A 60948-nucleotide genomic window follows, 5' to 3' on the forward strand; every position below is an offset into this window, starting at 1 on the left:
TGTAATAAATTCTATAAATTCTACATTCATACATTTCAGAAGGATTACACAATAGATTGAGCACACGTGATATAGTCCACGAAGAACATATTTTGGTACATGATAGATCGAATTCATTAATTTTTAATTCAAATTTTTGAGATATTATAATTGACAATTATTTAATATTCAAGCATATTTGAATGCATACATAAATCATGTGTTTCTTCATTGATATTTACGAAGACCATTTTTAAGTTCCTCAAGAATTAAGTTTAACATTAAAGCATTTTCTAATGATTGCTCAAAGAATATGATTATTCTTGATCATTGTTTATATAAATCATATGTATAGTTTTCGAAGAATTAGTAATTTAATATCAAGAATCCTTGTAAGATTACATAAGATGAAATTTTTTTTGGTTGTCATTTATGAAAAGTTGTGATCGAGTTCTTGAGGAACTACACATTTATACCATGGTTGAAATTTATAAGAATTTTTTTTTTTATCTTGGTATAATTTACAGGAAAGAAATTTTAGTGAAAATATTTATATTTCTTTACCAGACGAATGTGTTCTTGAAGCAGCAAAATTATGAATATACTTTCAAGAATAATTTGAAAGATTAGTTTTTTCTTATAGAATTTGAAAGATGAGTTACAATTATATTATGATTAAATAAAAGATCATTGTTGATTAAAACTATGATGTGTTACATGTGATAATATCTCTATATTAAGAGACATACTTTGAATAAAATATGTATAGTGGAAAATTTGCACAGCTTTTCCGCTGATTTAAATTGCACTTATATTAGTACAATTAAATCACCTATTGTCTTTAACGAGAATTTTACAATAAATAATAAAATTGTAGTTTTTTTTAGGGAAAATAATAAAATTGTAGTTGGCGAGATCGGTTGCGTCATATTGGATCTATCATTATGTGTAAAATAGTTAAAAATTTATGTCAAAGCATGTTGAAGAGCCAACGATTCTTCAATGTAATATTTTTTGTGTATTACTAGTTTCAAAGGAAGTTTACAATTGTAGGGAATCAGTCGCTCACATTGCTAAAACATATAATGTGGTATTTGTGAACCATAACTTCTAAAGTTATTACATGACTAATTCTTATGAAATCATAACTTCTAAATTATTCTTTGGGAACACACAATCATGAATGTTGAGATATTTTCGCATCAAACGAACGAGTCAAGATCCTCCATTTTGTGAACATGTTATTGTATTTAGGTTCTTCCCTTTATTTATAATAACATAATACTCTCTATCTAAGTGAATTTTTGGATTATGTGCACATTTTAATTACTTCTCAAGTTAACGCACCGAGATGAATTATGAAAAAAATACTAGAAAAATATATTTAATATGAATCTTCATCTAATATAAAAACTTGTGGTGAATGGACAAGATTGATTTTAAAGGAGTATTAGTATGTAATGTAACAACTAGTGACCCCGAAGTAAATGATGAGTGAGCTAGTGAGAATGAGCAAACTTTCGGAAATGAAGGAATTGGGCAGAAGAATCCCAGCATCAAACTAGCAGAATGAATGGTAGTGAGTGAACATAGATCTAGAGGTAGAGTTCGTCGAAAGGGATATGAAGTAGTTTTGATGATATCTCTCTCTCTCTCTCAACTTCTTCTGTATAGCTACTCCTCAATTTCACTCTAATTTTATAAGTTAAGTTTTTCCTAGTTCAATCAAATTGTACTACTCTATAATAAGAATAGCGTAAGATGAGTAACTATATCTTTTTAGGAACATAAAATTAATCACGTGTCTTTCGGATATACAACAAAGGATATATTTCTGTTTGTGATACCTTAAACAACAAATGGAACTTGTAAGGATACTGGTTGGTAGTTGGTTCAAGTACAATTGATGATAGAATACACATTAGGTAATGGTTGTTGCCTTATAAATGATAAAATCATATTTTTATGTTCTACCATGGTAGTTAGAAGGCTAGAACAAAGTCATGGTCATGAACAATTTTCCAGCCACGCCTAATCATAGGGATAATTGCTCTTTATGAACAATTTTTGGAGGGACAAGTAAAAGAATGTCAAAAAGTAGGCAAATTTTATATCTTAGCAATGAAATAAAATTGTTTAACTGATTATACTTTCATAAGAAATTTTCGTCGCGACAACAAACATTCAATACCAAAGTTTTCTATGCTATAATATTATTATATACAAGAACACTCATGGTGATTGAGAATATACATGTCACTATCACTACATTGAGATCATTTGTTGAATTTGCTGCTGCTGATTTTGAATATTGCAGTTGAAGCGCGAGCATGACCAAATTGTACTGTTCTCTGATAAAGGTACAATTGGAATATTGTCACAATTGCAGATTTCAATCATGGTGCCATCTGGATCATGGAAGAACAACTGATCAACGTAGATTCCATTTTCCTCTACTAAGTTCTTCACATACTCTATCTTCATTTGCTGCAGTTTATTCTCCACTGCTGCCATACTTTCACACTAGCAACAATGCACATTCACATAATAAGTATATAGGCACATATGCTTTTAAAGTTGAAATAATTTACACAAATAGAGGGCGAGAGAGATGTACTTGGAATGAAATATGGTTGTCCTTTGGATTAATGTGCACATTCTTGGTCATACTTTCTGGATCATCTGATTGGAGAAGGTGTATACCAATGCCATAATTAAACAACCTAATCAAACCCAAAATGCAATTAGTGTCAAAATTCAATGAAAAGGGTATATAATTCATCAAAAGTGTATCATAAAATGATTAAATATACGTACCATGCACCATTGAAGGCTAAGGAGGTAGGCCTCTTAATAGGAAAGAAGCCAAGAACATTGACGTAAAAATCAACTGACTTGTCTAATGATCTACACACCAATGAGATGTGATTCAATGATTTGAGTTGCAGGGGATTGCCCATTCCTTCTTGATTTTCTTTTACCTTATGTCACAAATAATTGAATGAAATACTTTTTTTTGAAGATATGAAATACTATAATGTCGGTTCTAGGTTCTAGGAGTTTAGGCGTATTGATAGAATATGATAGAGAAATGAATGTATTTATAGGGAGTTATTTGGTAAGAAGAGTTTGATACTTTCTTTGGTACGTTTTGGAAGTTTCATGTTTATAGTTTGGATTTGGATGGGGACTACACATAGATGTCGTATTTGTGAAACAGGATTCGACAAACAATTCTTATCTGGCTTCATGACACGTAAGACCGTGTTTGTCTTGGTCTATTTTTACAAGTTTTGTTTAGCAACTGAGAAAATCAAAATGCATGTGTCACTGCCCAGGGATCAAAAACAATAAGATAAGCATTAATCCTCCATGGAGGAAACTTGCAATTAGGTGGAAAAACTACCAGCTAGGAATTTTCTATGAACTACTAATCCTCATCCAGTGTGAAGTTTATAAAAAATAAATAAAAACAAGTGGATATATTTTTAGACATTGATATTATTAAAAATAAAGGTAAGAGGTTAAGATAATTATTGACAATTGAAGAATCTCAATGATAATCATACGTTCGACTTTTTTTTCTTTTTGACTAAACCTTATGTTCAACTTGTGCGTTCAAAGATTGGTAGAATGTGTCTTCTAAAAAAAAATGATAGAATGTGTAAGATGTGGGAGTACGGTCAAAGGAAAAAAAAATTAAGTTTTTCTTTTTAAAACTAATTTTTTTTTTTGACAGAAAATTTAATTTTGAGTTAAATTTTGATACTTTAATCAGTTGGTTTGAAGTAAAAGATTGTGTAGGGTAACATATTATTTATAAGATCATTTAATATCGACAATATAAAATTTTGTTATACATCTAATTAAATCACGTCATGTAGATATTTTATGTACTAACTTATAAAAATTGTACTATAATATGATATGATTGGATGCATGTATAAAAAAAATTACACCATCAACATATATAAATTAATCTCATATTTAAAACATTTTTTGAATTCTAAATGTTTTTATTGATCGTGATAATTTGAAATTTTTAGTAAATTTTCTGTTTTACAATTAATATCACTTCAAAAATAACATTTCAAAATGAATATCATTTTTCAATGTACATGATTGGTTACCGGTAGGAAAGGGGAAACACGTATGTCTCCCTCAAAAGCGATTTCACGTTGTTTGGCTCTCCTTCACCCTTCCGTCGTCACCGCACGTTTGCACAAGCAGAATTGATTTTCAACGAAGCTACAATTCCTAGCTTCTAAAAATCAATTTTCACTACCATAGGTTTGTTTCCCCGAATTTCTCTTTATTACCCTTGATTCTCAACTACCTTACATCATAACTCATGTTTATCTGAATCCTAATCTCCTGTCAAATATTGAAGACAAAGTTGTTTTGTTCACCCATATCATAAATTCATTAAACTCCAATCGGTTCACCCACCTCAAAACTTATTTATATATGTTGCCTCATTTGTCACCCTTTTCATTCTCTCAAGCACGCAATAAAAGGAAATTAAGCAAAGTTCCAAATAGCAGTTGTGATGGATAGCTCAAGGTAAGCTCAAATTCTTCTCTTTATCTATTAATTCAGTTATCATAACAATGCATTTGATGTGTTTGATAAAATGAATGAATGAAGAAATATTGTTTAGTTTTTGGTAAATTTTTCCTTAAATGATGTTTGTGTTGATAAAAGTAACAAGCACTTCCAATCCAAAGGTAATAAACTACACATATATACAACAGTGATAAGAGCGTATGTACAAGAAGCAAAATATTTCGCTGCACATATATTTTAAAGTGTTGACACCATTGTTGAAGTCTCAAATGATCTTTATATGCATGCTCAGTGATAGATTTTTGGCAAGTGTACCAAAAGTATCGAAGTAGTAAAAATATCGTTCCCACAAGGACTGATTTTAATCTCAATAATTCAATTACGTTGTAAATTAGGATGTATAAATGTTCTTTTAGTTTGCCACTAGGCAGTTGATTGGGTTGTTTGCATAAGTAATAACAGAAAATAAAGATTGGTTTTAAGAATAAAAGAGAGATGAGATTAGGTCTTTTGAATCATCGATGTTCCCCTAATTGGTATACTGCACCTATTTGTATTAATGATTCTCTAATTCAACGATAGTTAACAAAATAGCTCTAATCAATCCCTTGAGTTAGGACCCTCTTCTCAAACTACAGCCCCTAATTCCTTAGGTGGACTAATAATCTTTGAATGTTTTAAAAACGTTAACCTAATATCACTAACAAACGATTATCCATTCCTAGATTAACCATGTTTATTAGAACAATTCAATTAGGTCTAAATCGAAAGTTATGGTCAGTAGTCATTCGTTCTCACTAAATCATGTTTATATTTGATCATAATATAAAAAGCATTAAGAACAATTAAATTGAATAAAAACTAGATTGTCATTAATAATAAATAGAGTTTCACAGCAACATGGATCAATTAGGGTTACAAGGATTCATCTCAGACCTAATCTTTAAGAGATTTAGCTACTCATAATTGAGTTTACAAATAGCATAATCAATGGAAGAATTAAAACATACATAAACTGGATTAGAGATGATGAAATCGCCCCTTATGCAGTCTTCTGGGTGTTAAAATCGTACTTTAGCTCTCCAAAATCGTCACCCTTATGTTTGGAACTGACTTCAGCTTAAATAGGCAAATCTGGATGCGCGCAAAATCGCGTTACGGTTGGCAAAATCGCACCACGATTTCTTCAAAACCCTAAATTCCTTCCAGATCCTTCCTTAAAATCGTAGCGCGCTGCTCAAAATCGTACCACGATTTCAGCAGTTCGAAAACATGCCTCTCTGGTCAAAAATCGCATCACGGTAGTGAAAATCGTGACACGATTTGTTGCTTTCAGTTCTTCTAAAATCTTTGCTTTTAACACCCTTGAATACTCCATATTGCACAGAACTCTAACAAAATTGTCAAAATAAATCCTAAAAATTACGTAATGACAGCATGTCATCACTCAGTGTTGTCAATTGATGATGTTTAAGCCTGCAAGGGAGATTTTTATTTCCCTACGAGGTTCAGAGGAGAAAAGGTTGAATTGACTTAAGCATGCAGTTGATAACCCATTGCCATTCATGAATATGTAACTTGGAACCTGTGTGACTAGGAAGTAAGCTAGAAAGTACTATGAATTAAGAAGTAATCTAGGAAGTACTAGTAACTATGAAGCACTGTTATATTATTTAGTCTTTAATGTTGTAATGTTCCATTATCTTTAAATTAAGAAGTAATCTAGGAAGTACTAGTAACTATCAAGTACTGTTATGTTTTGCCTTTTAATTAGGAAGTAATCTAAGAAGTGCTAGTAACTATGAAGTACTATTATGAAGTACTAGTAACTTATGTAATGTTTCTATACCTTAATGAAGGCTTATGTTGTGTGATAATTATGCTTGTATTTTTTGTTCACTTATGTTGTTCACCCATCCTCCATAAGCTCTATTTCAGTTTTAACTGGTTATGTATAAGCTCTATTTTTTGGTTCAATTTTAACTGGTATTTTGGCTCTGATTTGCTGGTTTTCTTGTTCAGTTCTTACCACCCTTTTGGTTCAGTTTTACTGGTTTTTTCAAAGCAGTTTTTACCACCTCTTACTTAGGACTCATTGAATGCATTAGACTGAGTGTTTATGTTTCAAAGCATGTTTCTTATGACTGTAGATTGTGTGACATTCAAAGCATGTTTCTTGTGACAGTAGATTGTGTGACATTATGATTTCTTATTGTTCTAACATGTGGGTTGCACTTATTTACATTGCAAAGGGACCGCATGCATACCCCAAAAAAATATCACAACCACCCAAAGCAAACAAGCAAGCACCCAGGCTGAAAGCTGATGCATCAGCGCCCCAAACAGAAACAGAACCATAGCAAAAAATTATGCTGTCATCCCTCTGATACAACACCAAAAGCGCAGTTGCTACAGCAGCTCCAAACCCAGAAATCAAGGACACAATCACGACCGGATAGGTGGCCTACTAAGACACTCATTGTGTTTCTACACTTAAAAACAATATCTATTGAGATGCAATTCCATGATTTCTGATTGTCATACACAACTTTATTAGAAGGAATGCTGATATGGATGTTGATTTCAATCGATATGAGGATGAAGACATAACCCTTGATCACGATGATTATCGTAGATCAGTTAATTTGGATTTATCTCAAAATTTAAATATAGCTTCTTCATCTGAGATGAATCATGTTCGAGATCAAATTATAGAGTTCAGGAAAAATAATTAGTATTGTATTAATGTTTCAAACTTGTACCACACTTTATATTATATTTTCTATTTGTAATTTTAATTGAGTACTTCATGTTTAACGTATATTCCCTGCATGTATTTTTATTTGGATACTGTCTGATTAACAAGTTATGTTAATCTTTCCCTAAAAAAATAAATTTATGTTAAGCTTATAATTTTATTGTCAATTTAATAAAAAAAAAAATAGATGAAAAAACTAAACAAATGTCAAATTTTATAACTATATACACAGACACATGTTAAAGCCCATTTTGATCTTTTACACATCTAAAAGCAATTCTGACACAAAACATCCAAACAACATTTTTCATACAAAGCACTTCTGTTTTGAAGGTAACCAAACATAAATTACTTTACGTTCAACTCACTTTTAACCAAAATCAATTCTATCAAAATCAATTTTTTCCACCGCACAACCAAACACACGCTGAATGGAGTACGATCAAAGGGAAGAAAAAAATAATTTAATTTTACGCTACAATTCAAAAAAATTAATATTATGGTTTTTCTTAATATTATGGTTGTAGGATCCACTATCAACCTTTTGTGTGCATCTCTCTCCATTTGTTAAAATAAATGGAGAAGATCCTTCTCCCATTTGGCGAGCATTGTGGCATGAAATTGAGATAATTTGGGGTGATAGAGTCATAAACCTTGTGGTGTAGAGGGACTTTAAAGTTATAATTGACATAATTATACATTAGATTACGGATGATCACAAAGTCATAATTAATTGAATTACACATGAGATTACTATTACACATGAGATTACTGACGATCACACATTGCCAACCTTAGTCTTCGAGTGTTAGTGAAAATGGATTGACACGTCAAATTCAACCATATTTGCAAGAGAAAGTATTATGTACATCGTCGACCTGCAAACTTTGATCTCAATTTAAAGAATACTCCCTCCGTCCCATAATAACTAAGCCATTTGCATAAAAATATTGCCCCAAAAAAAATTGACCCATTTCACTTTTCGGTACAACAATAATTACTTTTTTCCAATTATAATTCAAATTAATACTACTTTAATCACTCTCAATTCAATATATTCTACTTTGCGTTTATGATAAGAAGGAATGCACCGATACTTAACAAGACACTCAAAACTATTTCTCTATCTTTCACTTATACACTTTTTCTTAATATGTGTGAAATGAACAAAATACTCAGTTAAAAGGGGACGGAGAGAGTATGAATTTACTCATCTTGAGATGAGTTGAAGTCTTGAAGATCTTCTTAGTTGGTGATACATTTTTACTAGGATTAACCATTAGGGCATCTTTGGCCTTCTTTTATATCAAAAAAATAAAATAAGGGTTAAATATGTTTTTTCAACTATAAATATATCAAATTTTCTTTTTGGCTCCTCTAAAAAATTTCTTCAACTTTTAGTACACCAAAAGTTTTTCATCACTAGTTCACCACTTTTAATCTCTCTTTTTAAGTTAACTCATATGTAGACTTCATATTTTTAATGAAATTTTACGTTACTGAAGTATAATATTATAATAATCTCTCCAAACTAAATAGATTTTTAATAAAACATGAATGAAATATAAATTTTAATATTTTGAACACTTAAAAATTCATATTTAATTAATATTTTATTAAAAAATTCTAATTTTTTTGAGGTGATTGTTATTATAATATTATAGTAGACATTTTTGCATAATTTCATTCAAAAATATAAAAACTACATATTAGTTGATTTAAAAGTATGGATCAAAACAAGTGATGAAAAATTTTCAAGGTGCTAAAAGTGAAAGGGAATTTTTAAATAAATTAAAACGAAAAACTAATATATTGATAGTTGAAAAAAAAAGAAACATATTTTACCTAAAAAAATAATAATTTGTCGTCTAAATTCTCAAGTTCTGGGTTTCTTCTTTCTTCCCTCGTTGCAATAGCGAAGACCCTGAAATTGAAAAGCAGCGGGTTTCAGTGACATGTTTGATTTCAATTATCTCGTTGCATACTAAACAATTACACTAAATCCTTAACTTCCATTGTTACGAAACGCACACATCTCGTCTCACTCACAGCTCTCCAAGGTATGTGTGCCTTTCTCTCTGCTTCGATTTCTTCTATGATTCCCACAGTTGATTCGTTTTCTTGTTCACCATTATGTGTGTTTTATTGGTTTTTGTTTTCTGGGTTTCTAGTTTGTTACCACAAATTCTTATCATTGCTCATCAATTCAAGTACTTTTATTCTTTATTTGTTTGCCCACCAAATGTTTGACACAAATACTCACACAACCTATAGTCTTCTGAAGTGCTTGAATTATCAGTTTGTGTTCATGATTCCATCACATTGCATCTAATTTATTCAACTAGAGTTATAATCTATGTTTACATGGCAAGATGATGGGCATTTATTGGATGACGGTGTAAACTATTTTACACAGTTGATGCACTTCCATTAAACTTGTCATTTTTTGCCCTTCTTGTTTGTTCTAATTTTTCACAAATTGACTTATTTGGGGGAGCCAAATCTGCTTTTATATTGCGGCGGGACATTTTGCAGTATTTTGCGGCACAGTCCATCGTTGTAACTTTGCGGTGGTTAAGTAAAACAGTCGTGTTAACCGCTGCAAACAATAAGCAGCGGCAGTTGTGCAAGAACCGCTGCAATCCTTTTGTTGTAATCAAACGATTTTATTATAGTAGTGTCAGTAAGCAACTGTGGAAAAACTACAATTTTAAAAGGGGGGGTAAAAGAAAAAATAGAACGTATTAGAACAAACAAATAATAAACCATCAATTTTGTCCCTGAACTATCACCTTATCTTCAAAGAGACACTACCCTCCACCCCTGTTTGGGGTAGGGATCGAAGTCTCGACCTCCTTTTCATTCCACTCCTTAACATACACACCCCTACCACCAAGTCAACCTTATAAACCCAACTTAATGATTCTTCACTGCTTAATTCCCCCACCTCAACCACCAAACCAACTTTATATCTTCCAATTTCACTCCTTTGTGATATTTTCCATTTGTATAAACTGCTTGAAATATGTGAATACTTATCTTATTCTAATTTTAGGAGTACCTGCTGTTTTGGTTACTCCTTAAGTATTTGACAAAAGTGCTGAATTTCATTTTGAATTGCTTAACCATTTTATTTGCACCCGAGGCTAATTTTTGTTAATGCTTGGTATGGAGACTGATCTATGTTTTGGAAATTTATAAATACTTTGATGTCAGTGGTACTTGGTGCTTGGTGTGGCAATCCTTTGTGGATGGTTGGACTGGTGTGTTTACTCTGATTCCAGTTTTCTGTGATGTGAAAATGCTGTTTGCGGAAACCATTGTCTTTCTTTGGATTTTATTTTAATCAATTGCTAGCGTTGTTCTCTTCTTGCATGACTGGTCGCCATTGTCAAGTGTTAATAGGCATTAAAAATTGATTCACTGGATTTAAACTTGTACGTGCATTTGCATGCTGATTGATTATAACATATTCACTGGTTAATTGCTAACAGGTTGTCAAATATTTTATTACCTGTAAGAAAATATTCAAATTATATATTCAACGGATAATTTGGTGGCTAATTTACCCTAAATTTTTATTTTATTTTAAATGCTTGTAAGTGTAATTATCTATTGATTGCATAAACATGTTAAAAAGTAAATAAAATTCTTGTTTTCAAACTCTGTAAAGATTTACTTTTCTAATTATTTCTATTGTTTGATTATAAGTTTTTGAACTATTTTATTATTCACTTAGGCTTGGACTTAAAGCTACTGTCTGGTCTCACCCACATTTTCTTGCGGGCACGGAAGGTTTTGTGGAATTTTTTCGGGCAAACAAACTTTTCCAAAAGATGGAAGAGGGCATGGAGTTGCAACTATCCCTTGACAAGCTGCCGATCAAGCGCTTGGATTCCATTGAAGAAAATGGAAATGAACGATTCCCTTTGTAAGCTTCTTCCTCTCCTCCTTTTTATTTCTCAACTAGTATTGAGAACCTGTGCAACGCTCGGGGAAAAATCCTAGAGTTATGCTATCTCTCATAAGAATGTTGAACCCTAATTTCTATTTGTGCTTGGCTTTTTGTAACTCCCTCCGTATTGTTGCAGAGATGTGGATTACGATGAAAAGCGAGTTTCTCTAATCAGGAGAATTGACTTCGCTTGGGCCATTGAGAAGGACGAGGAAAAGAAGAAGCAGAAGAAGAGCTCAAAGGAGACAACACCATGGCAATGGCAGGGCATGGTGGAGAATTTGCAGTTGGCTCATCAGGAGCTCTCTGTTATCATAGATTTCATCAACACTGTGAGTCGCACATGTTTCTTTCTACAATGAATCACCGCTTTTTATGATTTCATCTACATTCAGAAATCTTCATGTCAAGTTCAAATTTCTCTCTGCATATCTGTTTGCAACAATGAAGATAATTGCTTGAAGTTATTTGGTTTCTGAAAAAGGTCTGTAAAAAAGCTCCATTTTTATTTTATCTTTTATAAAAGCTCCATTTGGAACTTGCTCTAAAAGAAAAGAAACAGTGTGTGGCTTAAGAAAATTATGTTTGTGTCATTCATCCAGGGATGAAATTAAGTGTTGAGAAAATGTCTATGAATGTCAACTTACAATGCTTTGAGAAGTAGCAGTTCCGGGTTCATCAAGAAATGTATCACTTCATATAGTCTTGATGAATCTATTTGCAAATGACCAAGTTTTTGGCATTATGAGTAGAAACCATGCTTTAGATATTTTTCAAGATTTTTTTTCCTATGGCCCAGTTCATTATATTGCATGATATGTGCAGACCGACAATAAAGGTATGTTGTTTTGTTGAAATTATTCTGCTTAGGTGGAAACCAACGATGCAGTAACTGTGGCTAGCATGACAAGGCCAAAATCATTACCAAATGAAGCTTTGTCCGACCTTGCTGTATCTGCAGCCACCAAGCTTCAATGCTACCGTGTAAGTACTCTTCTATCTTCTTTTGTAGTTAATTTTTTTAAAAAAAATTACTGTAGTTTGTTTCCAGTTTATTTATGTCCGTAACATTAAGTAAGTTCCCTTTTCGCTGAATTTATAGCTTGTTTGCTCAAACTAAAAAAATAAAACTGAAAACATGGAGCATATTGAGTCTCTAATAACTTGTCCTTGAGTGACAAGCACAATTTGTATGACTTTTATGGGGGACCTGTAATATGCAATAACGTTTTTGTACAAACATTCTTCTGTGCAGCAAGTTGGGAAATATTTCAAGCAATCTGCCAAGGCTTTTGAACAGCAGGTTGCTCGGGAAGCTAGGTTTTATGGTGCCCTTATCAGGTGATTTTCCATTCTTGTCTTTGAACTTTTATATACCTTTTGGGCTAATGCTACTGGCAAGAAATTTGAAAACATGGTTAGATCTTACATAACTATATTTCATTGTCCTGTCAAAAAAATAAAAAACTACATTGCATTGCATTTGGCTATGAAATAATTTAGCACATGCCTCTAATTGTTTCATAACCAGCTTACTTTTGGAGAATGTCTTGTTTCTACCTTACACAACAACTTATCACATTTCCTGATAAGGGCAGGTTGCAGCAAAACTGGAAAGTAAAACGGCAACGGCAGACATCTTTAGTTCCAGGGAATGAAGGCTTCACTTTTGATCTCTTTGATAACTCATATGACCAAGGGGCTATTGTTCGGTCTTCGTCTATGTCCACTGTTCGTGTCAATCACGATGCAGCTGGGATGCTGGCAATAAATGTGTCTCCTGAGTTATGTCATTCTCTCCAATTTGGTTTTGTCAGTGCACAGCCAGATGATATGCAGAAGAAATCAAATGAAAACCAATCCCACTTACTTGGTGAAGATTGCTTGGGAGAAACTGGCATAGAATCTTCCAGTGATGAGGAGTGTGTGAAGAAAACACATTCTCTCCTTCGTGATGTACATCAAGCAATTTTCAATGAGCAGGTAGATTGCTGTGTCTAGTTTGTCCAGTTTTCATGCATAGTGCACAGGGGCGAAGGGTTTCATGAAAATGGGGTCCCAAGAGGAAAAAAATCTTGAATAACCAGCTTAGTTTTTATATGCAGCTATCCCATTAATATATATTTGGCTACTCCAAACAATTTTATTGGTTCAAAGAGATATAGGGTCATGTTAACTTGTGGCCTTAAGGCACAAGTTAAGGATCTAAAAAAAGAATTAAAACATAAGTTTTGTATTGAAAAAATAACTTTTTAAACTTTCAAGACATTGAATGCACGATTTCCAAAATTAAGTTTCTACATTTGGTTTCTAAACTTGTGCCTTAAGGGCACAAGTTAACATTTCCCAGAGATATAATATTAAAAAAAATATTGATAATTTATTTAGTAGAGTCAATTATGGATAAATTTGACTTCTTAAAACTCCATCGAGCTCAACTTTTATAAAAAATTATTTTTTGTTTTTATTTGTTGTCATTTCATTTTATATAAGTAAAAAATACTGCGAATTTATTTTGCTTATTGATTATGTTTAATACAATAGTTTTAAAATTTATTTTATTTTTTCTTAATATTTAGCCCCCTCGTAAAAAAATTGCTAGCTTTGCTACTGATAGTGCATCTCCCTGTTTTAATATTGCTGCTTTTACTTGTTCTTCCAGGTGTTTGATCTGGTGAATCGCGAAGCATTTAACACATCTACCGGTTTCACTCTGACAGGAATAAGGGAAAATTATTTACAATTAAGTTTAGGTCAAGGAACCTCTGTGTACTTATCACTAGTGTCCACTGGTCAAGATAATCCTACAGTTGAAGGTGAACTTACCAATAATGCAGATGATAATGCATTTTCACCTTTGGAATCATCTGACGTATTGATGCATGATGCCCAACAGAACACCCTTAAGAAGAAAGGGCGGCATTCTAATTCTACCTGTTATGAGATATATATTCAACAGATTTATCACGAGCATATATTTGGACGAGGCAGCGAAAAACCAATTTCCTCTGGTAATCGTTTATCTGGTGCACAGGCAAAAGATGGATCATATCTTCTTAGTCATTTTTTTATGTCTTTGGCTCATAGGATCTTTTCGACTAAAATTCTCGCAGAGCTGGAAAATGTGGTATTGCTCTTTTGAATTAGACTACAGCTGCTTGTAAAGTAGACATTTTGTTTAATATATTTGACATCTGCAGGTCTTCAAGGTCCCATATCTCCAACTGATTTCCAATCCCACATGGCATTCTCGGGGGTCATCATGGACCCTATTCATGGAGGTTCCTCCCTCTATTCTTCGCGGTTGCCAAGTCAAAACATCAGATTTTGAAAATAATGCTATCAAGCGTCAGTTTTGGACTAAGGTCGTGGTAATCGATGATTGCATCAGTGTTAAAGCAGAAGGTTCTCCTAATGTGTCTGGTCTGTTCAAGGGAAAGTCTGAGGATACCCACTCAATAAACAAATATGATTGCAACTTAGCTGATCTTCCTGTAATTATTTTGCAGCAGGTAAGAGTGATCTTAAGAGAAGGATTGCATTAACGTTGCTGATTTACATAAACTTGCAAATCTTACACGTATTCATGCATGCTTACTACCTTAATTGAAATCTTACAGGTGGCTAGCCAAATTATTAATTGGCTATATCATGAAGCTCTTATGGTTGGGATAAAGGCAAACCGGGACTTTTTATGCTTGTCATTTGAGCTGGAGCAGGGTGAAACACTGGGCCTGGTTGCAAATGTGGACCCAAAAGATAGTGATGGTTGTATATCTTGGTCGTTGGTCATGGAGGATAGTTTTGCGGAGGTGCAAAAGCTTCATACCAACCTCACCGATGGTGCATCTGAATATAGGAAATTCCTAGGTCCCTTGTCTCTTGAGCTGTTATATGCTACCCTAATAGACTTGATTGCCTTTGTTAGCGGCGGTGGCGGTGGCCAATGAAGTTGTATATACTCTCTTCGGCCTCAAATACATAGACTTTTTTGCCTATACATTTGAGTTGGAGGCTGTATGAATGTATGTATGTTTTTTCTTGCGTTGTCAAGTTAAAGATCTTCGAGGTCTTTGGGCAACAATCAAACATAACCATATATTTACTTTTTTATTTATTAAAATTTCTCATTCTTCGCATCAACTATACTATTCATCGTAACATATTAATCTGTTGGAAATTTTATAAGTTGATAGAACTATGTTATTCACAAAGATGGGGGAGTAGAGAGCCTTTGATCTCACATCAAAAGAAAAAAAGAACCTTTGATCTCAGCTAAAACATAAAGGTCCACGTGTACTTGTGCAAAGATTTTTTTATCCAAAAACTGAACACTACCTAAACAGTTTTAACTTTTAAGTGATGCTATCAAAAAGTTCTGTCCTCGATATTTATATAAGTTGAGACAATTTATTCCTTTAAATTTAAGAAATAAAAGCTATTCTCTTAAATTAAAGAATATATATCACTAAATTCAGTAATTTCTAAAATTTCCTATCATAATTTTAAATTTTAAAGGTTATATTTTGTAATTATGCAGTATGAATTTATTCAAGAAAAAATTGTCTCTTATTGATGGTTGGTATTTTTAGTTTTTATTTTTTTATTTTTATGAATTATCTTATTGATGTCCTTTAATTTAAATTATTAAAATTTCGAATTTTTTTTTAAACAAAACCATATGAACTCTACAATTTCAAGTAGGTTATTTTTCTTGTTAATCAAAAAGTAACTATCTTCATATAAAATAAAGAATTAATTTGAGCACGAAGTTGCTCATAGAAAATCAAATCCGGATCATGATCACATCAAGAATTAGCAAAATGCTTATTACTTATTTTTTTTGTTGGATGAAGTAAAATGCTTATGACTTGTTTGGGATACAAAATCAAGTATTTCAAAGGAAGCAAAATCATAATAATCTTGTCAAAAAAGTCACAAAATCAAAATAATTATTTCAGACAAAAACAAAAAATAACTACACAAAGATTCGAATGCTACCTAAATAGGAAAAGAATCTTCGTTGCATCAAATATTAATTTTATTTTTCATTGTAATACTAATAAAATGGAACCTTAGAAAAGTAGTAGCGTAACGTAACTTAACAACTCTCTCTGATATACCTTGGAAGTGATTGTCCTCTTAGTTTGGTACTCTTTCTGAACAAAAACACAACGCTTACGCATGTCACATGCGTAACCCTCTTCTCTGTTTTTTCCTTTCTTTCAATCAAATTCAAATCGAAGGTTCACTCTTTCAACAAAATCATTTCAAGATTCACCATCCTTTGCCCCCTTCCTCCAACTGGGTTCCCTCCAATTTCGAGTAATGCTTCCTCAGTTTCGCTAGATTCTTATTCAAATCCCAATTCGTATTCTTTTTTTTTTTTTTGAATTTTTTTTTAATTATTATCTGAAAAGTTTTGTAGGTTATGATGATTCCTAGGTTGAGTTTTTAATGTTTAGCGATGATTTCTATGCCTTAGATTGAAATTTATCCATGAAGTATTAGCTGGATTCTGGATAATTGGGAAGTTTTATACTATAGATCACTTTATAATTCTTTGAGAGATTCAATTTTTTTTTTCTGGGTTTTGGAGATCAAAGATTTTTATTTGTTAATTTGCAGAAAAATGATTGCTTTTGTCACATAATTGTTTGGTTAGTTTTCGGGGTTTCGGGTTTGAGTGATTTTTGTTGTTGGAACTTGGTGGGTTGTTTGTGTAATAATCAGTTGCATTGCAATGTCTGGGGGAACACCTGTTGGGGCAGGTGGTTTAATGAGGCAGAGACATAGCCAGGGTTATGCTAGTAGTGGTGATGACTTGGAAGACGATGCATGTTCGAGGCAGCGTGCTTTTCTGCCTCCGAGTCCTCCTAAAAAGACATGGATTGAGCTGCTCGAAAATTTTCTTTGGCTTGCTTCAGCTGCTTTTATTCTATACTTTGGTGATCAGCATTCCAATTTCATATATCTCCTGTGCCATGACGATCGTATTAGAAGGTAACAATATTCCAAGTTCACTTTAATGTGTAACGGTTTTTTTAGTTGTATTTATAAACGGCTGCTGCTAGTTAATTTGTCTCGATGTTCATTTATTTATGGCTTTTCTTTATTGTACCAAAGATAGTAGCAGGAATTTGTTTGTTTAGGTGTTTAGGAACATGTTGAATATTTTAGTTATATAGAGCTGCTTAACTGTTATAGTCTTGCGTTACTTATAAGTTGAATGTCTTACCAACTGTGAAGCTCCCAGCATTGCGAGCTATCAACGTTGGCGGATGTGTAAGAATAATTGTCGACATTCATTTATAACACGACAAAAAAAATTAAAGGGAAACCAAAACATTATACTATGTATAGATTAAGATAAACAGTATCCGACGGATGATATGAGTTATCAGCTTGACATAATGTTTACCATGTATACATTAAGATAAACAGTATCCGACGGATGTTTTGAAGTGAATCGGTGGATATATGTACCTTCCCTCTTTCCTATTATATAAGTACCCGGTTTGGTGAAGTATAAGATGAGTGTTTCCGTACCTGTTTGACGATATCAAAATTTGAAATAATGAAGGAATCTTCTAATTTATTGTTGTCGTGATGCTTAGAGATCTAATGCTTGACTTTATATCAATATCGGAGTTTTCATAATCTTCTCCTTAGTTCTATTGCAGACTGCCTCTATATCTTGGGATGATCGGTATTGGGTTGAACACATTGATTTTCGTTTATACAACTATCTTGGCTTGGAGCGTTCGAAGGTTTGATGAAAAATGGGGATTAATGAAATGGGAAATAACAAGTATCACAGTGTTGCCATTCGCCACTGGATTTGGAATCACCTCTTTTTGCTTGTAAGAAACAAACTCTCATCTATTTTTATTTCAATTGCATTTAACATATAAGCATGTCCCTGTTTTGCTTACTCCCTATCTTTGGCATCTCTAGGTTCACCTTTGCTTTGTGGCCAATTTGGAGTTTCTTGACGATTCCTCTTCTGGTATGTATCAACAATAATTTTTTTCCACTTGCTATGTTTTATTACTTGTTTTGTTTACCACCAAAAGTTGAAATTGTGATAATAATGTTATCCTCTTATGTTGTGCAGTTTACACTATTCATGGCATGCATGGTAGTAATCCCTTATCTCATTTTTGGGATTCTTGGCCGGCCTCAGAATGATGAATTCCGTACAGATTAAGCTTTTTCACAGTTTGGTTGAGGAATAGTACTGACTTAGATAAAGAGTTTCTAACATACACCAATGGTTGATTGGTAGCTTTGTTATGTGGTTTGAAGTTTTGTCTCAAATTAGCATGACCTAAACTGGTACTAACAGTAAGAACTAAAATTCTTTTTATCCTTACAATTACATCTGTGTTGAGTGATGGTAACGCGGCTGGTCTTAGTTGCTACAGGTAGAGAGATATAGGACTTGTTTGTTGGTAGATAAAAGTGTTTAGCTTTATCAATTGGATGCCTTCAGTTTGATGATATCATAACACAATTTCACATTTTCTTGTTATGCATGTTTATTTATCGCCGCCTCCAACCTTTTTTATTTAATGTCTGTTTGATTCATCTCAAAGCATAACTGTTTCAAACGAAATGATAGAGAAATTATTGTGTTCTAATTCATGGACCAAAGTTCGCCATACTTGTCTGATACCTCAGTCAATTCTTTTACTTGTGAGGAACTTAAACAACAGAACGTGAATTGTAAAGTTTTAGCTACCCTTAGTGCAGAATGGCTCTTGTTTTAAATCTTGAAGAGGCAATTATTTAGCCAGTTTTTAAGACTCGGATTAGCTTGATATCAATAAGCACTTATGAAAAAAATACATTAAAAGAATGTTTAATGACAGCTTTTTAAAGCAAGTTTTTCTATGGTTTACACCTTTCTGGATTTGGCATGGCACTAAATTAGTCTCTTTAGTGGCATTTTTTAGGATGCTTGAAAGTTGTATGTTGATGAATGAACCATTTTTTTTTTGCTACTAGTTGATGAATGCACCGACATGATTCGAACCAAACTAATAGTAAATAATAAGTGTATGTTTGATTACATCTGAAGTAACGCTTGTTAGAAACCTGTCAATGAATCAATTGTTACAGACCAATTCTCTTTTGTTTTCCGAGAGGAAGTAACTTGGTTGTTTGGATCAAATTATTATAGAGAAATATTATTTTTTGGAGTGAGTAGAATTGACTTTTAAGTGAAGTGAAAATCGATACCGGTAGTTTTTATATAATGAGGTATGTAGTTCACAAAGGACTAATGCGTTATGATTAAATAAGATAAAGAATTCCTGGTGATTGTTTGTATGGTACTAAATACACATTAATTCTTTTGTTCAAATTTTATTAAAATAAAATTATTTTCAAAATCAATTCTATCAAACAAAAACAAAATGGATTATCTCAACCCACTTTAGGGCAGAGCCTAAATAGAGAATATACCAACCAGTTGAATTTGTATTTTTGCGACATTTCATGTTACCTTGAAATGATGGGGGAGTTGCAAAAGGGGAATGAAATATTGAATGGTGAAGCCTGAGCCACAAATAAGTTACCATTGATAGTACACAACCATCTCTTGTCCCCAGCCAGAGGGATATGAGAATGACATATTTCCACTTCAATACATCAATATCAACTTCAATAAAAGGGAAAGTAGTTTGCTTGATTGATCCTTCTCATCTTTAGTGCTCACCAAATTTGTGCATACCATTATTAGTATACATTGAATTTTTTTAAATGGATATTGCTTTGGTGAAATGGATAGCTAAATATGATTGTGACTAATTAAGTTCATCTACGTAGTCTCCACCCTACTTCATTTATTGACAAACCTCTAGTTTTTTTTTTTTTTTTTTTTTAAGGGTGGGTGTGACATAGACAGATATTAACCATAAGTTGAATAATGCATGTTTTTGAAGAGTGCAGTGCACATGCCTTACGTTTGATGTGTTTTTATAGTATATGTCTAACTCCACTAATAAGTTCAAATGAAACATACAATATGGTATGTTATGGTTATACATGAAATATTCATTGAAGTTTCTTGATTTGACCCACCATTGCTAAATGCTAGAATTTCAACTATCTAACTAATAATCTAAGCAAAACTATATATTTTTCTTTCTTTCATTAAGTTATATCAGGTAGAGATAAATTGTAATTACTAATTACTCTACTGTATTAACTTACTTATGTGTCAAAGAAAGTCATTCATGATGAACAAAATGTTACTGAAAAGTGGGGTTTAATCAATATCATATTCTAGTTGCCGATTTGTCTCAAACTTTATATGAGTTTCTGTAGGTCCATTTTAATTACGTCATGTAACTGGAATTATTGCTTCAAATGAGAATATAAAAAAGAGATTGTCTGCTTAATGGCCATGGAGTTTGAAAGATTAGATTACACTTTGCTTATAAAGTCTTAAAGAGCTATAACATATGACAAGGAGTATCCAGCTGGAAAGGTAGTATTTCATGTCAAGCATACATGAGGAATGAAATGAAATCCCATTGATGTGGAAAAGTATGGCACACTCTATAGATACGTATCTTTTAAAATAAGATATTTTGATGCATCCATATGTCATTAGTTATTAGTAGTTGAGATTTAGGTCACTATTGGATTGGAGTAGTTGCAGATTTTGGAAAAATTAGCAAGCTAAATACTTCAGCTTCCAAGTGCAAATAGGATTATAAAGTGCCCCTTTTCGCTAAATATTTAATAGGATTAATATCAAGTGTTAAACTCAATTGATTAATTAGTTTGAATTAAAGATGGATCGTTTGAAGAACTCGAGTTTAATTTCATTTTGAACATTATGTATCTCTATCTCTCATTTACCTTTTAATCTTTATGATTAATATGCATTTCAAAATCAAATGACACCTTATTTAACATCAAAATTTTGATGTCAAACTACCATTTCTCTAAAAGAACAAAAAAGTAACGTGACTTCCCATCGTTGTACCCCAATGGTAGGACCTCTAGCAAATTTGCAATGAGAGCAAACACACTTTGTGCATGATCATTCATAGGAGACCACGCCCATGAAATTCTTAAATTCCATTCACAAGCATCAGTTAAAATCTCCTAGTCTCAGATTCTAATATTCATGATGAAAAGATAAAAAACAGTTTAACACTATGTGCTTAGTTAAACCCTATGAAGCACAAACATTATTCTTTGATGTCTGATACCAAAACGATACGACACCTATGATAACAGTAAAATATGTCATTATCTCAAATTATTATCCGTGTCGGAGTATCAGTATCCGTGTCATGTCCGATTGTGTTTGGGTCCATGCTTCATAGGTTAAACCTTCATTTCTCTTAATTGAGGTATCCAGTTCTACTTGCAACATTACTTTATAATTTTGAAGCTAATGTGATTAAGCTCACTTATCAACTTGCTACTATAATGTTATTTATACCGATACTGATGTTGGTTCTCGTCAATTAAAAAGGGTAAAGTTGGGATTAAATACTATATTGTCGAGAAATAATGGAATGCAATCTTATTATTAAAAGAGATTCACTTATTCAGTAATTTTATTACAACAATATGTTAATATTTTTTAATTAATTGACAATAAGCTTGATGCTTTTCATAGTGATAATTCATAAATGACTTAAACAAAAAAGGCATTGCAATTGAAACTAAAATACGCAACAAATGGACCCCTCTCCCCCCACCCCCCCCTCCCCACCAAATTCTAAGCAAATTATTCATTTAGAAAAGGAAATCAAATGGCAAAATCATATATGTATGAATGAGTATGTAGTATATTAATGTTGATATCCCAGTTATGAATAAATGATAGTCCAATCAGAAAAAGAATAATTATGAGTACAGCAGGGAGGAAAGGAAAGGAAAGGCAAGCAAGTATATGTTCTTAGTAACTTAGCAGTAAATTGTAAACCCTTCAACATGGACCATTTCTAATCATATATATATATGCATAGAATGATAGGACACCAACCAAAGCACCACCAGCACGGCTAATCCATCAGAACTACCCAAGTTGCCCTTTTGGGTCAAGCAAAAATACCTGCAAAATCTTGTATTCTATTGATTTATTTATAAAAATATGTCAACAACTTTCCATATCCAACATTTTTGTGTTAACCCTCGGATTTTCAAAAGAAAGGGTCATGATAAGTTGAAGTTCGACTGACAAGTAAAGTATAATAAAAAATTATTTCATCCAACATTTTATTCACAGAAAAAAGTGAATTTGGTATAATTTAAAAGTACACTTTTAAAAGAGTAAATAGACATCCCTCAAAAAAAAAAAAAAAGACATTTTTTGAAGTAATAATAGACATATTAGTCTTTGAATTATAATAGTCCGTCAACTTGTCTCAATATTTGCAAGATAACAATTTAATTCCTTAAATTGAAAAATATACGTCACTAGTTTTCTTGACAAAAAAAAAATCGCTTTAATTTTTCTTCAAATATTTCACCACTATATCTTTGTTTGCTTTGATGGACTAAGAGAATATTTAAGTCATTGTGTATATAATTTTTTGGTGCTTGAAATATGACAAATAACATGTCGTTTGATTTGTATATATAGTTTTGAAATGCAGGTAAATTGTAGAAAATAAAAAGTAATTGAGAAATATTGATTAAGAAGCTTCTATAATGCATCCACGAAGGATAATGATACATTGCTTTCTAAACTAATAAATTAATAACATTTTTTAATTAAAAAATTATTTGTCGGCTTCTATATTTAAAAAAAAAAAAAATTATAAGTTAAAACATCATTTTATTGTTTATAAGTATTATAGTATTTTTTTTTTACGTTCTATTTAAAAAATATTTAATATTCATTTTTAAAGCAAAAAATATTTTATATACATTATTATGAGTAATAAAAAATTAGATGAAAAATATGATTTCGCTGACACTATGCATAGATAATATTAGTTATTATAAATTTTTAAATGATAGAAAATAATTTTTTTCAATCAAAAAATTATTTAACTATTAATTTAAAGATCAAATGTATCATTATATATCAAATCAATTCAATGATAATAGAAACTCTCTACGGAGAAATATATACCGTGTAATATTCTTTTTATCAAGATATTTATTACCATTCTGTAATAAAATAAAAATAAAAATAATGATTATAAAGTTAATGTATACGAATTAAATTATTAATTACCTACATCAACTTTTAAACTACATTATTTTTTCATGTTCAAAGACTTTTTTCTTAAAAGGTGGGCCATATTAAATTGTTATGAATATTGGTATGTCATACTATTGTCTATTCTTCCATTGGTTTTAGTTAGTTTTTTGCATTTGTCCTAATGTTCAAACACAAAGCACTCAATGTAGTAGTTGTTGTATTTTGTTATTAGAGTTTTGACTTCCCATCCCAAAGCCCTTCACCCTCCGAACAAAACATTAGCTATCCTCCAAAAAAAAAAAACCCAACTTTGTCAAATGTTCTTCTTTTCCACAATCTTCAAGCTCTCATCTTTTAATCCTTTCACTTTTCAATTTTCTATTTTTACCCTCTCTTCTCTTGCTCAACTCACACTCTTATTATGCCTTTGAGTTGATGGGCCCTAAATTCCACTGAATTTTCATTCTTAGAATCAAAAGAGTATCTTTACCTCTTTCAGTGCTTACCCTTTGTTCCCAATTTCCTGCTGTATCGCATTTAAGGTTTTTTTTATTTTTTTTTTATTTTTTTTTACCTTTTTTTAACTCTGAAGATAAGATTTAGGGCATTTCATTTTTTGGCAATTTTCAATTTGGAGTTTTTATTTGATTCCCCACATGGGTTTTCTATATGAGAATTGATTCTCTAAAATTTTGTATTGGGTATGGTGTTTGGGGGATAAAGACTTGATTTTTGAGTTTTTTTTGTTTTGCTTGAATCATTGCATCAAAGGAAGATGGATAGAGTTCTTCAACCACCTTTGGTAATTTTCTTTTAAGCTTTTCTAATCCATTTTTATTACTAGTTTATATTTTATATATGTCATTTCATGTTACTTACTGATCTAATTGTTGAGTTTTGCCATGCTTAATGTGCTGTTTAGAAAGAGCTTTAGATAAAAAAAAAATTGATCTTAAAATGAGCTGAAGTATTGACTTTTTTAAGGTTGTTGTGGGGATGAAGGAAAGAGTTTAGGGGTTGTTTTTGAAGAAGTTGATTGTTTTAAGGTGTTGAGATTTTGTTCTATTGAAATTTTAGTGCCATTTACTCATTGAATTTTCCTTATGTTACCCTCCTATGTTCAATATGTATCATGTTCTTTGAATCATTGTGATGCATCTTCCTTTAGGTTTCTGGACTTTTAATTGATGAGAAATGCTTACAATTAAATTTATGTTATAATCGAGCTGTTCAGATAGGGATAATGTTTTGCTTAATTCTCGGAAATTTGAGATGGTTCATGAGCCATGCTTAAGTGCAATGTTCCTTCTGTATTTTTGGGATTCATTTGTGAGGCTTGAGGTCTGTGTGCTATGATGTATTCGCATGGACTTCTGCAGGTCTTGTGTAAATGCCTTTTCATATTGTGCACGTAAAACACATGCAGATCAATTTTCATCAAAATGTCACAAAGCTGATTATAGTTTTTATTTCTCATGGTTTATCTATTAACGACGAGCCGATATGTATGTATTTTATCTGAACTGGAATGACTGTCCTCATCAACCGATGTCCAATTTATTAGTGAACAAGATTCTCTATCTACCGATTCTTTTAGTTTGTTTGTATGAGATACAGAGATATAGATATCTCGTGTTTGAGTTGAGTTCATAAATCATAACTTCATTTGTCTTTGCAGGTTGATACTACTGCATGTTTATGTAGAGTAGATACAGGCCTGAGAACTGTTGCTGGAGCAAAGAAGTATGTTCCTGGAACAAAGCTCTGTCTTCGGCCTGACATTAAACATTCCATCCACCCGACTAGAAACAAGCCAGCACGTGGTGACAGAAGCCGCAATCAATCGCCACTACTTCCAGGTCTCCCCGATGATCTTGCTATTGCTTGCCTAATCCGAGTCCCACGGGTTGAACACCGTAAACTTCGGCTAGTCTGCAAAAGATGGTATAGGCTTTTGATTGGTAACTTTTTTTACTCTTTACGCAAGAGTCTTAGACTTGCAGAAGAGTGGATATATGTCATTAAGAGAGATCGAGACGGGAAAATCTCATGGCATGCTTTTGATCCTGTATACCAACAATGGCAGCCCCTGCCTCCTGTTCCTAAGGAATATTCTGGAGCTCTTGGTTTTGGATGTGCTGTTTTAAATGGCTGTCACCTATACTTGTTTGGTGGGAAGGACCCGCTAAAGGGGTCCATGAGACGTGTCATTTTTTATAGTACTAGAACAAATAAATGGCACCGTGCCCCAGACATGCTTCGTAGGCGGCACTTCTTTGGCTCCTGTGTTATAAACAATTGTCTGTATGTGGCTGGTGGGGAGAATGAAGGTGTGCATCGTTCTTTGAGATCAGCTGAAGTTTATGATCCCAACAAAAATCGGTGGTCATTTATTTCAGATATGAGCACTGCTATGGTTCCTTTCATTGGAGTTGTCTATGATGGGAAGTGGTTTCTGAAGGGACTTGGTTCTCATCGACAAGTTCTGAGCGAGGTCTATCAGCTAGCAAATGATAGTTGGTGCCCTGTTCAAAATGGAATGATTTCTGGCTGGAGGAACCCTAGCACAACCCTTAATGGAAAGCTTTATGCTTTAGAGTGCAAGGATGGCTGCAAACTTAGGGTTTACGATGACGCTACTGATTCATGGAGCAAGCATATTGACAGCAAAATGCATTTGGGGAGCTCACGGGCCTTGGAGGCTGCTGCCCTCGTCCCCCTCAATGGGAAACTCTGTATTATCCGAAATAATATGAGCATTTCTCTGGTTGATGTTTCTAAACTTGAAGATTTGAAAGGATCTTCCGCTGAACAGTTATGGGAAACTATTGCAGGGAAAGGACAGTTCAAGACGTTGTTCACAAATCTGTTGTCTAGCCTTGCTGGTAGAAACCGACTCAAAACTCACATAGTTCACTGTCAGGTTCTTCAAGCTTAAAGGTTGTGTATAGTGCTGAAAAATTGATGAGGAATTTCGTCACGAGTTAAAAACATATCTCGATTTGATACATGTTTATGAAAAGGTGGGCCAAATCTTACAAGAACACTATAGTGCAGTTCAATGTCACGTTCCATCTCAAACCCTTGCACAAGAGGTGATATATAGATGACATGTTTATTAATCTTATAGCGCTACAGATATTGATACACAACTGTTGCATTTTGAAGATTTAGTAGGCTGGTTACCATGTTTCATGGTTTTTTAATTGCCTTTTGTTTTATTTTGCTGCAAACAATGTATAACACAAGAAGACTTGGAGTCAGCTTGGTATTCTCATAAAATTGAGGGTGAAAAATTCAAGAACAGGTTTTGAATATAAATTTTCATGTGAAACTCATCTCTGAATTTTTCACCCTCATTTTCTGCAGTGACTACCGACTGTTTCATCAACTCTAAATATTTATAAGTCTTGCATTGCAGATTCTTATACGTGTACAAGTTGTTTGGCTTTATGTTTTGTCCTGTATGATCAAACGCTAGTCTGTTTGGATTAAATATTGCACCCCTCAAAGTTTAGTTTCGAGTGTTCAAAAATTTACTATCATGTTTGGGAAAACTTTGATCGGATTGTGTTTGAAAGTGATCAAGTCTAAATCTGAACTGTGTTGGGCAAAAATCAGTGAGTCTAGATATATATTTTCTTGCCAAAACTGAAAACTGTTTTCAACTTGAGGCTGAACAACATGTCAACATATAGGTTGGTTGGTATTTAATTTCAATTTCAACACATTTAGATGTCTGCTGATCTCTTCTTTGTGAGTGAATGACTTTTTTTTAATGATGTTTAAGTGGGTGTCTTCAGCTGTTAGATATGCAAAACAATGTATTAGGTTAGGTTAGGTGCTTAATGCCTCAGCTGAATTTGTCTCAATGTGGAATTATTAGGAGTGAAGACTCTGAAATGGTTTTGAGATAAAAAAATATGGCACTCAGTTTGATTCCTGAAATAAAATAATGCAATATTTATAGTCTCTGCAATTTTTATTTTTATTTTAGATATTTGTCTAAAAACTGGTTTTTTGTGCTGACTTTTTTTGTACCTCAATATTTGACTTTTTTGTGTTGGCTTGTAGGCTTGTTTATTCAACATGGCTGTCTAGCGTGTATTCATATTGAATATGTGTTATTGCAATTATTTTTAGAAACAATTTGGTATCTGACAGTAATTTTAAAAGGATAATATGGTCCTTGACAGAGTAACTCATTTCTTCACCAACCATTTTCACTTTTGTGTTCTTTTTCCATTGAAGACCTAACATAGTTTCTCATATTGTAGCTGCCTCGGAATGCCTCAAAGTTTGATGACTTTTCTCCCATTTTGTTTTAATATTGTCTTCATTTTTTATTTCTATCTTATCTTATTGTCTCAAATTTGTTGTCTTAGTCATATGACCTCCCTCCATTTATTTGTGATGACTTTTTTTTTCCTCTGTTTTAAATTGAAGCTAGGATTTGTACCTTTTGAATCCAAATGTGATTTTTACCTTCAAAGTTATTGTTTAACTACTTTTTCATCGCTTAGTTGAATACTCGAATAGTAGGACGGTAGTTTATACTTTATAACGCCTTTAATGGAAGAATGAACAAAAATTGACCAATGGTTAAAAAAAAAGTAAGAAAAAAAGAAGTAAACATTGTAATATGCAATCAACCATGCTAGGTGAATCAATTCACAAGCTACCACGAAAAACTACTTTGTTAAGAGGTTGTGGTACAGATTACTAAGATGTGTTTGGTTGGAGGGGAATGAATAGCGAGAGATCATTTTACATTTGAGTTGTTTGGATCAATTGTAAGTCTTAGTACACTTGAATTATAGGACTAGTATTTACACCTGTGCGTTTGCATGGGAGAAAAATAATTTTAGAGAGTAATCATACCCATGATTTTGTTTCAGTCCAGTAGGTGATACAAACTCTAACACTTGATGTACAACGTCCAGTAATTGGCACCAACCTATAGTCGAAAGGGGAAGTCAGATACAAACTCAAAACACTTTATGTACAACGTTCAATAGTGGCACTAACCTTTGGTCAAAAGAAGATTATGCGAAGACTTTAAACACAAGTGATTTTTCTTAAACTTCTTCTAACTGTTTGCAAATTGATGAGAGAGAGGGAGAGAGAATGAAAGTCTAGACTAGTTCCTTACACAAACCGAGAGTAGTCTGGTCCCATTGAACTTCAAAGAGATTTTTACTATAATCACTAAGATTGCAAATGCTCAAGCACACGAACAAGATACTTCTGTTGCTCAATCACATAAGAAATAGACTTTTTCTGCTCAATCACAACTGAAAAGAGACTTCTACAATCTAACTTAATCAAATACAAATATTATTCCATCATTCAAGAAAAAAGAATTCGTTTCTTTTTAATTTGAGTTATAAAAAAATTGATCATTTTATTATGAACTTAATGATTTAAAATATAAAATGCATCTGTTCTTATTCATATTTCATTGTTTTAGTAATTTTAAAAAATTGATTTATTTTGTATCATATCATATTAAATAATAATTTTCAAAACTATATGATAATGATATTGCATGTAAAATCAAGGAAAAATGTGATTCGAATTTTGATTATAAAATGGATCCGGACACATTTTCATCGTTATGTATGCGTTAGATTCTTATTGTTATACTATTAAAAATATAAATATAAATATTAAAGGAGGGAATCATATATTTTAACATTAGAGGATAGAGAAATGTAATTTAAGCTTTTCTTAGGAGAAGAGAGTGTAACTTTTTTAATATATTTTGCTTAAGAGAGGATGAATGTGTATATTATGATATAATAAAAGGGAGGATAGTGTAATCTAAACATCTTTTAAACAAGGAGAGTGTAATTTACTCTTATCATAATCACTCACTTTTAAACTTAAAATTTTTTCTTTAAATGTATCTCATCTTATCTGATTTATAAGAGAAAATACATTTATAAGTTCATGACATAAATGATATATTTCATTCTTTTTTTTTTAGTCTTAGATGATGTGGTAATTTACTGAAATTAAACACTCTCTTGTAATTGAGAAGAGAGTAGTATATTAGCTTTCCTATGGTTACAAACCAAAAGAATTTGAAATATGCTTGAAGTACATGTTGTAAAGAAGAAAAAGAAAGTAGAGATGGTTGGCATCGAATGAAAGTGGAATATTAAAAATGTGTTTGCAATGGTTGGGTTTTCCGAAACAAGAGAAAAAGAAAGAAAACATTATAAAATCGAGACGAGAATAGAATGGCCTCATATAGTAGCGAATATTAAAGCAAGTGTGATCCACGCGTTTCTCATGAATCCACACTTTTCAATTTTCATACACACCTTCGTCTCACCTCATTAAATTCTTCCTTCTCAATCCCTGCAAATACCCTACCACCACTCTACTCATCAGCTTTTCACCGAACCCCTTCTTGCCACGTGTCTTATTTGGTCCCACGCTTGAAAATGATATTTCACGTGACCAACAACAAAACAACACAAACACGATCACCACCTTTCCCCTTTCCCATCGAACCGGAGAGAGAGAAGAGAGGAAGCTTGTATTAATAACTACTCTAATTAATTTTATTTAATTAATCAAACAAACGCTTAGTGTAGTACTACTACTACACCACTTTCTTGATCTCACGCGTCATTTTCATTTCCAACATCACTCACTATTTACACACACACACACTTCATCTTCCACTCTTTTACTACATCACATTTTCATGTCTTCTTCTCTTTTTCTAACCTAAAATCAAAACCAAAACCAAAACCAAAACCGTTTTTACACATTCAGTATTCATTCACTATGGCAGCAGCATGGTCTGATTCAACTACTCAAAAACAAAATCGTCCATCTCAACAACTTTACGTTCCACAATTCCGTTCAAACCCAAACAACAACAACATTCATCCATCACCTTATTACAACAACAATCGAACCCATTTTCCATCCAACGATTCACCTCACTACAACACTTTCAATCGTCCCACTCCTAGACCAACACGTGGCAGAGGTGGTTATGGTTTTGGTCACAGCCCTGCTCCGCCACGTCATTACTCTCGTCCTGAACAACAACAACCACGATACTACGATCCTTCTCAAAACCGGTCACCGTTTGAAACAAACGGTGAAAAGGTTGAAAACGGCGTCGTTGCGAATTTTGAAGCGTATGAATCGATACCGGTGGAAGCGACGGGAGAGAATGTTCCACCGCCGGTGAATCTATTTGCCGAAACGGAGCTTCATGAAGATTTGAAGAATAATATTGAGAGATGTAAGTATGTGAAACCTACTCCGGTTCAGCGTTACGCGATCCCCATTGCTGTTGCTGGTAGAGACCTTATGGCTTGTGCTCAAACTGGCTCGGGTAAAACTGCGGCGTTTTGTTTTCCGATCATATCTGGGATCATGAAAGAACGTTTAGCTTCTGGTTTGTTGCCACGTGGAGGTGGTGTTGATTCCGATGTTGCTTTTCCCACTGCACTCATCTTGTCTCCAACTAGGGAGTTGTCTTGCCAGGTTTTTGTTCTTAATCCTCTATTTTTTATTGGTCTTTAATTTTAGAATGGGTTTAGCTCTATAGCACCGAAACTTATGATCGAAGATATATCTGACATAACATAGACACATGTGAATACATTTTATTATGTCATTTTCTTATATTACTACCAGTGTTGGTGTTGGTGTCTGTGTTTGTGCTCTGTTTAAATCTAATTTGTCTTCTATTTTTTTAATTATGTTTTGAAAATGAAATTGCTAGATACATGCTGAGGCCTGTAAGTTTGCACATCAAACAGGAGTGAAGATTGCGGTTGTTTATGGGGGTGCTCCTATTGGACAACAGGTTTCTGTTCTGTTTTTTTTCCTTTGGTTTTATTTGCCGGTTTGTATGTTTTGGTAGTGTGGATTGTGATTTATTGTTTGCGTGTGTAAACAGTTGAGGATTTTGGAGAGGGGTGTTGATATTTTGGTTGCAACTCCGGGGCGTTTGGTGGATTTGATTGAGAGGGAAAGGGTCTCTTTGAAGAAGATTAAGTATCTTGCGTTGGATGAGGCTGATCGGATGTTGGACATGGGTTTTGAGCATCAGATACGTAATATTGTTCAGCAGATGCATATGCCTCCTCCTGGTGATAGACAGACATTGCTTTTCAGTGCTACATTTCCTGATAATATACAGGTTGGTTACATTTGTGTTTTAGTGTTTGCTACTATTTCATTTGTAATAATGTTCTAAGTGCTTGAAGAATTGTTTATAGTATAATGTCTAGTTGGTATGTCTTGTGATGTTGTATTCAATTGGTTTGGTAATTGTACAATCATACTGATTTCGTTGTATGTTGCTTACTGCAGAAGCTTGCATCTGATTTTTTATCAAACTATGTGTTCCTGGCTGTTGGAAGGGTTGGTTCAAGCACTGAACTGATTGTACAGAAGATTGAATCTGTACAGGATATGGAGAAAAGAACTCGTCTTGTGGATCTTCTCCGACGTAATGTAGTCAATGGGAAGGTAAAAGCTCATTTTTTAGATTGTTGATGTGTATAACTATAATTATTGTAGCTACTATACCAGCTGTTTTTGAATTATTATGTGTTTGATAATTTGTTTTTTAATGCAATGCAGCTTGCCCTAACTCTTGTATTTGTTGAAACAAAGAAAGGAGCCGATGCTTTAGAAAACTGGTTGTGCAGAATTAACTTTCCAGCTATTGCTATACATGGTGACAAAGTTCAAATGGTTAGTACTTTGTATCTTTTGTTCTTTTGCTTTATTTCTTCCATATTCTTTAAGTGTATTCAATGTGAGTCATCTGTCTGTTTGTTGTATTAGCCACTGGTTCAGTGGCTTAGGCTATATTTGTTATGCTGTTTGTGGTCCCTTATGCATGATATGTTGTATTAGCTACTGTTGCAGTAACTTAGGCATTATTAATTAGGTATTTGTGGTCCCCCGTCCATTCATATGCCACATTTTGATGATACAATCTAAAATATAGTGTTTTGCTGTTTACATCTTTTCTATGACTGCACCAGTAAGCTGAATTTAAACTTTTCTGAAATATTAATGTCATCTTCTTTATGATTGCACCACTAAGATTATTTTCAACTTTGCTGATACATAAAGTTGTCGTTTGTGATATTACATGAACATACATTGTTGTTTGTGATATTACATGAAATTAAACTTTTATGAAATATTAATGACATCTTTTTAATGACTATACCACCAAGATTAATTTCAACCTTTTTTTCTTTTTTCGGTAGACACATTAATTTCAATTTCACTGAAATATAAAGTTGTTGTTTGTGACATTACATGAACATACATTGTTTAATTTATTGGTGCACTGTGTTTTTAGGAGCGGGAAAGAGCCTTGAGATCATTTAAACGTGGTCTTACTCCGATAATGGTTGCAACTGATGTTGCTTCTCGAGGATTGGATATCCCTCACGTGGCTCATGTTATTAACTTTGACTTGCCCAGGGACATAGATGACTATGTACATAGAATTGGTAGGACAGGTCGTGCTGGTCAATCTGGTTTAGCAACAGCTTTCTTTAGCACCAAGAACATGCCTATGGCAAAGTCTCTTGTTGGTCTTTTACAGGAAGCAAAACAAGAGGTACCTGCATGGCTTGTACAATATTCCGAGTGTTCAGCACCAGGTGGACGCAGCAGCGTTGGATCTCAACGGTCACCCTGGAGAGGCAATTATGGAGGCCGCGATTTTCGGAATGCTACGGAACCTGGAATGGTGGAGAATTATAACAGCTACAACAGTAATTACAGCAATTATGGTGATAATGGATACCACAATGTTCCTGAACAGGTGCAGAATTACAACTACAACGGCACCTACAACAATGGAGACCATGCTGCCAACTCATATACTGATGCCTCTTTAGATGTTACAAACTCTAACAATGATTGCTCTTTTGATAACACCAACACAGTGGTTGCTGGTGGTTTCAATTACACCGATGCTGGTTTATTAGAAGGTAGTGATGGTACAAATGGGCCATGCGGTTATGCATCCGTTGTGCCCACTGGATGGGATTAACTAGGCTAATATCTCGCTCATTGCATCCTTTTTGCTATTGATTTTGATGGATAAGAAAACGTTGTATACAGTGATGCCGAAGAGCAAATAGCTTGTCCCCTAACTATAAGATAGTTTAGAATTTGCAACCCTTTGTGGTATTGAATATTTTTTTGGCCTGAGCCCCTTGATTTTTTGGAACTTATAATTCAATGGGTGAGCTCAACTTGTGGATAGATCATTTGCTTTTTTGAATCTTACTAGTAATATGAAGGATGATCTATATTTGTGGATTGGAGCATCTATCGTTTGAAGTGTTTGCATTAGTTGTACTACCATTTATATCTTTGCTCTTTTACGGTCATAGCTGTTATATAAACTCTTCTATATACCATTCCTATTAGTTTATATGCAGGTTTGATGTTTCACTAAAATGGTAATTTTTTTATATATTAAATACAATATGCGAACTGTATATTTGAAAAATATCCAAGTTTTGTGGCACAGTCGTCAGTAGTACAATAGATAGGTAAGAAAGATTTGAACGTAAAGTTGCAAAAGAAATCTATATTATTTTATATGAAATGCCATTTTTTTTCTGTACCATAATATGGGACACATTTGTTTTCATCTATAAAAGGTCTCACGTCACGGAATCAAGTAATAGATATAGCACTATTACAAGTATTTGTATAATAGAACTCAGTGTACTAATATATATCACCCTGGTCGAAACTGGATAATGTCAAGGTAAAGCAATATGCGCAGAGCCTAAAGCACAAAAAATATTATATCCTTTGGACAGAATATATGGAACACCACTGGTAGCTACTGCTAATTTTATTCATTTTCGACAAGTAACCTCTTGCAAGCTTCGTAACACATGAAAGAAATCCCAGCAGCAGGAACTAATTTTAAGCAGCTTGGTCCCAAACCTCTATACAACCCTGCAAGCCCCTCCTTTTCAAGTATACTCATGAGGGCTTGAAGCATGTTGCTGTATTGTCTTCCATTTAGAGCCCCAGCTTGCATATGCTTACGAGCCACCTCAAGTGGGAATGTTGTACTGCATGAAAATGCTCCAGCAGCTGATCCCATTAGTAGAGTCATCACATTCCCAACTTCCTCTTTATTGAAAGCTTTCTTGTAAGCTTTTCTAAGTGTGTCATAAGCTAGATAATTTGTTGCAGCATAAGGGATTACGCCGATTAAACTCGGTGTCAGTCCTCTGTACAACTCTGCTGGACCTTCTTCTCTAACAATTCTCAGAAATGCATCCACAAAATTCTTGTACACACCTCTCTACAATTAAGCATAAACTCACATCAGCAGAGGGAGTATCAATTCATAGTTTCATACAGTTGCATATATAGAGGTCTCTATCTACGAGTCAATACCTGAACAGTGAGACGAGTTTTGAGTAGCTCTAGAGGGTATGTGCATAGCGTAGAGCTAACTCCAGCTACAGCCCCTGCAATTGATGAGGCGGGAATTGGAATTGTTGGCTTCTCTCCAGGTTTGGGAGACAATTGTTTTTTGACGGTGTCATACGCAAATAACTGCACGTCAATAACATGTGATTGCAGTGTCAATATCTTGAACTCATGCCAAAAGTTACATATTTGTTAGTTATAATGATATGACGATATGTGTGACTTTAGAAATAGTTACAATTAAAGCCGAACGTTTTTGATGATTTGACGATTACTATTGATTGTGTATAATATTTTTACACTCACAATGGACGTGAATTAAACCAACCTGATATAAACTTGCAAAAACTCAAATGATCACATACATCTATCATGATATCTTCTAATCCAAGATTACAAAACATACATAAATTGCTGTACTCACCTCAATAGCCTTGCTCGGCGCAACTCGGATGATATTTACCAAATTTCCCCTGAACAATCCCTTCCATCCATCAACTTCCATAATAGATTGAAACACTTCATGAGTTGTATTATGTCCACAACTCCCCACCATCAAATGTGTCCTTATGGTCTCCAACGGTGCCACAACTGTTCTTGACACTGCACCAGCAATTGCCCCACTAATCAATCTTCTCAGTGATGGATTCCCAATCTTGAATTTCATGCTAAACCCCTTCAAATTTCTTCCTTTCATCATGCCAAGGCTTTCCTCAACAACTTTCAATGCCGCGCCATTAAGTAATCCTTGAAAACTTGGAGTTTGAAAAGTTGGTTCAGGTATCAAAGCATATTTCATTGAAGAGTTAAGTATTGGACGTTTTGTGGCACTATCTCTTGTAGTAACAAGAGTTGGAGGATTTGGTGAAACCGCAAATCCAAATCCAGCTTGACCAATGCTTGCAAATAAGGTAGTTGGATGAAGATTAGTCTCATAATCAAACTTTATTCCAGAATTGCATATTATTATATCTCTATAACCAGATTCAGCAGCCATTGATCCTAAGCTCCAACACAAGTTATTTTCATTTCAAGTTTTTAGTAATGTATGGAATAGCTTCAACCTTATTTTGGGACAAATGTGGAATAAGAAAGAATATGCTCTGTCCAACATAGGAGAAGCTGAAAAAAAAAAACGAATGGTTCAAAGAAAGACATGAAAACCAAACCAAAATGGATATCGAAACGTGGAATATATAAAAGTGAAGATGAAAATATTCATTGGATAGGGGAGGTATATCCTTATGTGAAGAGAGGAATAGAGTGTGTGTAGTTTTCAATGCTATCTTAACTTGTCTGAGTCAGAGGGGAGCCAAAGCAATTTAGTACTATTTTTGAGTCATATACAAATTTTCTATTTTCATAATTTGGATTATCATGTTTTTTCTTTTTATTGGATTGGATTATTATTTATCAAGTTCATTGTTGGCTACAAAATTTGGATAAATTTGAGGGTAAATTTACAGACAGTCACATAGATAAAAGAGACACTCACAAGTCACAACAAAAGTTTTTTTTTGTTACCTTCACTACAAAAGTTGATTTTAGGACATGAAACAAAACAAATCATAGTTTCCATCATTTTACCTTCTTTTTCACCTTTAACCTTAAATTACATATGAGGTCTTTTAAGTTTGACATTTTTACTTGATTACTATCATGAAATGTTAAAATTTAATCATGCACGATCAATTTGTTTGTCTAAGCTACTTTCAAAGACGAGGAGGTTAACGAGTTTGATTTAATTTGTTAATAATTTGGGGGGAAATGATATGTTGACAACTCTTTTGAGATGTTCAAATATCACATCTCTATTTTGGGAAGTAGGAGTATAAATGAGGGGGGTATATACTAGGTTTATTTGAATGCGATTGGGCTTCCGGTTCAACCTTATAGAAACCTATATCCATGAAGATTAATTTAATCAACCAATTATATATATTATATATATATATATATATGTATATAAAGTCTTCGTTTCTTATAATAACGGCTTCGAAGACTCTCTAACCATAAACCCTAGCCGCTTCTACTTCTCTTCGTTGAATCCTCAATTAACAATGGTACCATTTTATTTCTCCTTCTTAATTTTTCCTAATGTTTAACTCTTAATTCGATTCAGTGTTAACTGATTACTGATTAATTCTTGTTTTTTTGTATATGATGAAAATTTTGCAGACTGGAGAAGCAGTTAACCCTAAAGCATACCCTTTGGCTGATGCTCAGCTAACAATCACTATAATGGATCTTGTTCAACAAGCTGCTAACTATAAGCAACTCAAAAAGGGTGCTAATGAAGGTAACCCTAATTTCTTATTCACTTTTTGTTTAATGTCTTTTTTGTCCTTCGATTATTGATTTTGTTTGTTTTTGTTGTTGTGTTGCAGCTACTAAGACATTGAATAGGGGTATTTCTGAGTTTGTTGTTATGGCTGCTGATGCTGAACCTCTTGAGATTCTTCTCCATCTTCCTCTACTTGCTGAGGATAAGGTATATTAGGGTTTTATTTATGTAATATATGATTTCATGTAGTGAAATGACTAGCTTTGTTGACTAAGGGTGCGTTTGTTTTGGCTCCAAAAAAACTTTTTGGAAATGCTAAAAAAAACTAATTTCTGTTTGATTACTATCATTATTTATAAAGATTTGACTCTCTTACACTAGAGTTTCTTGTTTCTTGCTTGCAGGAATAGCTTTTCATTTTGAGGTTAAAAATGATTTTTTTTAATAATAAATGGATTTAAAAAAAAAATCCTGAAAAAACACTTAAAAAATTTAAAAAATAAAATCCAAATCAAATGGGGACGTACGTCTCATAACAAATTAAACCGGTATATACTGAGTTCTTATGCTTTGTTGTGGTTTAGAGCAGCACCCTGATTATGATTATTACAGCTGCTCCTAGCGATAGGTTTTGATGTGTTTCATTTGTGAATATATATGCTATTCTGTACTGTTTTGTAATCCACAAATACAGAATTCAAACGCTACTTGTTTTGAATATATATTTGTTTGATCATTTGTATCCATACAAACATTTATGATATGATGAAGGTTTTAAATTGTGGTTGTGTAGTGGTCTTCTATACTAATGAATAAAACTGCTGTATTTGCATTTGCTGCTATTTGCGACTTTTAAAACATGGTTATGAGTTTTTTACATGTCAGCTCATAGGATTCTGTAGCTTGTTGTCATGTAGCCTAGTTCCTTTGAAATGTTGAGGCTTTGAAATATAGTTCTCATTCACTGCCTATCTTTCCCTTGAATGTTGTTAGCTCTCGATGAGTCTGTTGTAACTCACCCATAAACCAAATCCAAGGGTGATAAACCATGTGTGCAAGTAATATTACTCTGAACTGTCACAGTATCAGTAAAATTTATGGCTACTAATCTTTCTTCCGTGTGTTGCAATTTCTAAAACATCATGTATTTTGTCTTAGCCATTTAAGCTGGTTCATTTTATTTCATTATTGTTCTGGTTTTTGTTTATCAGCAGTGTATAGATTATTAATCATGTGCACCTGTTTGAAATTTTTAGAATGTTCCCTATGTGTTTGTCACATCAAAACAAGCACTTGGGCGTGCTTGTGGTGTCACCCGACCAGTGATTGCTTGTTCTGTGACAACTAATGAAGGGAGTCAATTGAAATCCCAGATTCAGCAACTCAAGGTATGCACAATGCTTCATTTTCATGATTTTCATTTTCACTATTGTTATATGTTACATCAATTGAAAACGAATTCTGAATATTTGGTTGGTATGCAGGATGCTATTGAGAAGCTGCTAATCTGAAAACTTCATTATCCGTATGATGGTATGATGGGCTTCTTGAGTTGTGCTGAAAGCGTCTTCGGAGGCCTTGACTGGACGACTTGTTGTGCTATTCTATACGCTATGTTAACTTATTTTAATTTTCTTTCTGCCGCTAAAGGTTGTTATTGTGTGGTATTTTTGTTTTAGTGAGTTATGTTTTGAACCCTTTTTGATCCTTTGACTAGTAGAATCCAGTTTTATGTCAAAAAATTGTTTACTGCACTTAACTGTTTTATTTATAAGAATTCTATTTTGGTTGTTGTTAGAGAATTAAACCTGTATAATGCATGAGTGTCTTTCGATGAAGTGGTCTCCTATAAACAGAAGTTAAGGCTTCTGAATAATTTTTAGCCTATCATATGCAGAAGCGATCTCTCTGTAATCAAAACTTAATGCAAATAGAAAATTGTGTTCAAAAAGTGGCAAGAACATGTCAAAATTACCCTTGTATAGTCATATTAAGTTCAAGAAGTGCAAAGATCATGTCAAAATTATGTCCAATAAGGACCAAAAATGAAGAGAAATTCAGATAGAGTGAAAACATTAAAATCATTCTATAATCAAAAGATAAGTTTATAAATCAGTTTTTGCCTTTTTCATTTTGATATCATAGTTCATGGCTATTTGAATAATGAATTGCCAACCGTGGTAATTGTTTCTTACAAGTTCTTTCAATAACACTATATCACGAACTTGTTTGCTCATTTGTCTACTTGTTTGGTCTTGCTCGCTTGCATGTATATCTTTGCTTTAGATAAGCTGTTACGTCGTTCATTTAATATGACCAGTGTCTCCTTATTACCAAATTCTTTCTGTGATACAAACCTGACTTATATTCGTTGATCACTTTTTATTGTCTCAATAATTAGGCATGAGATAAATATCAATAAATTCTAAATCTAAAAATGTAACAAATCAATAGTTTTATTGGTCCATATGGGAACCTTTTTGCCAATAGTTCACACCAGCCTTGCCCAACAACGACTGTACAGATAGTAAAAAAAGAAAGAAAAAAAAATCCCCATAACTATAATCAAAAAGAAAAAAATCACCATAACTTCATGATCAAAATTCAAAAAAATTACCTTATGAACTTTGAAAACCTTTGTCAAATGAGAATTGGATTTCACCAGACATGCTTCTTGATTTTAGCTGTCCGATTTCAAATTGCCAATACAGTATTAATTAAAGGTGAATCAGTAAAAATGTAACTAGAGTTTTTCATAAAAAAATGTAATGTGAGTTGACTATTTAAAATCGATAATCGAGATAAATTAGTGCGTATAAATGTGTTTTTCCAAATGCACTAAATCTTTATATCTCTGTCAAACGGGAACTCTGAGTTTTTGGACGAGCAGCATTTTAACATTACAATTCATAATATATCGATTAAATAATCATACGTACAAAACATGTACTTGCATTCATTTATATATATATATATATATGCCCCTCTCCGAAATTATTCATACATTTGAAAATAATGTGAAGAATTTTTGACTGCTGAGGTTTTGAGGATTTATGTTTGCATAGCAATAGTTTTTTCTGTCAAATAATATAGTGAGGAAAATCTTATATTAAATGTGGAGAGGTTAAATTCCGGATTTAAATTTGCGCTCTGAGACATCAAATGTTCTTACATCTATTTTTTTTTTTGAAAGAAAATGTTCTTACATCTATTATTTAGTAAGATATGCTCACAAGAGAGTATAACAATATTATTTATTCCACACGGAAACAAATAAAAGGAATATATTATTTTATTTTATTTAAAAAAAAATGATATTCATTCATTCAAATCGATAGAGTACATCATTCAACGCCACTAAAAACGTAAATGATGAATCTGCGAACAAACTCACAACATTCAAGTTAACAGCATAGAACGACATAATGCCTACAAAAATATATGATAAAATTAAAGTGATCGGGATACATATGTCTCTAGATCTGCAACGTTGACACCCAAATCTTTGATTGAATAATCGATATTTCAATATGAATCAAATGAACACCGCAACAAGATGGGAAATCAAACAACGCCACAGAAGACGACAAACAACACACCACCACACTCAGATGACAAAATCATGAAGAAAAAAATCTAGATCTATGTGAAAATCACTCATTTAGATTGAAATAGAGAGAAATAAAATATGAAGATGAGTGATTTGTCAAAAATTGACCCAAAATGAATATATTAAAATAAAAGATGAAGATAAGAGGGAGGTTTTTTTAAAAAAATAATAATAATATTTATTGGAATTACACTTTTTAAATTAAATTTATTGGAGAGAGGTTTTTTTTCAATGTTGAAATTAAAATTTTCATATTAAAAGGAATATATTATTAGAATCGAAACTTCGGTAAATATATTAGCGATGTTTTTCTTTAAAAGAAAAGAAACAAAATGAATATATTAATTGGAAGTGAAATGTCACATTAGGTGGACGTGCCGGAGTGGTTATCGGGCATGACTAGAAATCATGTGGGTTTTACCCGCGCAGGTTCGAATCCTGCCGTCCACGCTTTTTCTTAACCTTTTGTTCTTTTTAAGGATTTGAATACTACAATTCACATTTAGCTAAGGTCCACTATTTTCCATTTTTAGAAGGCATGAATCATGATGACCACAATCTTTTTTTTCCTTTTTTTCTCTTTCTCTGTGGTGTACATTAAATGTCTTATCAGCCTACCAGATACCAAACGTGTTATTATTCTCTGGATTTCCATCTCCCATTGCTGTGCACTAAAAATGCAAGATATCATTCTTTATTATGTACACAAGGTTACAAGCCATCTTGGTCCTCATGAGATCAATGATTGTATTCAAATCTTTATGTTTATCCATAAAACCTAAACTAGCAATGTGTGATTTGATTTGGGCAACAAAATGCATGATAGAAACATAAATTTAGATTAAAAAAGTCGACCATAAAGGGGATTGGATTTCCTTTTGCCACAAATTATATGTATCCAACATTTCGATTCACACCTGTATGAGATGAACATCATTCCATTACTGCAGCAATAACGAATTCAATTAAATATTCAAGAAAAAAATATTGCATGTACTTTCAAAAACTTTTTGAATATGACTTTTCTCATCAAGAAAGCTTATGAATAATCTCAACTAATTAATAGATTTATACACTGTTAAATCTTTATATATCACGTCTAATTCCTCCTCACGAAACCGAAATCAATTCTCTCATATTACATTATGTTTTTATATTGAGTTTAACTCATTCATAGAATATCAACTTATAAAGTGAGATGTGTCACTTATTTGAGATGTAAAAGTTAATTACATATTAGTTAGATTGATTAGGAGTTAGTTGGTCTAATCGACTATATAAGCTTTAATGTATTCTTTGATTTAAACATTATCTCATAATCAATATTATTTCTCTACCTTTCTTTCATTTATAAACTTATTTAAGATCTTAACTTTATTATATCTGAATGATCTGACTCTTAGATTTATCCTAATATTCACAACATTTTATTTCAAATTTGACAATGCAATACAAATACCAAGAGAGGGACGAATATATTAGCATTTTGTAATTTCATAAATCACTTTGGAATATTAATAAAGAGAGTAGGTTGATACAACATTACAATTTTAGAGACCAAATTGACCAACACCAAATTGCACAATTTTTATATTGAATAAACACTCCTGTGCGGTGGCAATAAAATAATGTTATGCATATGATAAACCTAGAGAGTGCATTCTTCACTAATTCGCCTCTTAATGATAGTTATGACCTGCGACAAAAACCAAGTCATAGTCATCAACTTAATCAAAGAAATCAATCTTATCTTTTTATAATTGCAATTTTATACCATCCCTATTTGTTCATACTCTGCATGATCGACACTCAACACGGAGAGTCTTATCACATTAAAAGATATTTGGATGGAATACGGGTATGCTCCATTTAGGTTAAGCTCCATTTATTCTATTTAGGGTTTGGATGCAAGATATGTAGCAAAAAAATATCTAACGGTTGAGATGTTAAATTAAAAAACGATAAAAGATTGTTGCGATATGAGAGAAAAGAATGAAACATGATTTGTTTGTTATTATTATGTATTTTTATTAAACAAATATTTGTTTTTTAATTTAAAATCTCAATCGTTAGATATTTTTTTGCTAAATATCTTGCATTCAAATCTTAAATGGAGTAAATTGAGCTTAGTTTAAATGGAGCATACCCGGACTCATTTGCATGACACTAATGAGAAAAAGTAAAGTGAATTATAATGTTGTTTATGATAACCACTTTACGCATGTATATATAAATATAGCAAAGAGATAATTTAATTTTTAAACACGGCATCGATCCAAGGACAGATTAATTAAAAGGAATTAATTTTCCCGTCTACTTGTAAGACCTTATTTAAATGTAAGACGGGACTACCATCGCTAATTCGTAATCGATCTCATTGGTTTGCCTCTAGTTAAACTCGACACGAGAGTTTTGAAAAGAAATTCGGAACAGTTGCTTAGAGACATGCATTGTACAACCCGATTATGTTATATACATGTCTGAAAATACTCAAAGATCTTCTTAGAATCCAAAACAAAGTCTACACTATCAAATTAAAGATCCGCCACCCACCCTAAGGTGGCGTGCAACCCAATGACCTCTCCCACTTCAACAACACAAAGCGGGGGAAACGAAATAGTCATTGCCAATATAAATTGTCCTTAATCATCTCTTATGAAAATACCGAGTTCAACCTTCTTAAATGAGGTTAAGAACGAACCATCAATGTTACATTTATATCAACCTTGTGATGGTTTCAGTATTAGTTCCTGGCTGATCAGAATTATGAGTACACCCAATGCCCGCCTGAATTACTTGTTTTCTTCCACTCTTCCAATAAAGTAGTTGTGGATGAATAGATGAACGGTGGATGATTAAATACAATGTTCAACCATAAATTGTAGTACAATATTCAACCATAGATTGTAGTAGATATAATTGAATACATGCAAACGAATAAAAAACAAAAAACTAGAATGATTGTTTTTTTTAATGAAAAATGATATTTGTATAACTATTTTACAATAAACAGAACTGCTGCGCAAAAAACTCCATCCATAACAGCTGAAAATAGACATGACAGATGCCTATAGCTAAACATAAGTTTGTTAACATAATTACAGCAATCTCTTTTAATCTACCATTGTGGCAACAAAGAAACATTGTTTTGTATACCAATAGCAGAAAACTCACAAATTAAATTCAAAAGTAATATTCAATTATCTGTCCTTTATTTTTATTGTAATGGTTGATTAACATAGTTAGTGTTAGGAGAGGTTAGTGTCTATTACAAAATTAGAGTGTGCGAGTGACATTTCACAAAAACTCAGGAGAGATCAATTTAATTTTTCCATGCAATTTAATGACACTTCATTTTATAATTTTTTTTTATAACTTGTTGATTGTAGAAAAGAAAAACAAATCCTCATTCCAAACAAACTCAAGATATTGTTAAACCACATGTCGGTAAAAAAAGACAACTATGCCAACTTGTTAAAACTTGGTGATGACTGGTTGCTTTCCTTTTGCACAAATCTAATTCACAATTGGTTTCTTTTATTCGAACAATTATCTTTAGAACTCACTGCTTTAACTAACACGGATATTTTTAATCAATATACTTTAGTTAAAGGGACATACTAATCGGTGTCCTCGAAACACTGATTAAGAAAGCTAAAATGAAAGTTTTAAATTGAAAATGATATTTTGTTGACTTTTGAAAAATTGATTGTACAATTTTTAATACAATACCTACTTTATTTGTTTCATTAAGCGATGCTCGAAAGCACCAGTTAACATTTTTGAGGTTTAATCATTCATCGTCCCGAAGAATGAAATTTCTAAGATATAGGAGTAAAACTTAGCAACCATCCTTCCTTAAAAAAAAAAAAAAGAAAAAAACTTAGCAACCATGATATCAAAATTACTCTTCAATTCATGCTTGAAATACGTGGGAACAAAATTGTGAACCCACAACACACGCTCAGGTATGGGCTCTAGTAGTGAATCAGAAAACCAGTTAGGGGAAAGTCAACGCTCTAAAAATTGTGCTAACAAATGTCGCATGACTTTTTAAAGATTTTATTTAAAAAAAAATTCTTTAAAAACGTCAAATACTATAATTTTTAATAAACAATTTTTTTATAAAAATATATAATTTTTAAGATCCTAAGAAATGTTTTCGAGGTATTCGTTAGCAATGTAAAACACCTTATTTTTTAGAGTAAATGAAAAACAAATAAAAATTGAACAATAAAGTCATCGATAAAAAAAATATAAACATGAGAGTTGGCCATAAATCATGATATATTATATACTATCCCATCATGCCATGTTAATAATGTAGATAGATCTTATGAGGAAATTGGGGTACAGTGTGATGGAGTTATAAAACTAATATAAGCAAATTATATTGGTGGATGCAACTGTATGCTTCGTTGTTTTTTTTTGTTTTTTATTTTTTATTTTAAATATGAGTTTGTTGTAACATATGAGTTCTCATGTTGTCCTAATTTCATTTGTGCTTACTTTCATTTTTCAGTTAAGCTGTTGCTTGATAAATTTTCTTTTGAAATATACATGTTAGTAAAATAAGTTAACGTGCTAAAAAATGTTAGAAGAACAAAACACGACTAACGTGGGGCTCTGATTAGGGAGAGCTTATAGGTCTCCCAATATGAGTGAGTGAAATATACTATAATTTTTAGCGGTTGGATATTGAAGGTACTTTGTTTTAAAATAAGTGAATTTGTTGACTGTTGCACACATGTCAATACACATATTTAATCTTTAATATGATTTAATTATGAATAAAAAAAAATTATAAAAATTTAATATTTTTAAAAAATATTTATCAAGACAAATCTAATAACATCATACATGTTTATGTGTGCAGCAGTCAACAATGTTACCTATTTTAAAAGAGAGGGAGTAGTTAACAGGGTTGAATTATCTGCATGCCTTTGAGTAGAAGTTCACTTTGACATTAAAATGACTAATTAAATAGCCTCAGTTGCTAAAACTCGACTATACTAAACTCAACTGTCTTTGATTTGACTCATTTTTAATTCGGCAGTAGCCTGTTTATAAATAATCATTCAAATCATATTTTGGTACAAAGAGGTACACACATTAGAGGATACATTCTAGTAAGCACTATAGTATATACTCTATCTTTGCGATTTGTGGGTGGATACAATAAATTACTAATATTTTGTGAATATTATGTAAGGATACTAGGTTTATGATAGGTTGAAAGTATGCAAGGTTAAAGTATTGTACTACTTAATCATGAGATGCTAATTAAGTTTTTAGGTTTATTTAATTAATGATGTATGTGGTTCATATTATGAACTACATAAATCATTAATTAAATGAACCTAAAAAGTAAAATTTGTTTATATTTAAGAACGGAAGGAGTATAACCCAAAACTTACTTAAAACTCAAATAAAAAATGCTTGGTTGGAGATGCTACAAGGGCAGAGGAATGGCTATCGACAAAGTGGTTATGTGGTAGCATGTTTAAACAACTATTCTCAATCTGAGACAGTGGAGAACCATTTTTGCATGTTGCATGTTGGTCTAATGGCTGGACGGCACAATTATATTTTGGTGCTGTCTGTTGGCTTTGCACGTGCAGTACAATGCACATGGATCTGGTGTGGGTATTTGGGTATAACAATAATAATAATTATATTAAATTTATAATGCTAGGACATTATTAATTTAAGTTGAGATCTTCTATATATATATATGGGCGCTAATTAAAGATGATTCTGTGTCAACTTTGTGGACCTACTCGGTATCAATCAATTATTTTAGTCAACACATTGTATTTAATTTGGTAGTAGTTTTCTAATTATGCATTTGATGAATATCGCCACGTACCGATCCTTGCAATATGATTGAGTGAAAGAAAATCAGATACGATTAAGGAAGAATAGTGTGATTAACCTTTGTATGTTTTTTGCAGCAAGTAAAGTAAAGACCTAAAGGGAAGTTACGACACCACGTAGGATGAGGGAATTAATATAAGAAAAGGGTAACCAACCATTTTCATACTTAGACCGGGGATGTCGATGATCGGACCTGCAACAATTAGTTCTTACATAATCAGCATTGAGGTGTGATGATGGCAAAAGTGTGACATGTTGTTACATTAAACTTTTAACTTCAAAACACAAATTAATTCACGACTATTTAATGTGTTAATCATTTTCGTAGTTTTTTTTTTTTTGTTGTTGAAGGGAGCCACTTGGTAGTTTAGTTACCATTTGTTAACGAGGACTTAAACTACGTCAAAACACTAACATTTTATCTGTTAGTCAATTGCTTATTCATTAAAGTTTTCAGCTACTTCTCCATTGTTTGCAACTTCTTTCTCATTATATCCTCTTGAATAGGAACGACATCTACATGATTAAGTAATAGTATTCATTTTAATGGAGAAAGTTGGAAAGAAAATGTTAGATATTGGGGAGGTTGGGGGAGCGGTAGAAGCTACAACGAGTTAAACGTTAAAAGACTAATAAGAGATTTTAACATTGTATCTTCATTAAAAAAATTATGTGTAATATTATTCATCGCGAGAGATTATTTCAATAAGTGGTCATGAAATGTATTTATCCAATAAAAATTGCCGCTGGCCTGAAAACGCAGGTATATATATAGTGTAGTTTATGAGAGATGGTATTGAGTAACCGAATTGTGAGTTGTTGGCCCCAAAAACATGGAGTAGATGGGTGTGATTTCTGAGAGAGATGTTACTCACTATTGAGTATCTCATTTGTGGAATTGTCATGAGGATATCTCTCCTGACAAGTAGCAATTTCCTTTATATATTCAACATATTTAAACTCATTTAAAGTCGATGTGAGATTAACCACTCGCATTGAATCCAACAATCTATAATTCAAGTTTTAGTCTCCATATCTTACTCCGCAAGGAAGACTTTCGATAGAAAGATTCAATACCAATATCCAGTTTCACTACCCCGTCAAGCCGAACTAGGAATTTGATATTGCTTGTTGAGGAACCTAGGGAAGCATCGGGAGCAATAACGGTATATAGATCACATCTCTTATATATTAAACATGTAACTTTTTTCTTTTTTTTTTGTCAAGTAGTCTAATGGCTAGAGCTCACACAATTTAATTGTGGAGAAGTGGAGTGTCCGGGGTTCGAACCCCGGCTCCTGCATATAATATACAATATTCATACCAACTGAGCTAAGCTCACAAAAATTCAAACATGTAACTTATTCGTAGTCAATGTGGAAGTATCAACTCACACTTTTTTACCAAACAAGATAATGTATTTATTAGTCATTCTCTTTGAATAAACAACATACCTTTTATAGTTAGTCCTTTTTTTAAAAAGTTAACATTCTTAATTTTCTTTAAAATGGTTAATTATAAAAATACCACCTGATGATATATGCTTTTGTGGTTTGTATAGTAATGGAATATCAAGAAATCAGCAAACCTTAACATTTTAAACCAAACTAAAAGGAGATGAGAGGTACGGCAAAAACAAAACAAAAAAGACTTGCTCCAAAAGTGAAAATGTACATGCATCAATATAATCTAAAGTAACTATGTGAACAATCAATTATTGTAGTTTATTCCTCACATTAGCAATGTGAGTGCAGGTAACCCCATTTATGACATTGAAAAAAATTGACATTTGGGTAAGATGTGGCCCTTTATAGTTAAAGCCACATAATAATGTTAATCACACACGCAGTTATAACTTTATAAGGTTTTCAATTGAAAACATTAACCATATACAAAGGCACAATTGAGTCCTTGCATTTCTAACTACAATGACAATTGACAACAAAAAAATAAAGGTAAAGATTAAGGATCCTTTTCAAATGTGGGGTATCAAAAGCACTTTGAAGGAGTCCTCCATGAGGTAGTGGCTCACAATCACAGACTTCATAACACAAAAGAAGAGATCACAGATTGATATTGCAATGTTGTTGTTATTATTGTTGCATGTCCCATATTCCACTAATTTCTCTTGATCTCTCTTCATCAATCAATCCACATTACCTTTTATTTTTATTTTTATTTTTACTCATTAATAATATTTTCAAAAATAAATGGTTTGAATTTATCCTAGAACCTTCCACTGTATATTTTGTGTCAAACCTAATCCCTAACTTTATTTGAAAGAGTGATCTGTCTCAAATGAATATAGTGGACATGTCACTTTCATATTCTTATTGGTATTTGTTGAGTCCACTTTTTGCCTATAAATAGGAAATCTCTCACAACAAACCTAATCAAGTGAGTTGAAGTGTATATACAACAATCTCAAGAGTATACCTTCTTTCTACATTAACACCTAGAGTTCTTTTCTTTGTGAAACTTCATAACATGGTTAGTTTTTAGTCAATGGAAGCTTTAACAAACTTAAGAGATTTTCTTCCTTTTTTTATATAAATATTTTATGTCCATAATATTTCAGGAGAAGAAAATGAGTTGGACAGTTGGAGATGCTGTGGACTATAAAGGCTTCCCAGCTGATAGGTCCAAAACTGGTGGTTGGGTTCCAGCTGCTCTCATTTTAGGTTTGTTACACTTCTAGCATAACCACTCAAACTCTTTATACCTCATGAGGGGGTGTAGAATTAGAAACACAGTGTGTATTTGGTGATGGTTTTACATATATGATCCATTTTTGGAGAACTTTTCCTTCTCTAAAAATCCTCCTTCATTGCAACAGTAGCCTGATACATAGACATAGACAAGGCTTGACTTTAATACGCATGATTATCATGAACTTTCCTAAAAAGTTTGAGGAGGTAGTTGGATCTCATAAATGATTTTAATTGCTACTGACCAACTGTAACAAGGTTTTAGTACATGTTTATAACTTTACAACATCAGAAAATTACAATTATTTTATGATCCAACAATAATGTTTTTGTTTATGGACAGTAATTTTGTTATCATATGTAAATTATTTTACTAATAATAGATAAATGAGTGCAATGATTTTGGGGGTTATGATTGCATATGAAGAAGAAGACAAACCAAACGAATATTGAAGGACAAACCATGTGAAATATCAACTACAGTCTTTAGCACATGAAACAATTTCTGTCACTTTCTGTTTGGATTGGGGGGAAAGAGCATAATATTATATTTAAGCTTTTTGATGTGAATTAAGATACCAATATTCCTTAATCATCACTATTTTTTTATCTTATTTTATAGTTCCACTTTCTAAAAATTTAGTTTTACTTTAGGTAGCTTTTACAGGATGGACTACTTTGTTCCTACATTTTGTCCTTTTTCAATAGATTAATATTCACTTTTTACTTACAATATCTGCTTACCAACACAAATATCTTTTTCTATTTTATATTGCACTGAGCTAATCACCCTGATTCTCAACAATGAGCATTAAAACTGAAAAGCTTAAAAAATATCCCCTGTTAATAATAATATAATGGCATATTTGCACTTTTGGTTGCTAAAAAGAATAGTCCTTTTTTAAAATTGAATTTGTTGGTCCCTCTATTTTCACTTGTTAGTCTTTTCTTTTTTTTTTTTCTCCAAAGAAGGTGATAAATTTGTCAAATATTGATTCGAAGGATAAAATATCACTTTTGAGACCGAAATTCACATTTTTTGGCACCAAAAGTCATCATTTACAGGGCAAGAAACATGGGTTGGGACTAAAATTACAATAAATGTGAAAATAAAGACACCAAAAAGTTCGATTGAGGACTATTTTCGTGAATTTAATAAAATAGGAGAACCATTAAGCATAATATAAGAGATCAATTTTATCTTCTTAAGAAGAGGATGTGAATAAATAAATATAAAAATTTACTGTGAATGATGAAATCTAAGAGTGTAATGGACTTGTCAAAATTGCTACAGGGATTGAAATTGTTGAGAGGCTTTCCACCATGGGGATTGCAGTCAATTTGGTGACATATCTGATGGGAGTCATGCATATGCCAAGTTCAACTGCAGCTAATACTGTGACTGACTTCATGGGCACATCATTTCTCCTTTGTTTGCTTGGAGGTTTTCTAGCAGATTCCTTCCTTGGAAGATATAAAACAATTGGAATCTTTTCTGCAATACAAACACTGGTTAGTTACATTACTATTAGTTCTAAGTTTCATTTATATTCCGCCGAAATAAACTTACACCATCTCTCCTACTTAGGGGGACCAAAATTGCGAAATTAAAAATATGAGACCAAAATAGTATATGACGTAAAAATAGTTTCTAATATTTGTTCCAAACATTTCGAAGTGATTAGTTCCTTATACTTTTTCAATATGTAACATCAATGATTGATAGGACACATGTGACAAAACGTACGATACCATTTATTATTTTAAGTTTAGATACTAAATTGATGGTTAATCGAACCAAACATTACTATCAATGTATGTGTTCTTAGTTTCTCACTAGATTAAATTTAACTTGGAGGGTATGGTGGTGATTTCAGGGTACTGCAGCATTAGCAATCTCAACAAAACTGCCATCCCTAAGGCCACCACCTTGCCATGCCGGTGAAAGTTGCAAGCCAGCGAATGGAATCCAAATGGGAGTCTTATACTTGGCTCTATACCTTATTGCACTAGGAACCGGTGGCCTTAAATCTAGTATTTCAGGATTTGGTTCTGATCAATTTGACGAGAAAGATGAGAAGGAGAAATCACAAATGACTTTTTTCTTCAATAGATTCTTCTTCTTCATCAGTTTGGGAACTCTTGCAGCTGTCACAATACTTGTTTACATACAAGATGAAATTAGTAGAAGTTGGGCTTATGGAATATGTTCTATTTCTATGGTCATAGCCATTTTGATATTCCTATCAGGAACTACAAGATACAGATACAAGAAGAGTTTGGGAAGCCCTATTGTCCACATTTTCCAAGTTATCGTTGCATCGATAAAGAAAAGGAAGATGGAACTTCCATACAATGTTGGATCTTTGTACGAGGACACTCCAGAGGATTCAAGAATTGAACAATCCGAACAGTTCCGGTAAGCTCATAACTATTTACACTATCACTGCATATCCATTACTCTCTTCGATTAGATATATATAGTTGGAGAATTGTTAGAATTAGTTGGAATTTGTTCTAGGTAGTTTTGCAAGTCGGTTAGGTTTAGTTCAATTTAGTTAACTTAGTTAGGATCACTATTCTTAACTATTTCTAATATTTTCAAATGCTGTATAGTTTTTTGGAGAAAGCAGCAATTGTGGTAGAAGGTGATTTTGACAAGGATTTATATGGTTCTGGTCCAAACCCTTGGAAGCTATGCTCCCTAACAAGGGTAGAAGAGGTGAAAATGATGGTGAGACTTCTACCAATATGGGCCACAACCATTATATTTTGGACCACATATGCACAAATGATAACCTTTTCAGTTGAACAAGCCGCCACCATGGAAAGGAATGTTGGGAATTTTCAAATCCCTGCAGGATCTCTTACAGTCTTCTTTGTCGTCGCAATCCTACTCACTCTTGCTGTCAATGACCGAATCATCATGCCCCTTTGGAAGAAATTGAATGGAAAACCAGGTCTAAAACAACTCGATCTGTTATGCATATAACATGAACTATTAATTTAATTATCAACTGACCTGCCTGTTTTCTATGTATCACAGGTTTCTCCAACCTACAAAGGATTGCCATTGGACTTTTGTTGTCGACAATCGGAATGGCAGCTGCTTCTCTGATTGAAGTGAAACGGTTGTCAGTGGCAAAAGGTGTAAAAGGCAACCAAACAACACTACCAATTAGTGTTTTCCTTCTAGTCCCGCAATTCTTCTTGGTTGGTTCTGGTGAAGCATTCATATACACAGGACAACTTGATTTCTTCATAACACAATCACCAAAAGGAATGAAAACAATGAGCACTGGTCTCTTCCTAACAACTTTATCCCTCGGTTTCTTCGTCAGCAGTTTCCTTGTGTCAGTTGTGAAGAAAGTAACTGGGACTAGAGATGGACAAGGATGGTTAGCTGACCATATAAACAAGGGCAGGCTTGACTTGTTCTATGCACTTCTTACCATACTTAGTTTCATCAACTTTGTAGCATTTTTGGTGTGTGCATTTTGGTATAAGCCTAAGAAACCTAAACCATCTATGCAAATCAATGGATCCTCATCAGTTGAGGAGAAGTGCTAAAAGTATCTTAGGATTGGGAATTAGTCCTATCATCATTATTGTTATGGCCACTTTTCTTGAATTCTAGGTAGGAAGCTATGTGTATGCATCCAAAGAATGGGTTGAGTTTGATTTAGTACTCTTGGTGATGATACTAAAGAAATAATGTTTAGGTTGGCTTCAATGTGTAAAATTGTAACATATTATATGGTCTTTTCAAGCCCTTTGTTACTTTTTTTCCTTCTCAGTCAGGCTTGGTTTGCAATATTTCCCTTATGAACATTATTATTAAGGGATATAGTTTCAATTTATAATGAGAACACGCATTCTCACACCAAATTTTGCAGCTAATCCTATTTTCATGCACAACAAATCTATTTAGTTAGGGAAGTAAACACATACAAGGTTCCAATTTGATAAAAGTGATAGTCAAGTATACCTCCTTTTCATGTTAAAGGTGAGTTGAAATATAATAAATAGAGGTATATTAGTGGTAAATGTAATTAATAAAATGAAAAATAATACGAGTCAAACAAATATTTCAAATCTAACACTTAATATGAAACTAGAGAGAAGCTTGTATTTTAACAAAAGGATTGAAGTTTGATAGCTTTACAAATTTACATGCAAGGATTAAGGGGGATATGTTGTAAAATGGAAATATTTATGATAGCAAAACAGTTAGAACTTGTGTTTGGGAATGTTAACGAACTTGAACAAGAAAATTAAGATAACGGTTTCACAGTTTTTTGTTTTGTTACAAAGTATATATCACTGTATTGCATTTGCATTTGAGCTATTATAAAATCAAGCTAGAAAGTCAAATTTTGAGTATCTATCTTTCTTCTATATATATATATGCACCGGTATATGAGGGGGGGGACACAACACAATAGAGGACGAGGTTTGGATCAAATTATAATAATGATGACAAACTCTCCATAGTCCTAAGGTTGCTGGAATATTACTCATCAATCAATCAAACTACAGTTGCAGGTGATTCCACTTTGGTTCCATGGCATGGTTCAAGTTCAACTACTAGTATTGAGTCAGAAGCATATGGTATATTCTTTATCTTTTGGTGTCTTTTCTTTCATCACATCAAAGGAATATAACTATTCATAATAATTGAATACAGATTTTATTCTCCTTGTCATATAAAGCATTCCAAAACAGTTATATGCCGTTGGAAGACTCTGAAGCTTATATTTAATTCGTGTGTAAAATTAATTTTGATTGGTTTGATTGTTTTAGTTTAATTTTAAATTTAATTCTAATTTGAAGTTATGATCGGTAACTTTTGAGTCTAGAAACTTGATTTTTACATTCAAAATTGTTTAATTCATTTTGAACCGAGTGTATCTAAACATAAATAATTTTATATTAAACTTATTTTTAATTAAAAATAATTTTTGTGATTACAACAATATTTCTTTTCTTACTAATGTTAACAATGAAAAATACTTGAATGGACATAAGTTTTTGGACATGCAAATCATTTAATTATTTCAAAAGTACATAATGTATAATTCTTTTTTTCTTTCTACTACTTTTTTAGAGTGTCCAAATTTTTTGTCCAATGTTGTCACAGAAGAGTTTCACGTCAACTATATATAATATTTAGAACATAGATCGCATGTAGTAAAATATCAGATGCATATACACTTTCTGCACATTTGTACGTGGTCTTTAGACCGAGTCAAAATCTCTATTAAAATTTGGATCATTGAATCTCGACACGGATGTAACGATTGGATGAATGTCCAATTTTTATCGGCTAGCAATCTGATTTCATATTCTCATAAAGTCGTCTGTTTGAAGGAACCAAGCAAATCCACAAAAAACAGTGTACATAAAAAAAATGATTGAATGAGGAAAGCAACTATGAATCAAGCAGTCCTATCATCTTGCTTTTAGGGGTGCGGTCGGGGACGTAAACGGTAATTGGTTGCAAGTTGCAACTAAATGAAAGGAATGAAGGGACATTAGAATCATGGTCAACATATTCTTTTCCGTTTTTAACTATTTATGGGCAACCATATTGGCTTGATTCTTAACAAACCTACCCAAGAAAAACCAGTTTGAACTGAAGACAAGCACACCAAATTCATATTGACATCTCTTTGAAATATAGGGATTCAGCTCCATGCATTCATTGATTTTAGATGTCGGTGATCATTCGATCAAGATTAGACGGTCCTAGTTTAAGTTCAATATTTTGAATTATAAAACAAAATTGAAATCCGCATATTTTTTAGAAGGACAGTGCTATATCTTGCGAAAATAACCTCACGAATATATCACGAGCGTGCGTTAACATGTACTAGGCTACTAGCTTTCAATTTTTTGTGTGCACACCAACATTCAACTTTTACAAGTTTTTTAAGTTATTTTTTAGTTTAATTTTTTATTTTGGATTTAATTTGTATACAGTGTAATTTTGCATTCAAATCACTATATGATTGTCACATTGTTAGATAAGTTTCTAAATATGTCTAAATATATCTATTTGGTGTGATTTGATTGAATGTATGAATAAAAAAATTACACCGTCAATACATAAAAGTTAAGGTGAATACAATGATATCTTGAAGTCAGTTTGATATGTATACATTATCCAATTATTCAATGTCATATTATATTTTTGTATTTATTTATTTAAAAAAATTTAATAGTAGTAGGTTGACGGAAGTTTCTTTCAAAAAAAAAAAGTAATAGGTTGTCAGACCAAAACAACTTTACACACACAACCAACCAATCAAAATATTTAGAATTGTCATATCAACTAATGTTTTTAATTTATGTGGCAACTTTGACATTATAACTACAGCTAATAATTGTACCAAAAATAAATAGTTTTGGAATGTGCAATAAACGGAATTGCTAGAAACAAAATCGAAATAAAGATTGGAATCCAACTCTAATTATGTTGGTCCACCGACTTTTGTTGGTATACTCTACTCTTACTACCACCAGTTCTTTCTTCCACTCTACTTTACTGATTTATCTTTTAAGTGTTCAGCAATATATATCCATAAATTCAAAGTGACATGCATGATATGATCAGAATCAGAAAGGAACATAATATATTATTCATATAATATAAGGTCCAAATTTTCTACTATTCGGTATAGGTATCATTTCAGTTATGAGACTTTGAAGAAATATATGAATGAAATGTGGGCATGTATCAAAGTACTGGTGGTAAATAACAGCCACATTTGACATTTCATAATTGGCCGCATGTTTATTCTCAACCATTGCTTTTATATCTGGTAACTGTTGTCGAGGGAACACTTTCCTTATAGGGAAAGAGAAAGAAAGTCAAATATAGGTAGCACTTTAGGTAGGGCAAAAAAAAAGAAAAAGCATGAGTCGATTTAAAAATTTATTCAACTTAAAACTCAACTTGAAATTGGTATGAATATCTATTTTTAACTCAAACTCATCTCGTTTTAATTTCACCAACAATTTGATTCAGTTTATTTGTTCAAATAACATAATTCAAAAGTCTTTTTTTTTTCTTCATAATAAGGTCAAAAAATTTAGATCTTTGACCTTTTAAATGAATTCTTTTTAAAAAGATAAATAATATTGAATTAAAATAATAGTTGTCTCAAGCATAACATGTATAAATGATAGAATAAATTCAAAGTTTGACTTTACATATGTTAAGGAGAATTTGATGAATTTAAATAACATTTCAAATTATTTTAACCAGATTAGGTTTAAATGTTTAATGTGCTTCCTCTAGGACGAATCGTTCAGGGGAATCTAAATTTGATTTTTTGTCGAAACAATTCTTAATTAGACTTTACATACATCTGAATCGAACTCCGGGTTATTAGGGCTTCTTTCCTCTCGGAACCGGATGGTTAACACCAAAAAAATATCAAATGATTTTGGATTTGTGTAAAGTTTTATATAGTTAATTTATTTTTGTGGTGGCTGGGGTTTGAACCTCGTATATTGCATATATTATGTATTGTCCCTAACAACTGAGTTAAGCTCACAATGACATCTAGTTAATCTATATGATATAACTTACAATCTAATGATCAAATTTAAAAACTATTTATGGAGTAAATTGATATTAAGCATTGTAACATCAATGTAATATTATATTTGTGTTATATGATTCCTCCTCCATGTGCGTGTGTGTATACTATATACATAATCGAGTCAACTTATAAACAAAACATGTTCAACTATATATAACATAAGTTCAACTCATTTAATTAACAGGTTTAATTTTCAATTTATCCTCATCTCGTTTAATTCATAAACTAAGTTCACCAAATCAATAATCAAGTCAAATTTTCAACTATGTTTTATTGGCTTTTTCATTATCAGCACGTATCATCAAATGATAATATAAAAACAAATGTAAACGAATACAATTTTGCTGTAAACGTATGCAATTAAATTCAAATTTGACTTCAATACAACAACTACCTTGCTACCATTTACACAAAAATAGCTCACCATGCTTTTTACAAATAGTTTTTTAGTCCACGCATCTCATTGTGAATGTCTCATTTGAGTTCTGTAAGATTCTTAATAAAATAGTTACTTAAAATAGTTAGTTGTGTTGATTTCAATGAAAAAATGAATTTTATATATTAAATTTTTATTTATTAATTATTGTTGATTAGATGTATTAAAATACAAAAAATAGTAGTATTTCGGTGAAAAGAGATTAATGTTTCATTAATATCTTAAAAGAATAATTAATTTAAGATATATAGATATTGCAAATGTGATAGCTATAATGAAAAAGAGGGAGTGTTGTTTATCATATTATTAGTGTGATTTTTTTTTTTTAAATTAGTTTTATTTGGTTATTATGCTCATATTTGCATATTAAAAAGCTTACAAATAAAATTTAGCATTTTTACCCGAAATTCAAGTTACTTATTCATAGTTGTTGAGGAGTTTGAGACAACACCATTAAAATATCGATATTGGGCATATGAGTCATATATCCTATTCATCCAACATTTAATGCATTCATAATATATGTAGACTAATCTCTCTCAACTGTGAGTCTCCCATTTCTTATAATTGCATTGCAGTTACAACGAATTGTATACGCCTCTTGACTACAATGTTGAGAATACTTTTGATACAAGTATTCAATATAATAAGATCGAATCCTGCTCCCCATCAAGCCTAACAAAGACTATGATTCTATTTGTTGGGAGTCTTGAGAAGTGGCAAGAGTAAAAATAGACTAATGATCCAGGACCGGTGGACCATTAAGAGATTGTGACACTTCATCTCCATGCAAAACCTTGAGACATTGAAAATATAAATTGTTTGTCTATATACCAAACTTTTAGCTCATTTATAATTGAAGTAAGACTGACCACTCACACCTAACTCAACAATAGTGATATTAGGATCCCATAACCAAATGTATATATGTTTAGCTTTTAAGTTACCAAATGGATTCTCTACATGAAAATGATTTACTTGGCATAATTTACAATTTTTCCTATGGATTTATTAAATGCTTGAAGGCAACTTTATGTTGATTCGAGTTAAACTGTAATCAAATTATTTAAAAATATACCTTGTGGATTAAAATAGAACGCACTTGGAAGGAAAGACCACACTAAACCTAGTCAATTAATTTTTTGGTAAAGATTAATCATCGTAGAACTGATAATTTGGAACAATAACAGGATCGGCAAGAAAAAAAGTTTTAAGGTAAATTATAGAGGCTTACAATTACAACTCAAACTCCAGAAGAAAGAGCACCAGAGTTACTACAAATTTAAAAGCGTAAATATGTTGGCGAAGAACATGCCTAAAAAATGCCATAAAGTAAAATAGGAATGTTAACAAAACTCATTTTTCAACACTCTTTCTAGCACTCACTCTTTTATTGGATAAAATTAATGTTTGTCTCACCGCTTTGTGTGAGTTCAATTTTCAAAGTGTAGATACACAATGATTTAAACCAATAAGAAAGTGAGTATTAGAGAGGGTGTTCAAAAGAGAATGTTGCTAGCGTTACTCAAAGAAAAATATCCAAAAGATATCATAGAAGCTTTGCTGGTCCTGTGAGGAAACTTATCTTGCAGATTGAATCCCTCCTCTACAAGATCAAGACAATCAGGCTCCAATAAAACGTTGCTTTTATCCAAGTTAGAAGCTAAGCTAGCAACACAAAAATTGGTTCCGCTATCAAAACAGAGGTGGTGAGGATGTGTCATGTCACATGTGTGTCGAGAATTTGTACAACAATTTTAGTCAAAAAAAAAATTGTACAACAAAAAACAAGAAGATTTTGTTTATATATCAAGTATGAATAAGCGTCTCAAGATAGATTTTGTCCATGTATTTTTGTTAATTGATCTTCCACTCTAGTAAAAAAGGGGAAGATGTGAGAAATTTGTCAATTTTATGGAAGTATAAAAATGCGGAATGGTTGTCAATTTCTAAAAACTCTACTATTGAATTTCTTGTAAGCTTGTAGCAAGATCACTGATGCCTGGATGAGAGGATAATAAAACTTTGAATTTCTTTCCTAGAAGAATGACAATGAAATTGCAGGGCATCATATGCAACGCATACTCAGAAAAACAACATATCAAAAGATAAACAAAATGAAGTGTGAAAAGGTTGCAGTCACTACTACCAACCAACCAATAGAGGTAACAAGATATACGTGAGGAAAAAATTTGAATGAGTAAAGCAAATCCACATAAAACAGTGACCAGGAGTCTGAACTTGAATATCGATTCATTTATTTTTTGAATGATAAACGTTAGTAGTTAGTTGTTAGATTAATTTTTTCTTCTATGTCTGGGTTTGAAAATCGATTTGATAAGAATGTAAATGAAACAATAATTAATCAACATAAAAACATAAACTAGCATTGATGCATATCCTTTGTCAAGAAATAATAAAACATAAAGACTATGCTTACTCTCTGACTTTCATAGAGCACATCTAGAGCACTGGTAATACATTGCAACAATATTCTTGCTGTTAATTTCTCTCCAAACAAGCAGAACTGTTTTTACTAAAAGCATTTTGATATTAAATATGTTTGTTAGGGAGAAATCTCTGGAGTTTCAAACTGGAATCAAGCATCTAGCTAAATGATCATTAAATATGTTTGTTAGAGCGAAAATTCTGGAGTTTCAAACTTGTATCGAGCATCTAGCTAAATTATCAGATCCAATAACTAAAGGCTCCTCTTGAAACTTTTCATAATCCACAACTCATTCAGGTTTAGTTAACTCTTTCAATGATTTAGATCAAAGCTAGAATAAAATTGTATATCTGCTTATTGTTATTGTCATTCATATGAAATAAGTATGAGATCATGCCACTTTTACTGATCTAGGTTTATAGAATTTTAGATAATTCCATCAATACCATCTAATACAATGAAATGTATAGTTGAATGTCAGATAGAACAATCCATGCACCAGCAGAAAACAAATGCAGCAATGAAAAGAAGTATGAACACAAATTTAGCATGTTTAATAACAAAGAAAAAATGTAGTTGTTTAGTTTTTCAAAGTTAAACCAGTAAAGCCATCAGCTTTGATAGCATCAAGGAAGCTAAATTCATTGTCTAATCATAAAATACGAGACACTGAATCAGCATACATGAGACAAACGTCAATCTCAGACCAATAGACAACTATAATCTATCTATATTCTATAATCAAAATCAAGTTCAAACCTTGTGGATTAAAAAAAAGTAGTTAGGAGGAAAAACCACACTAAACCTAGTGGCTGTTTGGTTTGGCTTGGTGCACCGCTTAAACAAACACAGCACTAGTCAACTAGGTTTTTAGGTAAAGAGTGATGAGTAATTCTGACCAATAATATGATTAAAAAGAAAAACTTACACGGCAAAAAAGATATCTCATCTACAAGATCAAAACAATCAGGCTCCAACAATACACTGCCCCCTCTGCAAGTTACAAGCTAAGCTAGCAACACGATAATCACATCCTCCGTCAAAACAGAGGTGGTGAGGGTGT

General features: G+C 32.4%; 8 protein-coding genes and 1 non-coding gene across 11 annotated transcripts; 7 read left to right on the top strand and 2 right to left on the bottom strand.

The window, feature by feature from the left end:
* Window positions 1–2101: 2101 nt before the first annotated feature.
* LOC11439716 (uncharacterized) lies at window positions 2102–3061 on the bottom strand. Its single transcript, XM_003609242.4, has 3 exons — window positions 2797–3061; window positions 2597–2702; window positions 2102–2502 (listed from the first exon to the last, which is right to left on the bottom strand). Exons 1-3 carry the CDS (start codon window positions 2937–2939, stop codon window positions 2245–2247), a joined length of 507 nt encoding a protein of 168 aa, XP_003609290.1. The 5' UTR covers window positions 2940–3061; the 3' UTR covers window positions 2102–2244.
* A 6092-nt stretch (window positions 3062–9153) lies between these two features.
* On the top strand, window positions 9154–15415 carry LOC11442856 (mediator of RNA polymerase II transcription subunit 17). Of its 2 annotated transcripts, none has more exons than XM_039833404.1 (9): window positions 9154–9363; window positions 11039–11234; window positions 11395–11590; window positions 12129–12242; window positions 12514–12599; window positions 12857–13241; window positions 13921–14385; window positions 14459–14770; window positions 14879–15415. In XM_039833404.1, exons 2-9 carry the CDS (start codon window positions 11140–11142, stop codon window positions 15206–15208), a joined length of 1983 nt encoding a protein of 660 aa, XP_039689338.1. In that variant the 5' UTR covers window positions 9154–9363; window positions 11039–11139; the 3' UTR covers window positions 15209–15415. The 2 variants fall into 2 exon arrangements, with proteins under 2 accessions (XP_039689338.1, XP_003609292.2); XM_003609244.4 differs by having other exon boundaries at window positions 11043–11234.
* Window positions 15416–16334: 919 nt separating this feature from the next.
* On the top strand, window positions 16335–18807 carry LOC25493957 (uncharacterized). 2 transcript variants are annotated; one of them, XM_013602631.3, is made up of 5 exons: window positions 16335–16583; window positions 17030–17261; window positions 17942–18121; window positions 18216–18267; window positions 18376–18807. In XM_013602631.3, exons 2-5 carry the CDS (start codon window positions 17038–17040, stop codon window positions 18466–18468), a joined length of 549 nt encoding a protein of 182 aa, XP_013458085.3. In that variant the 5' UTR covers window positions 16335–16583; window positions 17030–17037; the 3' UTR covers window positions 18469–18807. The 2 variants fall into 2 exon arrangements, with proteins under 2 accessions (XP_013458085.3, XP_039689774.1); XM_039833840.1 differs by having other exon boundaries at window positions 16336–16583; window positions 16687–17261.
* Window positions 18808–23601: 4794 nt separating this feature from the next.
* On the top strand, window positions 23602–26968 carry LOC11446637 (F-box/kelch-repeat protein At1g55270). The gene is made up of 2 exons (XM_024782333.2): window positions 23602–24241; window positions 25118–26968. Exons 1-2 carry the CDS (start codon window positions 24215–24217, stop codon window positions 26375–26377), a joined length of 1287 nt encoding a protein of 428 aa, XP_024638101.1. The 5' UTR covers window positions 23602–24214; the 3' UTR covers window positions 26378–26968.
* Window positions 26969–30047: 3079 nt separating this feature from the next.
* Window positions 30048–33820, top strand: LOC11443667 (DEAD-box ATP-dependent RNA helicase 52B). The gene is made up of 6 exons (XM_003609246.4): window positions 30048–30954; window positions 31196–31279; window positions 31373–31615; window positions 31789–31947; window positions 32062–32175; window positions 32798–33820. The coding sequence occupies exons 1-6, from the start codon at window positions 30241–30243 to the stop codon at window positions 33497–33499; spliced, it is 2016 nt and encodes a 671-aa protein (XP_003609294.1). The 5' UTR covers window positions 30048–30240; the 3' UTR covers window positions 33500–33820.
* A 343-nt stretch (window positions 33821–34163) lies between these two features.
* On the bottom strand, window positions 34164–36210 carry LOC11441210 (adenine nucleotide transporter BT1, chloroplastic/mitochondrial). Its single transcript, XM_003609263.4, has 3 exons — window positions 35336–36210; window positions 34876–35037; window positions 34164–34780 (listed from the first exon to the last, which is right to left on the bottom strand). The coding sequence occupies exons 1-3, from the start codon at window positions 35906–35908 to the stop codon at window positions 34319–34321; spliced, it is 1197 nt and encodes a 398-aa protein (XP_003609311.1). The 5' UTR covers window positions 35909–36210; the 3' UTR covers window positions 34164–34318.
* Window positions 36211–36856: 646 nt separating this feature from the next.
* On the top strand, window positions 36857–38997 carry LOC11441647 (NHP2-like protein 1). Its single transcript, XM_003609264.4, has 5 exons — window positions 36857–36974; window positions 37090–37210; window positions 37299–37402; window positions 38452–38583; window positions 38680–38997. The coding sequence occupies exons 1-5, from the start codon at window positions 36972–36974 to the stop codon at window positions 38704–38706; spliced, it is 387 nt and encodes a 128-aa protein (XP_003609312.1). The 5' UTR covers window positions 36857–36971; the 3' UTR covers window positions 38707–38997.
* Window positions 38998–41173: 2176 nt separating this feature from the next.
* Window positions 41174–41255, top strand: TRNAS-AGA (transfer RNA serine (anticodon AGA)). Its single transcript has one exon. It is a non-coding gene; the product is annotated as a tRNA-Ser (tRNA).
* Window positions 41256–49010: 7755 nt separating this feature from the next.
* On the top strand, window positions 49011–53186 carry LOC11437904 (protein NRT1/ PTR FAMILY 6.2). The gene is made up of 6 exons (XM_003609265.4): window positions 49011–49172; window positions 49261–49363; window positions 50685–50902; window positions 51268–51809; window positions 52007–52350; window positions 52437–53186. Exons 1-6 carry the CDS (start codon window positions 49170–49172, stop codon window positions 52958–52960), a joined length of 1734 nt encoding a protein of 577 aa, XP_003609313.1. The 5' UTR covers window positions 49011–49169; the 3' UTR covers window positions 52961–53186.
* The last annotated feature ends 7762 nt before the right edge of the window (window positions 53187–60948 follow it).

The sequence above is a fragment of the Medicago truncatula genome, chromosome 4 (genome assembly GCF_003473485.1).
Source record: "Medicago truncatula cultivar Jemalong A17 chromosome 4, MtrunA17r5.0-ANR, whole genome shotgun sequence".
Classification (NCBI taxonomy): Eukaryota; Viridiplantae; Streptophyta; class Magnoliopsida; order Fabales; family Fabaceae; genus Medicago; species Medicago truncatula.

Coding starts and splice junctions, on each gene's coding strand:
- LOC11439716 (XM_003609242.4), bottom strand. CDS start 2,939: ATGGGCAATCCCCTGCAACTCAAATCATTGAATCACATCTCATTGGTG. Junction 2,703..2,796: donor TTAGCCTTCAATGGTGCATG/GTACGTATATTT, acceptor GGGTTTGATTAG/GTTGTTTAATTATGGCATTG. Junction 2,503..2,596: donor ACAACCATATTTCATTCCAA/GTACATCTCTCT, acceptor CATTGTTGCTAG/TGTGAAAGTATGGCAGCAGT.
- LOC11441647 (XM_003609264.4), top strand. Junction 37,211..37,298: donor CAAAAAGGGTGCTAATGAAG/GTAACCCTAATT, acceptor GTTGTGTTGCAG/CTACTAAGACATTGAATAGG. Junction 38,584..38,679: donor CCCAGATTCAGCAACTCAAG/GTATGCACAATG, acceptor GTTGGTATGCAG/GATGCTATTGAGAAGCTGCT.
- LOC11443667 (XM_003609246.4), top strand. CDS start 30,241: ATGGCAGCAGCATGGTCTGATTCAACTACTCAAAAACAAAATCGTCCA. Junction 31,616..31,788: donor CATTTCCTGATAATATACAG/GTTGGTTACATT, acceptor TGCTTACTGCAG/AAGCTTGCATCTGATTTTTT. Junction 31,948..32,061: donor GTAATGTAGTCAATGGGAAG/GTAAAAGCTCAT, acceptor AATGCAATGCAG/CTTGCCCTAACTCTTGTATT.
- LOC11437904 (XM_003609265.4), top strand. Junction 49,364..50,684: donor TCCAGCTGCTCTCATTTTAG/GTTTGTTACACT, acceptor AAATTGCTACAG/GGATTGAAATTGTTGAGAGG. Junction 52,351..52,436: donor GAAATTGAATGGAAAACCAG/GTCTAAAACAAC, acceptor TATGTATCACAG/GTTTCTCCAACCTACAAAGG.
- LOC11441210 (XM_003609263.4), bottom strand. CDS start 35,908: ATGGCTGCTGAATCTGGTTATAGAGATATAATAATATGCAATTCTGGA. Junction 35,038..35,335: donor CGCCGAGCAAGGCTATTGAG/GTGAGTACAGCA, acceptor ATTGACGTGCAG/TTATTTGCGTATGACACCGT. Junction 34,781..34,875: donor AAACTCGTCTCACTGTTCAG/GTATTGACTCGT, acceptor GCTTAATTGTAG/AGAGGTGTGTACAAGAATTT.
- LOC25493957 (XM_039833840.1), top strand. CDS start 17,002: ATGTCTGGGGGAACACCTGTTGGGGCAGGTGGTTTAATGAGGCAGAGA. Junction 17,262..17,941: donor CATGACGATCGTATTAGAAG/GTAACAATATTC, acceptor GTTCTATTGCAG/ACTGCCTCTATATCTTGGGA. Junction 18,268..18,375: donor TCTTGACGATTCCTCTTCTG/GTATGTATCAAC, acceptor TATGTTGTGCAG/TTTACACTATTCATGGCATG.
- LOC11442856 (XM_039833404.1), top strand. CDS start 11,140: ATGGAAGAGGGCATGGAGTTGCAACTATCCCTTGACAAGCTGCCGATC. Junction 12,243..12,513: donor CCAAGCTTCAATGCTACCGT/GTAAGTACTCTT, acceptor TCTTCTGTGCAG/CAAGTTGGGAAATATTTCAA. Junction 13,242..13,920: donor AAGCAATTTTCAATGAGCAG/GTAGATTGCTGT, acceptor TTGTTCTTCCAG/GTGTTTGATCTGGTGAATCG.
- LOC11446637 (XM_024782333.2), top strand. CDS start 24,215: ATGGATAGAGTTCTTCAACCACCTTTG. Junction 24,242..25,117: donor GAGTTCTTCAACCACCTTTG/GTAATTTTCTTT, acceptor TTGTCTTTGCAG/GTTGATACTACTGCATGTTT.